Source organism: Mesoplodon densirostris, chromosome 2 (assembly GCF_025265405.1).
Source record: "Mesoplodon densirostris isolate mMesDen1 chromosome 2, mMesDen1 primary haplotype, whole genome shotgun sequence".
Taxonomy (NCBI): domain Eukaryota; kingdom Metazoa; phylum Chordata; class Mammalia; order Artiodactyla; family Ziphiidae; genus Mesoplodon; species Mesoplodon densirostris.
Window position 1 is genome coordinate 137612871 of NC_082662.1, and position 71797 is coordinate 137684667.

Here is a 71797-nt window from a genome sequence, read left to right on the forward strand (position 1 = left end):
GATACTTCTTAAAACACTGCAAGTCTTACACACTGGCATATAGAATCTGTAAAGTCAGTTCTTTGGGTAATGATGGTAGACAGAAGTGGCCCAGAAGGACAGAAGACAGAAAATAGAGCAGAAACTATTTGTCCAGAGGTGACCATGGGTCATAGCCAAGGTTCAAGCATTACGAGGGAGGTGGTGAAAATAGTAATGGGCATAGAGTGTAATAAGTCAAGGATATCTAATGTAGTTTCTAATGAATGTTTGTGAAAGACATATAACTAAAAAGATAATAGGCTGGGAGGTGAAATAATACAAAACATTTGATATATTTTTTACAAGGATAAAAGAAGATAGAAATGAACATTAAAGAAGTAGGTCTTTAGAAATAGAAAATAGAAAAACTATAAGATGGTTAATAACCTCACAACATGATGAGGCAACTTAGATTTATTTTGTTTAAATAAATTGGTAGACTATATTTACAGTATTTTTAAGTTTAAAGAGAATTTTTGAGCAGAGTATAGAGTTCCCATACACCCCCTCACATCTATTCCCCAAACCACAGTTTCCCGTATTATTAACATCTTGCATTAGTGTGGGGCATTTTTTTACAATTGATGAGCCAATGTTCATACATTATTATTAACTAATATCCATAGTTTACATTACAGTTTACTCTGTTGTATATCCTATGGGTTTTGACGAATGTATGACAAGCATTGACCATTACAGTATCATACAGAATAGGTTAAGTGCCCTACGTTTTCCAGGATGTCATATAGCCGAAATCATACAGTATGTATCCATTTCAGGTTGGCATCTTTCATTTAGCAATATGCGTTTAGGGTTCCTCCATGTCTCTTCCATTTAGTACTCTTATAGCTCAAGGTGCCATAACATAATACTATAGGCTTAGTGACTTTAACAACTCACAGTTCTAGAGGCTTGGAAGTCTAAGCTCATGGTGCTGGCCAATTCAGTGCCTGGTGAGGGCTCTCTTGCTGGCTTGCAGACAACTGTCTTTTCACTGTGTCCTCACATGTTGGAGAGAGACAGAAAACATTCTCTGGTTTCTTCTTATAGGGGCACTAATAGAGCCTAATCCTCAAGACATCATTTAATCTAATTACCTGCCAAAGGCCCCATCTCCAAATACCATCACTTTGTTAGAGCTTGAATGTATGAATTTTGGGGGGACAGAATTCAGTTGACAGTCTCATTCTTCTAACAGTATAAAATATGACTAATAAAGAAAGCTCATCATTAAATTATCTCTTTTCTAGCAATACATAGATATTTACTTGCTTTTTTAAACCATTTCTATTTTTTATTTTTACATCTTTATTGGAAAATAATTGCTTTACAATGGTGTGTTAGTCTCTGATTTATAACAAAGCGAATCAGTCATACATGTACATATGTTCCCATATCTCTTCCCTCTTGCATCTCCCTCCCTCCCACCCTCCCTATCCCACCCCTCTAGGTGGTCACAAAGCACCGAGCTGATCTCCCTGTGCCATGTGGCTGCTTCCCACTAGCTAGCGACCTTATATTTGGTTGTGTATCACAGCTTACCCTTCCCCCTCCCCATATCCTCAAATCCATTCTCTAGTAGGTCTGTGTCTTTTTTTTTTTTTTTCGGTACGCGGGCCTCTCACTGTTGTGGCCTCTCCCGTTGCGGAGCACAGGCTCTGGACGCGCAGGCTCAGAGGCCATGGCTCACGGGCCCAGCCACTCCGCGGCATGTGGGATCTTCCTAGACCGGGGCACGAACCCGTGTCCCCTGCATCGGCAGGCAGACTCTCAACCACTACTTGCTTCCACTACTCGAAAGAAGCACTTGTCTTTGCATTGGCAATGGAGTCACTAGTACATTCAAGCTCAAAACCTCATTCCAGAGTCCCATCTTGAGCATCTTTTTCCTGGGATTACTCATGCAGGACAGGAAATCTGCTTCAGGAAGTTTAGAAAGTAGTTTTTAATAAAAGGAGCTTGTTTCAAAAGTTATAAAAGCTGGAGTCAAATGAAATAGGAAGGCAACCTAGAGTTTGGAAAGACTGAATCCCCTAAGCAGAACTGTAATGAATGTAGAGACTGCTGGTGGGTGCTGGGAACATGGAGGGAGAAGCCCTTGAGCAGGAGGAATTGGACGCATGAGGGAGACGAAGCCTCAGTTGTATGTACAACTCAAAGAAAGAGGTCGTTCTGGGTTCTCCCCTATCCCCTTCTTCCAAACTCTCACCAGTCCTTCCTTTACTCAAAATTAACTGGAAGCTAGTTGTCAGTGAATCCTGGGAAACCGAGATTTCAGGAGTCAGTCCTCTAAAATAAAAATCAGAGCTGGAAAAAGAGAAATAGTCTTTAAAAATTATTAACACAAATATGCCATCCCTTTTCAATAACTTCTCACATTCCAGTTCACTTGTTCAAATACCCCACCACTATGATAGTACTTTGAAGCAGGTCTGTTTACTCCCTTGCTCTCTCCTGATACTGCCTTTGTATCTCTCCTTACTCTCTTACATTCCGATGTCCATTATCTAATAGTGTGTTTGTCCCTACCCCGTTCCAGTGTCTTTTAATTATGCTGGACCAACCCAAACCATTGCTTTCTCTTTTCTTGATCTCCAGCTTTCAAAGTCTTCCCAAGTAAAGTGTATAATAGTTTAGATTGTTTCCTTTATAAATTCATGATCACTAACCTAAAAGATCCTTTAATATTGCCCTTTAATTCTGCTACATTAATCTGGACCCATCATTTCCCACTCTCTACAGTGCGTTCTCTCTCTCTGCACTATTCTTTTTTTTTAAACATCTTTATTGGAGTGTAATTGCTTTACAATGTTGTGTTAGTTTCTGCTGTATAACAAAGTGATTCAGCTATTGCACTGTTCTTAAATGGCCATGTCCCCACCATTTGCTATAATAGCGGGAGAGGCCACAACAGTGAGAGGCCCACATACCACAAAAAGAAAAAAAAAAAAGAAGAAGGAGGTTCTACCATTGTGGCAACAGGGATGAGCCTGGAGGACAATACGCTGAGTAAATAAGCCAGTCACAGAAGGACAAATACTGCATAATTCCATTTATATGAGGTATCTAAAATAATCAGACTTCCTGGAAGCAGAGAATAGAATGTTGGTTGCCAGGGGCTGGGGAAAGGGAGAAATGGGGAGCTGTTGTTCAACAGGTATGAATTTTCAGCTATACAAGATGAATAAATTCGATAAATCTGCTGTACAAAGAGTGTCTGTAGTTAACAATAGTATTAAGCACTTAAAATTAGTTAAGAGGGTCGATTTCATGTTAAGTGTTCTTACCACACACAGAAAAAATGGGACACAAGGAAGCTTTTGGAGGGGACAGATATGTCTATTACCTTGATTGTGTTAATTGTCTCATGGGTTTATGCATATGTCCAAACTCATCAAATAGTGTACATTAAACATGTGCCATTTTTTGTGCATCAGTTGTACCTCCATAAAGCTGTTTATAAATGTTTATCTATATTTGATATCTTCACTTTATTACTTCCTTCTCATGCTTCAACCCACTCCCAAATTACTCCAATAAAAAGTTACTTCATAACTTATTTCCAAATCCATGGATGCGATGTGAAAATTTTATCTCCCAGTTACTTGACCTGTAAGTAGGATTAGCTTCTGTCTTTGAGACTTGGTTTTCCTTGACCCAAAAACTCCTCTGGTTTTCCTCTAATCTCTGTGGCAGTTCATTCTCTATCTTCTTTGCAGGTACATATCCTTCTCCTCAGACATTAAATGTTGAAATTCTTCAAAATTCGGTTCTAGGCCATTATGTCCTCTCACTCTAGAACTCGTAATATGATTTCACAGAAACACACAGCTTCAGTTACCAACTCCATAAAGTTTGGACATTTGTGTACCTGAGACCTCTAATCTGAATTCTGTAAATCCAGTTGCCTATTTAACATCTAAATCTGTTCATTAAAAATATACATAAAGGGCCTCCCTGGTGGCGCAAGTGGTTAAGAGTCCGCCTGCCGATGCAGGGGATGCGGGTTCGTGCCCCGGTCTGGGAGGATCCCATATGCCGCGGAGCGGCTGGGCCCGTGAGCCATGGCCGCTGGGCCTGCGCATCCGGAGCCTGTGCTCCGCAACGGGAGAGGCCACATCAGTGAGAGGCCCACATACCGCAAAAAGGAAAAAAAAAAAAAATATATATATATATATATATATATATACATAAAGCTAAATACTCATGGTCTCCCTAAACTGCCGAATCTCTCCTCCTTCATTTTCATTTGTCTTAGCGTGTAGTGACACCATTCACCCAGTTGTATAAACCAGGCACCTAACAATAATCCTTGAGTTCAACCTCTCACATCAGCCACTATATCCTATCCATTATCAGTCTTATCCATTTCACCTCCTAGATACTTCCTTAATCTATCTAATGTTCTCTATCTACTCATCATTGTAAGTGGTAAATTAATGCATGAATATAAATTTCCCTGATTGCTTTGCTTGGTACCTATAGTTTTTATGGCATAAAAATTTATATAAAAAAACCCCGTTCACCTTCCCAATATCTTCCCTTCTGTTCCTCCATCCTCCTGTCCCCATGTCAAGCAAGTATACAGGACTCCCTAGAAACCTCTTCCTCAGGAAATATGCCATTTCTAAGCATCCAGGTGTGAAGGAGGAGATTACAAGGCAGTTGGAGGATTAAAAGCCAGTGAGTACAACAAGCACTGCCTGACACTACCTTGTTACTGGATAGAGCCTTGGAGCTGCACCAACTCATTAGAGGGATGTAGTTGAGAGAGATATAGGGAAGGCATATAATACGCATGGTGTATCTATCTCATGAAATATTTCAGCATCCCAAACATTATACAGGACCATTTATAAATGGGACATGAAGGTACGGGTGTCCCGGTCTCAGAAGACCAGAAGGACCTCCACAACACTTTCATGTTACAGGGTTTTTATACCACTGTGGTTGTATAAGGTACATCTAATAATGGCTGAGTCTAAATTCTCTACCTGCTCAGTTATTTAAAGAATTAAATTCATTTAAATCAAGGGAAGAAACAGTAGGTTTATAGCAGCTCATAACTGCTTGCTTTTTAAAAAATTTTTATTTATTATTTTTGGCTGTGTGTTGGGTCTTCGTTGCTGCACGTGAGCTTTCTCTAGTTGCGGAGAGTGGGGGCTACTCTTCGTTGCAGTGTGCGGGCTTCTCATTGCGGTGGCTTCTCGTTGCGGAGCATGGGCTCTAGGTGCGCAGGCTTCAGTAGTTGTGGCGCATGGGCTCTAGAGCGCAGGCTCAATAGTTGTGGCACACGGACTCTAGATTGCAGGCTCAGTAGTTGTGGCGCATGGGCTTAGTTGCTACGCGGCATGTGGGATCTTCCGGAACCAGGGCTGGAACCCGTGTCCCCTGCATTGGCAGGTGGATTCTTAACCACTGCGCCACCAGGGAAGCCCCTTAACTGCTTACTTTATGTAGAAAAGCTGTCACCAGTATATGGCAAGAACTTTCCTTGTATAATTTTCACTAACTGGTATAATACACCTTCTACAAGAAAACTGAAAAAGAATGAATTAGGGAGCAAAACATTTTTATCCTTTGAGCCATTCTGTTTTTAAGGGTTCTTGTAAGTTCCGATGTTTTATCTCTGGGAGAAAGAAAAAAAATTTTTTAATTGGAAATTTAGAGATTTTTTTTTTAAACCTAAAATGAAAGATCTTGGTAGTAATTGAGTGTATAGTATTGTGTCATATGCTTTATCATTCAATTTATAGAACTAATTGCCCATGGGTTCCTATGATAAGGGAGGAAAAATAACGGTTTTAGTCCCATTATAGATATTGCATGATAAAAGGGGAATGATGACCATCTCCATTTCCAAAGGGAGAACAGGAATTCAAAACATGCTATGCCATAAAACGTTTAATTCAGCATTTTAAAATATTTTGAGCATTTTGAACTCAGTGTTTCTGTAGCTTCTAAAAAAGTATAATGTATATACATAATTTCCACACATTTAAAATGAGTTGTTAAATTGTTAAGACCTGACTTCTTTCTCACAATTAAGGTATGGTAGTCAGACCTGAGAATAGCCTCCAGAGGGCGACCAAGTTTCATCCCTGCAAACAACTGCATCAAAATTTAACATTGCTTCCAACAAAAGCAAGGACTTTCTAAAGTTAAAACTGGAAAAGCCAGTGATAATAGTTAATCCTTGAAAAAATACCATGACCCAAAGTCTGAATAGCTCTGCAAATATTGGTTGTTTAAGAAGGAGACCACCGATAATTTGATGGTTTAGGAGAGCAAGGGCCTTTGAATCTAGACAAATCTCACAAAGCTACTAGATCAGCAGAACTTGTCATCAGTTCACGCATGCTCTAGTTTTCCTGCTCACTGAAGTCTACCTATTCTAAGCACCTTGTACTAGCAGGGTTTGGCTCTTGCATTTCAACAGACGTAAGGCCTTAAACTCAAGGGTCAGCTCTACAATTGGTTGATATATTACTTTGTAAACAGAGTTTCATCTACGGAATGGGATAAATATCTTCCTTATGTCTCATTGTTTTGTGAGTATTAAATTAGATAAATATATGAAAACACTTGACACAATGACTGGTAGGTCAACTTACTTTCTGCCCATTTCTTTTGCCCTTTCTTTTTTTCTCCTTAAATTGAGAAAGATAGGATCTTATTATGTCATTCACTTCAATGTTTTAGTGCTATATCACTCTTCCGTTACTTTTCCCCAAAGTATATTTTTAAAAATCTCACAGAAATAAAGTAGTGATTAAGTTTAAAAAATGATTTCTCAATCCCTAGACAGAAGTATATCTAATAAAAGTAGGTTTGTTAATCCTTGACTGATAATGACTAGAAAATAAAGAAGTATTTCTAATTGGGCAATCCATCCAATTGGCTCTCACCGTGTACCAATGGATTATTTTTTTTCTACGCTACAACACAGAGAACATTAGTTGAGTTTACCTCGTAACTGCCCTTTCTCATTATTCCTGACCTGTATCTAACTAGCAGACAATTACTTTTGATTCTTCTGATAAAGTTTCTAAAGCATTGCTTTTCTTTACTCCTATAGATCATGCCTTTATAAAATAACCTTCCTGAAGGTAATGCTAATTTTAACTACTGATCAAGATGGCCTTAATGTTTCCCTCAGTTTGGCTAAACTTCAGACAGGTTTTTTCTTTACCATAGGCCCTTAACCTCCCTTTTCTGAAAACATTTACTTTAAGAAACTTGAAATTGTAAATTCTTTCTCTGCCCCTTTGAGATGTAAATTTTCTCCTAGTCACTTGATAATTTTCCAACCCAGAAATGTCTTTCTCAAGGACCTGGGAGTCAGCTCTTTGAAATATAACCTTCAAGAAAGGTACTGCCCCTAGTTCCCAGTCTCTGTGGGGAGTATAGGAGCCTAACTTTGATAAGAGCCAAAGCAAACAGAGATGGTCTAATTATATTGACCAACCTCTTCCCCAGCATCCTCTACTATTTTTCCTACAGCTCATCCTGGCATCTAAAAACTTCCGTGCCTTTTGTTTCAGCAGAACGGAGTTCAGTCTCTCTCCCCTATTACAGAATCATCTTGAGTAAAGTACTCCTTGCCTGTTTAACCATCTGGTGCAATTTTTCTTTGACATCACTCCATCACATACTCCAAACTGCCTACCACTTTCAGATTAATCTTATAAAACTTTGTATATGTGCTGCTGAAGTGAGCACAATCTTTATAGAACTTTGACTCACTCCCTATTTCCTGTGGCATGAAGCCCACCATTCAAACTTCTCCACAGTCTTATACCTTCCAAACTCATTAGTGTTATCTTCCAATTCCTGAATTCTCTCCTCCAATAATATTAGTACATTTTCTTCCTAAACGTGGCTAATATTTCCCCATTTTGAGATTTCATGTCTATTCTAATTTTTTTAATACTTGGAAATTTTATTATACTGTATTTGCCTATAACAAATAAAATAGAAATTGTTTCAAATCTTAGCAAATAAATTTAGTACAGGGTATTAAGAACACCAGTGATGAAACTTCTGAGAAGTAAAGAAGGGCCACCTAGATAATGGAGTGATTAGTAGGAACAGGAATTTACTTTTACCCCTATGCTGGAAAGGCAAAGTTAAGGAGAGGGTTGTAAAGGAGTCCAGGGCCAGGTTAAATGATCATCAATGGCAGACCATACCAGTTCTGTCTCATTGGAGTTGGAGCCGTGGAAGTTACACAGTTGCTGCTGGAGAATCTTCACAAAGTAGAGGAAGAAAGGGAGAAATCTCGTAGCTTATCCCTAAACTCCCATATACCATCAGTTGCTTCTTTTTGGCTGTGCCTGATCAGAAGTAAGCTGCCTGTATGAGTCTGCTATCATGTGATACAAAACAGATTCAAGAAGGAACAATGACTACATTCAAGAAAAAGGAGTCCAAAACTAGTATTTTTGCTTGAATGTTGCGCAACAGTCTGTTTTCTGTATTTTTTCTAACTTTATTGAGATGTAATTGACATACGGCATTGTGTAAGTTTAAGGTGTACAACTTGTTGGTATGTTACATGTTGTGAAATGATTACCACAGCAGAGCTAGTTAACACAACTCCATTACCTCACATAAATACCATTTCTTTTTTTCCATGAGAACATTTAAGATCTACTCTCTTAGCAACTTTAAAGTATATAATACAGTTCTGTTAACTGCAATCACCATGCTGTAGATTAGATTCCCAGAAATTCATCTGCTAACTGGATATTTTACCCTTTGGTCAACATCTCCCCATTTCCCCCAACCCCAACCCCTGGCAACAACCATTCTATTCTCTGTTTCTCTGGGTTTGGCTGTTTTAGAGTCTACAATTTAGTTATATCATACAGTATTTATTTTTCTCTCTCTCACTTATTTCACTCATCATAATGCCCCAAGGATCCATAAATGTTGCAAGTGGCAGGATTTTCTTCTTTTTCATGGCTGAATAATATTCCATCTATGTACATACCACATCTTCTATATCCATTTATCCATGTATGGACACTTTGGTTGTTTCCATTTCTTGGCAATTGTGAATAATGCTGCAATGAACGTGCAAGTGCAGATATCTCTTTGAAATAGTGATTTCATTTTCTTTGGATATATATATACCCAAAGCAGGATTGCTAATATGTGCTAGTTTTCTTTTTAATTTTTTGAGGAGACTCCATATTGTTTACCATAGCGGCTGTACCAATTTACACGCCCACCAACAGTGCACAAGGGTTTCCTTTTCTGCATCCTTGTCAACATTTGTTACCTCTTAGTCTCTTTGAGGTGATATCTTGTTGTAGTTTTGATTTGCATTTCCCTGGTGATTAGTGATGTAGATCATCTTTTCATGAACCTGTTTGTGATTTGGATGTCTTCATTGGAAAAAATTTTATTCAGTTCTTCTGCCCAAGTTTTAATTGAATTGTTTGGAAATCTATCTATATCTATATCTATATCTATATCTATATCTATATATCTATATATATATCTATATATATATATATAGCCATTGTATGAGTTCCTTATATATTTTGGATATTAACACCTTATCACATACATGATTTGCAAATATTTTCTCCCATTCTGTAGCTTGCCCTTTCATTTTGTTGATTGTTTATTTTTCTGTGTAGAAGCTTTTTAGGTTGATGCCGTTATATAACAAGTTGTATAACAAGTTGTATATAACAGGTTATATAACAAGTTGTATTTCTCTTGGTGATTTTAAGATTCCCTTGTTATCTTTAACGTTGACATTTTAATTTTGATATTTCTTGGTATGGATCTCTTTAGGTTGATCTGCTTTGGAGCTCTCTGGGCTTCCTGTATCTGGATGTCTGTTTCTTTCCCCAGGTTAGGAAAAGTTTTCAGATATTATTTCTACGAATGTTTTCTGCCCCCTTTTCTCTTCTCCTTCTGGAGTCCCTATAAGGTGAATGTTATTCCATTTGATGTGCCATAAATCCCTTAAGCTATATTCATTATTTTCATTCTTTTTTCTTCCTTATTCTCTGATTGGATGAGTTCCTCTGACCTGTCTTTGAGTTCACCTATTCTTTCTTGTGCTTCATCTACTATATTTCTAAGTTGAGTTATTGCATTCTCCAGCTCTGTGACTTCTATTTGGACCTTTCTTATATCTTCTGTTTCTTCGTTGAAGTTCTCACTGTTTTCATCCATTTTCTTCTGAGTTCAGTGAGCATTTTTATGACCATAACTTTGAACTCTTTATCAAGTAAATTACTTATGTTCATTTCATTAAGATTTTTTCCTGAGGTTTTATTTTGTTCTTTTTTTGGAGTATAGTCCTCTCTTTCTTCATTTTGCTTGACTCTCTGTGTTGGTTTCTATGCATTAAGTGAAATAGCCACATCTCCCAGTCTTGAAGAGCTGTGTGACAGATGAACCTTGTCATTTAACCCTGTCTACTCTTGGTTGCCTTTCAAACCTTTGTGATTGTCTAAGCAGTTTATTTTTAATAGACATGGCACACCATCCCAGCAGTTGAGGGTGTGCCAAGACAAATAAGCATCCCAAAGGGGAGGATCTCAGGCAGCACCTAGATTCAGGTTGATAGGAAGCCAGAAAATTTGGTAACAGCTTTTAAAGAATGCAAACATATTCAGTCTTGTGAGATTGCAAGTGTAAGCCCTGCTGGGCCCCAGAAGCAAGCAACCTGAAGGTGTTCCCTGGGGAGCAGTCACAAGAAAACAGTGCTTCAGATAAGTGTACAAGCTCCATTCTGGGAGATACCAGTGAACTGTAGTAAGGCACAGTGAGGGTGGAAAGATGGTACCCCCAGGCTACCTTCCCTGAGAGCACATCCGTAGCCTCTAGACGTGTGCTGAACCTGAAGCCTGCTCTTAAGTCTTGTCCCTACTAGCAAATAGGCCTTTTTCATGTAAAGGCTGGGGCTGTGTCTCAGTCTAATTTGTAATGGTACATCCTGGGGTGGTATCCTGCAAAGAACTGTCTCTCCAATTGTTACAGTCCCATGGGACCCAGAAAAGAAATCCCTGCTGGCCTCCAGAGCCAGGTGATCAAGGAGCATCCCCTGAGTGGAGGCCACAAAAACGGGATCTCCCGTCTTGGAGATTCTGGCTCTCTGGAGCACATCAGAAGGAAAGTGTGAAGATGATGCTTACTGGCTGGAGTGAGGCGGTGGGAAGAGTGCAAAGATGACACCATTTGAATAAAGGGAAAGAGGGAAAAGAAAAAAAGAAAAAGAAGAAGGAAAAAATATATACATAGCAAGACAGAGGAAGAGCAGGGAAGAAGGAGCCAGATGGCTGGAGCACAAAGTTGTCACCTGCAGGAAAGGAAAAAGGGGAAAAAAGATGGCACCTTTCAGTTTTATCAAGGCAGAGAGAGCGCAGGAAGATGGCACCCGCCAGCCTCTGTCCCTGGGGAGTATTCCAGCAGGCCCCTGTTTCTCAGATTAATGCTTTAAAATTGGGAAGTGAATCTCTTTCACAAAAAGTCAGAGTGCTTTTCAAAGGGCTGCTTCTGCACTTGGCCCTCGGGCAGGTGAGTCTGTGCACAGGCCCTTTAAGAGCTGTTCCTCAGTTCACCACAGTCCTGTGGGTCTCATGGGATGTGCCTTGTTGGTCTTCAAAGTCACATGTTTTGGCGGTCTATCTCTCAGGTGCCAGCCTTAAAATTTGGAGTGCCCAATGTGGGGTCCAAACCCTTCACCTCTCAGGAAGAAGCTCCAGGTTTTGAGTTCCTTCCTAATTGTGTGTCTCCACACCAAGGATGGGGTTTATGGCAAAATTGTGTCTCAGCCTTTCCTACCTGTTCTGATGTGGTTTCCCTCTGGTTTTCCTGCTGTGAAGGGGTTGCTCCACCATCTTTTAGTTTTCTTCAGAGGAAATTTTTCCATATGTAGCTGTAGATTTGGTGTGTTTGTGGGAGGAGGTGGGTTCAGGATCTTCGTCTGTTGCCATCTTGAACTGGAACCTATTTAATATGTTTTAAATTTTGGTTTTCAATCGTTCAGTTTGTTACTAGTATATGGAAATATGATCAATGTTGTGTATTAATGTTTATGTATTGATTTTATATTCTGAGATCCTGCTAAAGCAAGTTATTATAATTTATTATGAGTCTACTTATACATTCCTTGGAATTTTCTATGTAGACAATTATGTCATCTGTAAATAATGACAGTTATATTTCTTCTTTTCTAATATGTATGCCTCTTTTTTTCCTTTTCTTGCTGTACTACACTAACTAGAATCTAAAGTGCTAAGTTGAAAACTAAGATAAGAGTGGACATTCTAACCTTGTTTTTGAACTCAGGGAAAAGCATTCATTCTTTCACCATTTCATGTGATGTTAGAAGTAGGTTTTTTGTAGATGTTCTTTATTAGGTTGAGGTAGTGACCTTCTATTCCTAGTTTTCTGAGCATTTTTAATGTGAAGGGGTGTTGAATCTCGTTAAATGCCTGTTCTGTATTAATTGGTGTGACAGTATGTGTTTCTTCTTTAGACTCAATATGGTAGATTACATTGATGATTTTTTACCATTGAACAAGGCTTGCATCCCTGGAATAAATTCCACTTGGTCATAGTCTATTATTCATGTGGATTCTGATGGTAGGTATTCTTGTGGATTTCTTCTAGTAGGGTAAATTATGGTTCCTCAAAAACGTCCGTGTTTAACCCCTCCTATAACAATATGTGAATGTTACCTTGTATGGAAAAATGGACTTTGCAGCTGTGACTAAGTAAAAAATCTTGAGATGAAGAGATGATCATAAATTTTTGGGGTGGGCTATATATAAACACAAAGAGCTGTATAGGAGGGCCACAGGAAGAGTCAGAGTTGGAGAGACCATGTGATGAGGGAAGCAGAGATTAAAGTGATGCACTTTGAAGATGGAAGAAGGGACTAATTCCAAGGAATGCAGGCAGCTTCTAGAAGACAGAAAGGGAAAGGAAACAGATTCTCCTGTAGGGCTTCAAAAGGAACAAGCCCTGAGACACCTTGACTACTATCAGACTACTAAGCTGCAAAAACTTTCTTTCACAAAGGGTCAGGGAGGGCTGGGAGCACATATGTGCTGCCCACCTGGACAGAGAAGGACCTGTGAGGCTGACCTACAGATTCTGTGGAGGTGGAGAGACATGAGCCCCTTTCTTCTCCAGGCTCTTTGCAGGGTCCAGCAGAGAGTCAGGCCACCTGTGAAAGCCTGCGGCCCCAGTATTGCATGCTGGTGGTGTAGGGGTCATGTTCAGGGAGTCTCTGTTGTCCTAACACCTGCCTGGGTCCTGGGGAAGGAATCAGAATTCAGAAGCAGGAGAAGAGCCTTTGGCCAGCAGGGAAGGGGGGTGAGGCCCAGGGCAGGTCCATAAAAGATCAGAGCATCTCAGTGCTTTAGGAGGAAGGGGCTTCAGAGGTGGGCCAGCACAGGCTGTGACAGAGGCTAAGCAGACTGGGAGGGGAGGCACTTCTGGGAGACAGCAGGGGTCTACTCCCTGCCCCTCGTTGTTTGCTCCTCTCACTCTAATGAGCGGGTCATTTCCCCTGCTCTGATGATTCGAAGTCTCTGCCGGCACCCACAGGACGGTGACTGAGGCCTCCACACTCCTCAGCATGGATCCCAGCTCCCACTCAGATCTGGGGCCACAGACACCTCTCCCACCCCCTGCTGCCCCTGTGAGCAAGCTGTTCTTGTAAAACGTGGTCATAGTTTGTTAGGAGGATCTGTTTTCTATGGGGATACAAACCAGTGTTGATACCAATACACACACATGTCCAACCATGGGTGGAAAGGGAAGGGACAGTAGTTCTGGGGTGTCTTTGCAGACCCGTAGGCCCCTAACGCCAGTCCCCACAGCCACAGCCAGATGGGTCCTCCTCCCTCAGTTGAACGAGATGCTGCTGCACAGAAATCCCACAAGTTCCACAAAGGGGCCCAACTGTCCTTTCCCTTATACACACCTTTAACGGGTGCCCCATGAATTTCCCCACACCCATTCCCCTTGTAGCACCCTCATTAGGATTAAGAGGTAGCGGCCTCCACCACTCTCCACATTGCAATAATCCCAGTGGGACTAGAGGATGCTCCCGCTACGATGAGGCAGACAGTCCTGTCCCCATGGCCAAGATTTTTCCTCTCTGGTCAGGCCACCCACACAGGAAACCCTGGATGAGCGGAGGGTCATCCCAGCGCCGTCGCCTGGCCACTTCAGGGAAGCAGAGAGAAGCTCCATAATGACAAGGGCTGTCTCCAGGCTCCATCCTAGAAACTGGTGAGTGTCCAGAGGGCGGAAAGGCACAAAAGCAGCTCTGCCTCCCCAGAAGGTTCAGGGATGCAGCAGATGGTACAGGTGCCCCAGAAGGGCCCTAGCCAAGCAGGCGTTAGAGAAGGGCATGATGAGGGGGTCCCTGGGGCAAGTGAGAGCTGTGCGTTCCCAGGAGCAGCCTGAGGAGTCCTTGTCTATGTGGAGGAAAGGGGTGGCCACCTGTAGATCCAGAGCTCCTGTGACCTCCCTCATCCTTCCTTCCTCTCAGGATCGCTCTCTGTGGAGCAGCTCAACACCAACAAGATGACAGTGGCCTGAGAGCATTTCCCACGAAAACGATCTTTGTTCACAATTTACATACATCACTCCAAAGGTCCTCCTCCCACCCACACCTGGCCACACCCACCTCCCCCACCTCCCTAACCCCCCACAATCCCGCTCCCCCTCCCCACCCTGGTGGTCCTGCCCACCCTCCCTTCCCCCCACATCATCCAGGATCAGCACTGGGAGGAGGAGGAGCCCTAGGCTCCCCTGGAGGGCTGGCCCAGCTGTTCCCTACTGGCTGCAGTGCTGCTTCTTCCTCCACCCACGCTTCTCTGTGACAAACGGGTCACGTTTTCTCTTTCTGGTCTGTGAGGGGTGAGCCAGCCCCAGAGCCAAGGCTGGCCTCCCAGAGACGCCGAGGCCAGCCCCGGGGATGGGCAGCTTCTCAGCAGCGGCTGGGCGTCCACACAGAGCCCACTTCCTCGACTTGGGAGCGGCTGGTGGAGCTGGGCTGAGGCCTCTTCTCTGAGAGGAGGGGGCCTAAGGAGCACTCTGGGCCCCCCAACCTCCAGGGGAGGCCAGGCCTGAGGCATGCACAGGACTCTGGGACAGCCAGAAAGGCAGCAGGCTCTGCAGAGAGCCAGAGAGGAAGGCCAGGCTGGAGAGCTCCTCCTCGTCCTCACTGGACCCGTCCCTGGGCCCTCGGGCCTCCCGAACAGGAGAGGCCTCTCTGAGAAGAGATGCATCCCTGGGTCCCAGGAGAGGGCCAGTGCGCCTTTGATCCTGGGGAGGGGAGGGCCGTCCGGCCCGGAATGGAGAGACCTCCTGATGTCCTCGACAGGGAACAAAGACTTTGGGCCTACACAGGTCAGTGTCTGTTTGGATGAGCCTATGAAGAGCCTCAGAATCAATCTCTGGTGGGCAGGCTTCATCACTGACCCCTAGATGGGGGTCTTGGTCGTGCCTGTGGGCACCTTGGCTGGGGTCAGACTCAGAAGGACCTGAGCGCATTCCGGGTGCACTGTTGACTCGGGGCTGCCCGCACACCGTCGTCCTCTTTCAAGGCCAGGAGTCGTTTCTGCACCAGCTGGTAGGAGGGAGGAAGACAGTGACGACTCCACACACACGTGTGAGAGGAGGAGCACTGGGCAGTGGGACAATGGCCCTGGGGGGGAGGAGGGGACGGGCGACCCCAGGACTCGAATCCAAATACAGACACTGTGGCAGTCCTGCCATCCTCCTGCACCTGATTCCCAGCTTTGTGTCTTTCCCACCCCTCCCGGATGCCCATCCTCTCCTTCCTTTCACCCTGCACTGCACCCACCCCAAAACGGGCCCTTCCCCATGCCAGGCGTCCCAGGCAGGGGAGGGATGGACAGTGCTATGTGGCCCTCCTGTTCTGGGGCCCTACCTCTCCCCTGTTCACTGGGGTCCCTCCGTGCCCTGGTCTTCCTGGGTGTCTCTTGTGTCCCCTGTTCTACCGGGGATCCCTCCCTCCTCTGGCTCCCCTGGGTCATCTGGGTTCCCCTGTTCCCTGGATCACCTGGGTTCCCCCTCCCGTGGGGTCCCCTGGCTCCCTGAGTGTCCCTCTCCCTCCCCTGACTCACTTCTTCGGGGGTGAGCCCTTCCTCCTGCTCCAGCTCCTTCTCCAGGGCCAAGAGATCCAGCTGTGGGTCTGGGGAAAGCAAATATGCCAGGAATCCAGGGTGAATGACTGCCTCCACCTAGAACAGAAAGAAGAGGCTGTGAGCATCCTTGGCCAGGAGTGGCCTGTGAGGCAAGAAGACCAGGAGGGAAAGTGAAAAGCAGAGACCCACCCCACTCTCCTCCACAAGGCAGGGATGGTCAGCACACACACACACACGCACACGCACACGCACACGCACACATGCACATACACAGTCACACACAAAAGAGCACATATACAGAGGCACAAACACAGACACAAAGGCATACACACAGATAGACACAAACATATACACACAAACATCTGCGTAAACCTCCCCTAACACCAGGCTCAGGAACAAGGAGCTGAGCTTAAGTCCCAACGGCCTGAGCAGAACCCAGATCTTGGGTGCTGAGTGTTCCATGCCCTGGCATCTTGTAGACCCCAGTCTCCAGGCCTAGCCTACTTTGGTGACAAAGTCCTCCTGGGAACACAGCTTGTCAATGTAGCTTAAGAGATCCGGGTCCGAGTAGGTGCCGTCCTCTTCCTGCTGCATCTCATTTCCGTCCTCTCCCCTTTCTCCATCTGAGTCGCCTGTGGCTGAGTGGACGGGCCCCACCAGCGCCTCCATGATGTCCATATACTCCCTCACAGCCTCAGGTGGAATCTCCTCGGGTGCCTTGGGCTCCGGGGGTCGCTGGGACCTGTGTGGCTTCGGGTGGGAGGGCTGGGCGCTGGGGCCGGACATCCTGGGAGCACAGGCTGAGGCAGAGCAGGAGGAAGGGAAGGAAGGTGAGGGGCTCCCGGTCCACCTCCTGACCACCGAGCGCACGCTGGTGAGGGCATTGTTGGGGGACATTGATGTGGGTGTGGGGGTTCAGGGCCACCTGAAACCTCATGCACAGTTGGAGGGGGGAGGTAAGGGGGGCATCTAAGAGAGTCACATGTAAGGAAGTGGGGAACCTCCAATTTTCCAGGGGTGTCCCCATCAAGCCCACTTCTTAGGCAGACTTGGTGTGCAGTCCTTTGACAGGGAGGTGTGAGAGAAGTTACAAAATTGACCAAGTCAATACCCCGTAGTGACAAAGGGCATCTGACACCCCACCCCCGCACCCCCCGCCTCGGTGGCTGTTTTGCTTGAAAGACCAGTGCCCCTGTCTTGAAGGAAAATGATCCACATGGGAACAGTGGCCAACCCTAGGCCCCTGTTACCTGTGCGTTCAACTCCAGTGGGAACCTGGGTGGCTGGCTGAAGGCCCACTTTCGGGGCTGGGGGCCCCCGAGGATCCAGCTTCGGTGGGGCTGGAGGAGGCAGGCCCTGCGTGCAGTGCATCCACTGCAACTGCTGAATCTGCATCTCCTCCTCGGCCTCAAATTCCGTGAACCTGGGGGGTGACGGAGGCACAGGCCACCCTGAGAAAATGGCCTGGGTTCTGGAGCCCAACAAAGGCAGCCAAGAATGAGGGATTGGGAGAGGATGTGCCTTGGCGCTGTCAAGGCCCTGCAAGGTGCTGTCCACAGCAGAGAGCTGCTCCTGGAACTGATACAAGATCTGGGACCCTTCCTGCCTCACCAGCACTGGAGAGCATTCAACAGCATAGAGCCAGGTCGCTGCATTGAACCAGGTCAACGGGACACGTGGCTGACCCAGGGGGCACCCTCCTCATGCCCCCCATCCAGAGCCACATGAAGGGCTGACAGCCAGAGTCTGGAACAGGCATGTGTTCCCCACAGGGGTCCTTGCCCGAATCCAGGACCCTGGGTTGCGACTGAGAGTCCTGGAACATAGACCTGGAGACAGGGCTCAGGACAAGCTGGACGATGTGGATGCTGAGCTTAGAGGACAGGCCTTCCTTTCCTCTGAGAGGCGCTTGTTTGTTTGGTTTTGTTTCTTAAACCAAGGGGATTACCGTGGAGCAAACACTGGAAGGGCCAGAGACCTTTGGGCTGACGACAGCTGGCTTCCCCAGCCCCTTCAGGGATGCCAGGGTACCCACTCAGGCCACTTTTCATGAGGAGAGGGGGTCCCAAATCTATGTCAGTGGCCGCCGTCAGCCACCATGAAGGAAGCAGCAGGCTGGCGGGTGGAGCTCTTTCCCCGGCCCAGCCCATATGGCCGGAGTTGGACCCCTACTGGACTCACAGCTTCACCCTGCCCCGTCCTGAGACCTTCATGTCAGGGGAGGGCAGAGCTCCTGGTGGAGGAAGGACAGAAGACCCAAACTCTCAAGGTGAGGGAGGGGTTTCTGGAGGACTGTAGGGCCTCTGGGCTGCGGGGTCCCTGTTCCGAGCGACAGCCCTTCTCCTTTGTCCTCTCTGATGAGCACCCCCACGGCCAGACCCTGCCCTCACCCACTCGCCTCACCCTCCACGCAGCCCCTGGGCCCAGGACGCTGACTCACTTTTGCGCCATCTCGTAGTAGATCATCCGGTCAGAGTTGCTAATGTGCTGCCATTCCTGCACGGCCCTGCACAGTCCCTCCTCCAGCTTCATGGTCGGCTTCAGGTGGGCCAGGGATCGAAGCGCTGGGCTGTAAGCACTCGGGGTCAGTCTCCGTGCCCAGGCCAGCCCCCACCTGCCTGACCCCACCCGCCAATGTGGACCACACATCACTCAACACAGCATGACTGAGCCACAGGAGGGTGAGAGGCAGGTGTCTGGGACGTGGCAGAGACAAGCCTTCCCGGCTACCGCTGTCACCGCCTCACACTCCCTCGAGGATGACCATCCACTCCCAGGCCAGAGCTGGGACACTGTGCCTTGGGGAGCTCTTTTCCTCTTCAAGGCTGCCTTTTCATAATAAAAATCACTATCATCAGTGAGGCGTGGCATGTGCCAGGCAATCTGCTCACACTTCATAGATTAGCCCAAGGAGTCTTCTGCACGGTCCTCTGAGTGAAGTGTGATTGTCCCCTTTTTACGAGGGACCGCAGGTTTAGGATGGAAATGCCTGCCAGGCTCACAAATCTAGCGGGAGAGAGCCCACGCCCTTAGGAGAGCTCTACCATCACCCTGTTCCTACTGGAATTCTCCACAACAACGAAGTCCAGGCGTGCATTAAGCACACTCCGGGGCCCCGCCCTCCTCCCCCTCCTCCGAAGTGACCTCCCCCGGCCACGTACACTCAAGTCCTGTATGAAAGGAGACGGCAGCACAGGAGAGTGTGGCATCCACTCCTTGGCTCCTCAACGTACACCACGACCCTCTCTGACTGCAAGTCGTCAGGCCATATGACATTGAGAATCATGGAAGAACAAGCTGGCTAGCCTCACAGGGGGGTGGGGTCAGTCGAGATAAGGCACATTTCAGTCATGATGTCAGGGACTGGCAGGCTCGCCCGTATGGCCGACAATGTGCCTTCCCATGGCATGGACATCGCCCTCACACCTTGCTTCCAGGATCCCTAGAAACCTAACCTGCGAGTCCATCCCCAGTTCCTCTTTATCTAAGAGCTCCGATAAGCTCACGACCCCCGGAGCGTTCACTCACATGAGAAAGCAGGAAAGAGCTTCCGCATCAGGACTCTGGGGAAGGTGTCTCCGGGCCAGTGGCTTGAGGCGCTGCCACCGTCGGAAGTTACTGTACACGCTCTGGTGGTTCGAGCAGTCCTCCTGCGAGGCGTAGGGCTGGTTGGTGTCCAGGCTGCCCTCCCTGGAAGTGCCGTGTGGCCATGGCCCAGAGTTCACCGGGCGAATGTTAGGGGCCATCTGGGCAGCTGGTGGTGGAGCTTGAGGAGGAAAGCCTGGGGTCCAGCCTCCCCTGCCAGCCTGAGTAACTCCAACAGCTGGAGCAGTCACAATGGTCTCCATCGCAGGGGTGGCTAAGAATATGGGTGCAGGACATGCAGCACTCCCGCTGAGGGCCCCTGGAGCGCTCCAGTTGAGGGGGCCCTGAGGAACGATAAAGGTCGGAGTCTGGGGGGCCTGCACTGGCCTCCCTTGTGACCTGACTCGGACAGTGAAGTTGCAAGCCCCAGGGGCACGGGGGCCACAGCCACCGTTAGCCACCAAAGGCATCCTGGGGAAAGCCGGCAGCAGCAGGCCGCTGCCAGGAGGGAATGCGGGGGCGATGAGAGGTGGCAGGTGCTGCTCCCAGGGGGGCCGGTGCTGGGCGCCAGGAATGGGTGGAGGAAAGGACACTGCCGTGAAAGTAGACAAGGAGGCACCGGGGTTCATGGGGACATCCGTTCCCAGCACTGCAGATGCTGTTGAGGCAAAGGAAAGGAGTGAATGGAGGAGGAGAATGGGCAAGTGGGACTGAGGCTTTCTGCGGCATCAGAGTGTAAATCACAGATGAGAGACACTTGGACAGGGGAAACTGCAGCGGGCAAATATCTTCAAGTGATTTTCATGCCCTGACCTCCAGTTGAGAATTATTCCACTGGTGACCCCACGCCCATCCACCAAGCTCCCTGACCCCTGCCTGCCAAGAAGAAATTGCCTCAGCAAGAACTCACTTGGAGAGCCTCCCTAAGGCACACCCTGGCACCTAAGCCTCACAGGCTGTCTCCCAAGACCTGGAGCTGTGTGGACATCCGCTCTGTGAGAAATGCCCCTCGGCCGGCGTACTAGCAGGTAGGGGCCTTCTGCAAGGTAAGTTCTAGGCCCCCAAAGGCCCTTTGCGGACAGGCACTGTGTGAAATATTAGGGCCCCACCTCCTCCTCAGTCCTCCTTTTCCTGATGCTCAGTATAAACCCCCTCTTTCTTTCCTAGCCTCACAAAACAAAACAAAATGCTGGAAAATATCTCTAATGGAATCCTGATACAAACCCATGACACTGGCCCAGAAAGCACCTGCATCTCAGAACAACCCACAGCAGATACGTAACATGGGCCAGGTCCTGCCACCCCCTCCCCAGTGCCCAGAGTCACTGTCATCAGTCAGGAGTTCTGTTCCTAGGGGCTTGGGGTGGTCTCAGAAGTAGGCACGTGTCCCTTAGATTCTGTCATTTCACAGCCAGTGATGGCTGCAGAGGATTAAACAAGGGCCAGGGAATTGTCATGTTACATTGGTCGTGGGAGTACAGACCGCCTGTGGTCCTTTCCCTTCCAGCTCCCAATAACGGAGAGACAATCTGAGATGCAGGCATAAGCCAGATGCCATGGTGATCAAGTTGTCTGAAACACATCCCCGTTCAGGAGAACAAGGTACACACCACGGTGCACCTAACGAACCAGAACAGATGTCATAGGACGTTTAACAGTAACACAGAAGATCATCTGCCTGATCCTGGGCTACACTCCTTCCCCCTTGAAAAGAGGAAGCAGCCTTCATAGACATTCCACCCGAACCAACCCCACTCCACATCTGTTCCCTGTCCATGAAGGAGTGACATGAAATAGGAACAAACTCTTCCTCTCAAGGCAGCCTGAGGGTCCACCATGAGATACTGGACAAGATGAAGTAGGTCTGAAGTACTGCCATTCCACAAAAGGAAGAACAATTCAGAGCAACTCAGAACCTGAGCCCTCTGTTGCCTGAAGTTACACGTAACGGTTGCCCATCCCCTGTTGAATCCAAGGCAACAGTTACCTGAACTGAGAAGTGAGCTCTGGGCTGGGAGGAGTGGACCAGGTGTGGGCTGCGGCAGTTAGAGTAACCCCCTGCCTAGCTCTCGGAGAGGACACTTCACTGCAGCTCTGGCCACACACAGCCCCATTGAATAGTTTTCTCACCAAGACCATCTCTCCCCACGGCCCCCTGAGATACAGTATGCTCCTGTTTAAATCCCTTTGAAAGATATGGTGAGGCAAGCTTCAGGTGCCTCAGGAACACAATACAGCTCTAGGCTTTCCTCATGACCCTCCCTGTGTCACCACCAGGACATCACACACATCCTTACACACACGTTTCAAAGTGGCTTGTCTCCCTTCTAGAAAGAATCAAACTGTCTGCTGCCATCCTTTCTCCATAGCCAGGGCAATTCCTCTTGATCCACCTCCAACGACCCCTCCTCCCCAGGGCAGTCTCAGGTTTCTTCAGGCTCCCCAGTCTCCCCAGGTGAAATGTCCTTTGTGCGTCCAGTGCTCTCTTCTCCCTCTACTTCAGTCCAACTATGTGCCCACAGTTAAGTGTAACGTGTGAACCCGAAGGATGTGAGGATGGCAGGGTCTCTGAGAACACACCCCCAGCCTATAGGCTTACCTCCTATTGAAGCCATCCTGCAGGCTTGGGCACGGACTACTGCTGCCTGGAAGCCTCAATGAGAAAAGTCAAGACCAGGAGCCAGAGAGCGACCTGCTTCAGCAAACGCTCGGGATCCAAGTCAACGAGGGACACGTTTGAAAGTAAACAGGAAGATGCGGGCTGAACCGTTCTGCGGTGGGGGAGGGGCAGAGGGCACGTGGGTCGGGGTGGCGTGCGCCGGGGGGACATTCCACGAGGGATCTGGCAGGTAGGCAAGAACCGGAAGTTCCTTCCACCTCCCACAGTGGCAACACAATTGGCGTGTGCCTCTTTAGGCAGTTTATAAACTGTTGTTTTGATTCACGGCACCGAGGTTGACCATGACAGCCCCTTCCTTTCCTTTCACGTCTTTATCCATCAACCTAGGTTTTTTGTTTTTTGTTTTGGTTTTTTTTTTGCGGTACGCGGGCCTCTCACTGTTGTGGCCTCTCCTGTTGCGGAGCACAGGCTCCGGACGCGCAGGCTCAGCGGCCATGGCTCACGGGCCCAGCCGCTCCGCGGCATGTGGGATCTTCCCAGACCGGGGCACGAACCCGTGTCCCCTGCATCGGCAGGCGGACTCTCAACCACTGCGCCACCAGGGAAGCCCTGGAGCTTTTATAATGAAGGAAAACTTAAATGATTTGCAACCAATAACTTCATACTAGAGGAATGGTGAGGCAAAATATTGTACCCAGGCACTCGAGAAAGGCAGGCTTCCTTGTTGCTTCCTCCCTTTGTTCAGTCATTCAACCAATTATTTACAAGATTCTCACTCATAATTCTGATACAGTATTTGAAGGACTCTTCTCAAGGCCACTGATACAAAAATTGCACTGTGCAAAAATTAGCCAGTCCCAATTCTGCAATCACTTTTGTAATACTTCAAAATCCTACACCCCACAGACAGAGATAATCAAATTAGACCAAATCTAATTTGGGAAGACCAGTCACAGGAGGGAGTATCTAAAAGTCCTTTGGATCATGATCTCTGACTATTCCTGCACAGAATTTGGGGGCGGGCATTGACTACTGACAAAAAACATCTCTGGACATGCATCACAAAACTTAGAAGACAGTTCATTTCCACTCAATCACGAAACATTAAAGAAACGAAGAGATACCATGTTTGTGTCTTGTGGAGTTTTCAAGTCTGCACTTGGAGGCGCTTAGTGCTGTTACAGGTGAGGGGTCTTCAGAGGCATCCTGTTGAGTGAGAAATGCTCTAATCTTGCATTTGACCAGAAAGCGGATCTGATGATTGAAGTTTCTTTGGGAAGTATTACAAAGTCAGGTCAGTAAGTTGATCCCGCTACTATTTTTGTTGTTGTTGTTTTTTTATTGTCAACTGAAATTCTGCAAGATATTATAAAAAAGGAGGGAGGGAAAGTCAAATTGTTCCCATACTACCTGTTGAAATTGGCCCAGATTGTCAACTCTTTCTCAAAATTATTAAAAAAAAAAAAAAACCCAAAACCGTACAAAGGAAACACCTGTGAACACTGAGAAAAAATATTGCAGTAGAGTAAATGCGTTGGAAAAACTCTAGGAACGGAGTCAGGAGACAGTATCTTAAGAGTGTTTCCCAGGTCTGAAATTCTTTGCTAGCATTGTTCTTTAACGGAAACTTCAGGTGTGCTAGGAAAAAGGACCTACTGTTTTTTGAAAGGCATTAACAAGAACCAAGGAACTGCAGTCCAAAAGGCATGAAAGTACTTGCCCCAATTTGAGGCTACTGTGCTTACAGCGGAGCTCTCCAGAACTCTTTGTAGCTAAGTGCATGGGTTTCACGAGTGCAATATAAAACTCACGAGTGCACATTTCACAAGAGCTGGTCTTAAGAAGAGACCGTCACGAAGGTTCCCGGCGAGGAGCGTGGCCAGAGAAGTTCCGCAGCGTGCCCGAACCTCCATTTCTCTCCTCTCCTGCAGAGACCTCCGAGGCCCGCGCACCCCGCGCCTGCACGCCCGCGCATGCCTGCGCACGCCCACTGGGGCGGGTCTCTCGGGCAAGCGGACCGCCGTCCTCCAATGGCTCCCGGCGTCTGTTGGGGTAGTTTGCTCCGGAAGACAGGAGCGCATGCGCGAGCACGGAGGGTGGGGCCCCAATGGCTGTCCGGCGGGGGAGGGGCGTGTCATGGCGGCCTCTAGAGTCAATTCTAGGAATCCTGAGGTAAGGGGTACGGGGACTTTTCACCCCTCAGGTGTCACCGCTCTGCGCTGTTGTTCACCCTGTGGGTTATTTGTGCCCTTGTCCCTGTAAGGAGACTCCCCACAATGTGGATTCACGCCCCCATAGAGCTCGATTCCCTTGAGATGTTTACCCCAGGATTATTGACACCACTGGGGAGCCGGCTGCATGAAGGGTTCAGTGATTGCGGGGCCTACAGTGGGGGGTAAATAGCGTGTGCGAGCTATTAAACAGGTGCCGTTCTAGTCTGCGCGTTGTGAAGAGTACAAAAGCTAGAGGGAAGTTCTTGCGAGTTGAAAACCCTCATCTGGTTCCGAAGGTGTAGCTCAGGTGATTGGAAAATGAGTGAAGATGGAAGGAACACACTCATCGTTTCACTAGTGTCTTCCTTCTTATCATAAAAACATCAGTCAACACTTATGTTCAAAGTGCATTCTTTTGTCAGTGATGCGAGCAACTTTGCTGAATGTGGTAATAAACATGTATTTGTAGTCTGGTGTCAAATCATGATTGATTTGCAAGCATAGATGGGGTCTGTACATATTTAATTGGTTGGTGGGAATCTGATATGTAGTCAAATATGTGGGTTGGTTTTGTCCGTGGATATTTGTGTTTGAAGGGAGGTCATGCCTGTGTTTTTGTGAAAGTGTGTAAGAGTGAGTGTTGTATTTGGAGGGTGTTGAGATGTGACGCAGGCATACTCAAGGAGTTGGTGGTTAGGTGTTTGTAATTTGGTGTTTGGGGAATATGTTTACATGTGTTTTTTTCACCCATGAATTTGGGGATTTGTGTGTGTCTCATGGTGGATTTGGAAGGATTATCTGCATATGCATAAGGGCAATGTCAGGAAAAGTAATGGTGTATATGACTTTGGGTGTCCAGTCTGTTTATTTTGTATATTTGGGGAATGTAGGCTGATCATTTGTGTATTCAGGGCATGTTGTATGGTTATGGGGTGTTTGTGGGTGTGCATTTTCAGGAGCTGTCTATGTATATTTGGATGTGTAGAGGGCAAGTCTGTGACTCTTTTATGGGGCTGGTGGATGTTGAATGTGTAGGTATGTTGTGTTTGTATGATCCTGTATTCTGCAAGATGGCAGAGTTAATTCTGTGTGAGAGGTTGGGAATGTGGGGTTATGTATACGCCAGTAGTGTGGTACTGTGTGTGTATTTGGAACAAAGGGCGTATAGGGTGACATTATTGCCTATTTGTAGTGTACTGGGTAATTGTGGTTCTATTTGGGACTTGTGGAGAGTTGTGTGTTAAATGAGTTTGTGTGTGTGTTCAAGGGGCATGGCCACTTGGAGGAATATTTGCTGAGGCTGTGCATTTGTAATTTTCAGTAGGAGCCTCTTAGGCTTATGTATTTTGGGAAGTGAGTATATGTGTATCTGATAGAGAGGTGGGGGTTCTAGGTTTCTACAGGGAAGATGGACAATTGCATTTATATGTATTAGAAATATGTGATACGGGTATTTGTTAGTACTTGCATATGTGTGAGCTGGCTCCTGATAGCTAGGGATAATTTGATATATGGAAGTTGTTTCATAAATGGTTTGCTGGAGATATTTCCATGTATCTTACTTGTGTATTCTAAGCCGTGTGCGTGTCCATCATCAGGTGCATGCATTATCAAAGTTTGATCATAAGGTATGGAGTTGTTAGGAGTATTCAAAGTGTATTTCTTTGGAGAACGCTAGGGTGTTTATACATGTGTTTGGTAGGAGTAAGAGGTGGTCTGTCTATATATTCAGGGTGAGGGTAGAAATATATATATACACACACACATATACAGTTTATATGTTGGGGTAGTGGTGGGGAGCTTGTATTCTGAAGAGGTAGCATAATGTATAGTGTTTGGGAGGGGATCCATATGACCAGGGGTTAGGAATATTTGCATGTGTGTGTCCATAGGTGTGTGAGAATTGTGTATGTATATTAGTAAGAGTGCAGAGGTTGCCGGTGTTTTTCTGTTTTGAGTGTGTCTGAGCATTTGGGGTGTATACTCATGAGTAGTTTGTGGGTGTGTGTATTTGTGATTTGTGAGTGTATCAGGAGGATTAGAGTCCTCTATGTGTCTATTTCAAAATGTAATGCCTGAAGAATTTAGTGGTGTTGCTTGTATGTGTGTTCTCAGTATTAGTGAGGTGGACTTATATGTACAGTTGACCCTTGAACAACACGGGTTTGAACCACACGGGTCCACTTATAGTGGATTTCTTTTTCAGTAAATACTACAGGACTACTACAGGATCCATGGATGCAGAGCCACTGCATGGAGGGTTGGCGCCCTAACCCCCAAGTTGTTCAAGGGTCAGCTGTATTTGATAAGTATAGGTTATTTGTGTCTGTGTGTGTTTTTGAGATCCTGGGGCTTTTTGGGTATGTATTCTGCGAGATGTGGGAGTTTAGTTTGTGTGTTTGGAAACAAGTAGACTGTGTAGGTTATGTGTGTGTGCAGGAATCCTGGAGTATATGTATTTTAGGGCTGTGGGATTGCATATGGGTCTTTTTTTGGGTTGCACATGAGACAGTTGTGTACTTGGTGAGCCTGTGTGTTTAGGTACTCAGTGTGTACATCTGGATGGCATATTGGTTGCACATGTTTGTTTTCAGGCCCATGTTGTGTGTGTATATATAGTTGTAAGAGTGGAATGTGAATATTCAGGGTGAGTAAGGTTTCATCTGTAAAAATTTAGGTAGTAAGAGGTGGTCTGTTTGTGTATTTATTCAGGGTGAGGGTAGAAATGCACGTGTGTGTTCAGGATATATATATATATATATATGTATGTATATGTACAAACACATATGTATATCTGGTATCTTTTTGGTTATATATCTGTGGTGGGAGTTGAGGGTTCTACTTGGGGTGTAAGTGGATTCTGTGCACATATTCACAGGAAAAGGTATGGGATGTGCTGGAACTGGTTCATAGTATCTTGGGAGAGTCAATGGTGCATATCTCTTCCCAGCTCTGTGTTTAGTGATGTCAGGTGGGTAGCTTGAAATTGGTCATGCTGGGAATATTTATACCATGTAGATACCATAAGTGAAGTCTTTCCCGCCTTTCTCGGAGAGCTTTTTATCAATCACTTGCCAGCGTACCACTGATATGCATGTTTGGATGTATGTATGTATGAAGCAAGAATATTTGGGCATCGGTGGGTATGTATGGGACACTTATGTGAATTGTGAGTGGGGCATCTGGGGCTATGGGCCTTTGTATATGTGCATTGACCCTGGTAATTGTGAATCATTGCATTGCTCCTATCAGGTTGGTCTGTTCTTTAGGGCCAGAGAATCCCCAGAAATGTTGTTGATTCCCAGTAGAAATCATGCATATGGATACAGGGGTGTCTGTACCTTAGTCAGGTGGACACTCCTTCAGCATTTGTGTGGTCCTAGCATCTGGGTCCCTAGAAGGAGGGGCCTGGTGGACAGATGGCCATGCAGAGCAGAACCTTCACAGGTGTGTTGTTGGCGTGACAGGCAGCAATCAGAAAGTCATGGGGCTTCCTGGCTAGGAGGTCAGATGACCAAGGGCTCTCCCAGGAAAACCCCCTGAGAATCAGTTGGACAGCTACAGGCGTTACTGGCTCTTCTGTGGCACAGCTGACGTACAAGGACACCCTCCACATGGGGTCCAGAGCCATGTGTCCCTGAGCCCAACTGCCCCAGGGTGGTGGGAACTGTTGCGTATCAGGCTGGTCAACTGTATCACTAGGTCTCAACCAACCTGTCTCATGGAAACCTAAGACCTCACGGATAGGCAGGACCTCTAGGGATCACTGAGCTTACAAGGACAGAGGTAGGGAGGCTTTGTCACTGAGGGAGAGTTGGGGACTGAGACCTGGAGAGCCTGGGGCGTCCCACTCTGAGGAGATATGGCTCTGATGTTCCCAAACCCTTTAGACATGTTCTCTGTTCTTTTCTGAAGGCTCAAGATGCTTCTAGCAGTGGGAAGCTTATCTCAGTTTCATGTTTCTCTGATAGGATGAACTGACCCTTTTATTCACTATTCTACATCAAGCTGCAAACCCATCAGAGGGAACCATGTGATCACTGTAGCCACCAGCTGACCCCACAGCCACCTTGTGCCTCCCTTGGAGCCACCCAAGCATTTCTGCGCCTTCTTTATGGTGAGTCTTGTGGCCTTTTCTCTCTCATTGTGACTCCTCCTGCCAATAAAACATGCTGTGAATGTTAACAAAAGGAAGCCTCCACTAGAATTGGAGACTGGAAGGCCCATAGAGGGAGCTCTCATGCCGTGTCCCTCATCATCAATTACCCCCACAGGAAGAGGTCATTTACTGACCCCAAAGAGGAAGTGCAACCCCTTTACTACCCCAGCTGGAGGAGGGAAGACTTCCTTCCTGGCCAGCAACAAGATATAGAAAATAGAAATAGCTAATAGAAAATTCCGCAGTTTAGCCAATGAGACGCCATTGTCACCTGAAGTTTTACTTTCCTCCAGTGAACTTTCATTTTTTCCCTTGATGATGACTTTCTTTCCTTGTCCCACCCTCCTTACTATACAAGCCTTCTGGGACTTCCCTGGTGGTCCAGCAGCTAAGACTCCACGCTTCCAATGCACGGGGCATGGGTTCGATCCCTGGTCGGGGAACTAAGATTTCCACATGCCATGTGGCATGGCCAAAAAAAAAGAAAGCCTTCCATGTTGTGTAACCCGTTGGAGTATCTCCCTTTCTATCAGATGAGATGCTGCCTGATTCATGAATGGTTTAATAAAGCCAATTTATTCAAAATTCAAAGTAAATCTTCCAATTTACTCAGTTAAATTTTGTTTTTTAATACATTGGTGGCATGCAGAGGTGGCCACTAACAGTTTAATATGTATCCCTCCAGAAATGTTCTGTATAAAAATATGTGTGTGCACTTTTCTAAAATCCACTCTTATGATTGCTACTGCTAACAAGATGATTTTATGATTAAATGCTTATCTTTTTAAAAAGAAAAAGGTAAATATATTGGTGGCAGTGATGGGATCTGAAGCAAATTTCTGATAACATTTGGGACAAGGAGAAACAGGTGTGGTGCCCACAACTCCTTAGAGTTCACTGTCTTTCTGGCCATTCCTGAAGGTTGTTGGTAAGCTCCTCTTGGTTTGAGCTCCATTCTCTTTGCGTTTGTGCTCCCAATCTAATTGGCTTTCCTTTACAGGGCAGGTCAGTTTGGCTGGTAGAGGATTCTCCCTGAGGCCAAACCCCTAGCCTTTCAGATGGAAATTCCCAGGACACAGTAACATCTCTTGGTGATTGCCAGTGTATTTTTGAGTGGTAAACCACAGCCCCTAATTTGTTCCCCGGATTCCACACTGCGCACTGCTGACAGTGTAGTCTGCACTCGCCCATCTGTTTGGAATCAGCCCCCAGTTTCCATGCTTGGAGCTGTTGGTGGCGGCTATAGTTCTCCATTTTGTTTGGAATCAGTTTGCAGTCCCCCTTCCTTGGGTTTTGCCGGTTGGATCTTTGTCCTCAGTCCAAGGATCCCTGGGAATTGGTGGTGGTGCATACCAGGCCTTCTTTTGTCCAGGACATAGTAACATCTCTTTGTTACTGCTGATATATTAAGGCGCAGTTTTCTTGTGTGTTCTTTTGGGTTGACAAAGCTAAGGAAATGAGATCTTTTATCGCCAAAGAGTTGAGAATGCCAGCTTCTGGCACACCTGCTTATTTTATATTTAAGAACTATGGTCCTGGAGGTTGTAGATATTTAGAAAGATGACAAAATTATACTAATATTGATCTAGAATTACAGTGGTCATTGTGGGGCATGTTCCAGTTAGACAAGATTGTTCATTTAAGGAAAACACTAGAGAGCAAGGGTTCACAGATTGCACAGGGAGAATGAGATGCCTGCTTTACTCGGTATGTAAAAGTTTACAGAAGGTTTCAAGATTCCAAAATAGCTTCGTTTAGAGACTTAGAACAAAAAGCTAATGCAAAATTAAAGAGACAAAAGGTACCTGAAACAAAAGACCACTGGACGGATGTGACTGCAGATTTAACTCCTACTGTCCCCCCCTTTCCTTTTTCACCTGAGTACTCTTGTTTTACTCATTTTCTGTCTGAAATACTTTTCTATTCCAAAGAGAATATTTAACAATTGCCATTTAAAGTAAAACTACCTGAGGTTGCAGGTGAGCCCCCTCAGGTGTCCTTTACCTCTTGGTCAAAGATTGAACTGAGAACTGTAGTTAAAGAACTCTCTAAACCTAGGGAGGAACCCCCAACATTTTTTGAAGAATTTAGAGTCACTGTCAGGGCGTATGTCCCCAAACTGCTAGATCTTTATCCGCTTGTACACATGTTGGTAGGACTGGGTGAAATCCCAGAATGGATGTGGGAAGCAAAATGACATAATCCCTAGGATGATATTCAAGATCCTCAACCTAAAAAGGCTTGCAGAATAACAACTAACCTTTTATAAGGTATTCCTAAAATCTTCCCTGCTCACACTTGGTCTATTATTAATTGGCCTAATAATGATTGATCTATTATTCACTCGTACAAACAAAAGAGGGGTGAATCTGTGGAAGACTTTAGAGCCAGTTTGGCAGCTCTCTTTTTACAGCAGTTGGTGTTCCAAGGAATAAAAAGGCCACTCAGCCTGCTTTAACTGCCCTCTTTGTAAATGGATTATCTTCTGAGATTAGTGGATTGATAAAAGGGCAGAAAAGAGGGTGGGAGGCTCTAGGCCTCACTGAACTCGTGACTATAGCGGAGCATTTTGAAAGGACCCTGGAGTAAGATCACAAACAGAAATCCACCAAGCTCATAGCCTTACAGTTACAATAGCTCTAAGGCAAGAGACACAAAATAACACCTGGGCCTCCCCCATTACAACCTCCTAGGGGTCCATGATCAATTCGATGACCCAAAGTTGATGTTTCATTTGTAATCAGTGAGGACACTGGAAAAAGAGGTGTCCTCAAAGGTCCTATGCAAACTCTTCACAAATGCTCTCATATCTGTCTCAAAGGGAGGGCCCCCCATGACCCTCTCCCCTAGTTGGCAGAACTCCAGAGGTTCTCTGGTCAACTATTACCAGCAATGACCTTAAACAGCCCAGAGGAAAATATAATGAAAAACTGCCAAATTTTAGTTGATACTGGAGCTATGCTTTCTACTTTAAACCCCACTCTCATATTTTACTTTGAAATCTACATTAAACTCTAACCCTAACTGTAAACATAATTACCTAACCCTTTAACACCCTACCCCTAGCCCTATCCAGAGCTGTGCTTTCTACTCTAAATCCCACCCTCAAAGAACAACAGGTCCCTCTGAGTAAAGAGGATGTTTCCATAGTGGGAGTACCTAATACAGTTCAGAGAGAATTTTTATCTCAACCAAGATTCCTTTTTGCTATGCAATATAGCCCCAGTTAATCTATTCGGTAGAGATCTCTTTTCTAACTTAAAAGGGTCGGTACATTTTGCCTCCAGTGGAGATCTCACCTTAAAATTTCCTGATCAGCCTGAACCTGATCATTTATGTTCCTTACAATCTGTCCTGGACATAAAAGCGGAAGTTCAACAAAAGTTCCCTAATTGGATGGAGATGCCTGCAATTTGGGGGGCTACTTCTGACAGTGTTAACATCAGAAGAATAAAAAAATGCAAACCTATAAAGATTCAGATAGATGTAGCTAAACCTCTCCCTAGGTTTCCTCAACAGCTATTAAAGCCTGCGGTCATACAAGGTCTCATAGCTATTGTAGAAGACTTAATTGCCCAGGAGGTAATCATTCCTGTACTCGTCCCTGCAGCATGCCAATCTTGCCTGGTTGGAAACCTGGCAGGATGGCGATTTGTCCAGGACTTGGGAGCTGTTAATAAAAATAGTTTTTCCCTGTTTTCCTGTTGTTCCAAACCTAGCCACCGTTCTGTCACAAGCTTCAACTGCCTTGCAATGGTTTACTGTTGGAGACCTTTGTTCACCTTTCTTCAGCATCCCGGAGGCCCAACAGCCAATATCTACATGCCTTTACTTGGAACAATCAACAGTATACCTGCACTTTTATGCCTCAAGGGTTCACTGGGACCCCTTCTTTTTTCCTCCCAAGTACTTCACCAAGATTTAAGTACCCTCTAGTTCCCTGAGAAATCAGCCTTTTTACCATATGGAGATAACCTCCTGCTGTACTCAGCTACTGTAAAGATTCCATAAGGCTTTCATAAAAGATTCCATTTATTTGCTGCAACAGTTAGCTGAGAAAGAACACAAAGGAAAAATTACAGTTATCCGTAGACGCTGTTCATTACCTAGGACGTAATCTAAGCACTGAAGGAATTCAGCTATCTCCAGAGAGAATTAGGCTGATACAGGAACTTCCTAGACTCACAACTAAGTGCTAGCATTGTGGATTTCTAGGTTTAGCTGGTTATTGCAAGCTCTGGGTTCCAAATTTTTCTGTTACCTCTTCCACTCTATGAACTTATTAAAGATTTAGTTCCTGAACCCTTTGCTTGGGAAGATAAACATAAGCAGGTTTTTATAAGGCTAAAACAAGCACTGCAAGAGCTGCCTGCCTTAGGGTTACCCAAATGATCAGGTTCAGGTTGATCCGGAAACTTTTTTTTTTTTTTTTTTTTTTTCCTGCGGTACGCGCGCCTCTCACTGTTGTGGCCTCTCCCGTTGCGGAGCACAGGCTCCAGACACGCAGGCTCAGCGGCCATGGCTCACGGGCCCAGCCACTCTGCGGCATGTGGGACCCTCCCGGACCCGGGCACGAACCCGTGTCCCCTGCATCGGCAGGTGAACTGTCAACCACTGCGCCACCAGGGAAGCCCGATCTGGATACTTTAAGGTGAGATCTCCACTGGAGGCAAAGTATATTAGCCCTTTTAAGTGCGAAAAGAGATCTCTACTTAATAGATTAACTTTAGGTTATTCAGAACCTTTTACTTTATTTGTGCATGAAAGGCATAATCAGGCCGCGCAGAACTGTGTGAGCATGGTAGTAAACATAGACCTATTGCCTGTTATAGCATACAACTTGATTCAGTTGCTTTTGCCTGTCTCGGTTGTCTTAAGGTTATAGCCACAACTGCAAATTTAGTGGCAGCCTTGGCAGATTTGACTCTAGAAAATGAAGTTTATTTGCAAACTCCTCACAGTGTCCACAGTCTTCTTAACGCTGAATTGACAACATTTCTCTGCAAGTATCACTAGATGAACTTCCTGTGAAATCCTGCTTTCACCACCTAATCTTTAAACGTTACAACGTTCTCAATCCTGCTACACTACTACCTCTGTTTCACAAAGGTGAGGGCCGTGACTGCCAGGTAACAGTGTCCCATGGGAATTCCCTGGAAGTCCATTGGTTAGGACTCCGAGCTTCCACTGCAGGGAGCGCGGGTTGGATCTCTGGTCGAGGAACTAAGATCCCACGAGCCACATGGCGCGGCCCAAAACAAAAACAAAACAAACAAACAGAAAACAGTGTCCCATTTTGTGATACCGTGTCCTGAGTAAAGATGTTACCAAGTCCAAGCTTGCTCTGCTTGCCGCACGACAGGCCATAAATCGGAGATGAGGTGTTGAGGCAAGGAATATGACTTTATTCGGAAAGCCAGCAGACCGACAAGATGGCAGAGTAAAGTCTCAAAATAACCATCTTATCGGGGTTTGGGTGCCCGTTTCTTTTATAATACAGAGACGGGGAGGAGATGAGGAGGTAAAGTAAGAAGGCCATAGGTTTTGTGAATAGCCCCTGGAATGGCCAGCCTCGGGGAGGAGATGTGTTAGTTTCTTCTTAATTGTAGCCACCCACAGGTGGAAGGAGTCCATATGTTTCCCTGAACAAAGGCACTTTGGTTTAACATTCAGACAGAGCGACAGGGTTCCCCGAGGCAGGCCATTATGTACAGGTACAGACAGTATCCTTTTAGTGAACAAAAGCAGCGGAAGGCAAAGGTTAAAGTAAAAGGAACAGATCCCATGTGGAGTCCGATTTGGCTCTTCCCTGTTACAATTCCCTACTGTCAATGTCCATCCCACAGTCTTGTGGATAAAAGGGGGTGACGGCCCTTCTAATTGCTTCGTCAGATGGATCTTTCCGGGAGTGTCCACCATTGGTGCCAATGTTCCAAACGTTGGGTTTTTGTTTTTTTTGTTCCTCTGTGGAAAGTGTCTCCTTTACACCTGTAACCTTAAAAAAATATTCTCAGCCTAAAAGTTGAGAGTTATGATCGCTTTGATGGGAATTTTGAGGGCTTCAAGCCTGGGAGGCAGCATCTCAAGTTAAGGAATTTAGCACTTTTCTATGGACGGGAAGATGGAAGAATCTGGGTTCACTGAAATCATTCATTTGATATGTACCTCAGCTATCCGGGGCCTGTGTCCTACATTCTCATATCCTGAGTTTCGTCAGGGCTCACCGGCTCACACTGGGGGGCTGTAGTCGCTAATGACTGATGTGTGAGGAAGTATTCCATTTCTCAGATCCTCTCCTCTTGGTCAGGATTTTTTTTTTCTTTCTTTCTTTTTTTTTTTTTCTTTTTGCTGTACGCGGGCCTCTCTCTGCTGCGGCCTCCCCCGCCGCGGAGCACAGGCTCCAGACGCGCAGGCCCAGCAGCCATGGCTCACGGGCCCAGCCACTCCACAGCATGCGGGATCCTCCCGGACCGGGGCACGAACCCGTGTCCACTGCATCGGCAGGCGGACTCTCAACCACTGCGCCACCGGGGAAACCCTTGGTCAGGATTTTGACCAATATTTGGGAGACATTTCAGGATCAAATTTTGTCCCACGGCGCTGGGAGGCTCATCCCAGGTCAGGGGAGAATTCTTGTTATGCCACTCCAGGTGCTAGTTTTTGGATTAGGCCCTATTGATAATTAAAGAGCTTCTGGATCCTCTATCTAATTATGATCCAGGAGACATTTTCCCTTGTTGCTTTCTCTTGTACCTAGAATCACACTATTACAATTATTTCATGTTATAAATGTGGTCTATTTCCTCAAGATGTTTAGCCATTGAAGTATTGTTGGAGGCCTGGTTACATACTGGGTAAGAGACTGTAAGAGACACCAATCTTATAAAGTAGACAGGATATAAGTAATGCAGCTAGTACCGTTAACGAAGACACAGTACAGCAGGGAGACACAAAGAGCAAACAATCTGGAAACAAAGAACAATGATCAGTATAACTACTTGTAATCCAATTGCAATAGCGAGCGACCAGAGGTACCATAACTGATTTAGTGAGCCATCCGCTGTTTCAGTGTACCAGCAGTGCGTACTTAGACATGCATGGCTTAATCTTCGAGACAAGCATATGCTACTGGCAGGACCACCCATGTAGAGAGAAAAAGATAAATGTTTCAATTCTGCTTACAAGGGTATAATTTAACAAGTTACTGTAAGTCATAATTAGTTTAAGGAGAGCGTTTTGCTTACACCTGGAAAACACAGATTTAAAACAGTCATTTTTCAGATAGAAACCATAAAAATTATAACCAAAATTATAACCGTAATTATAACCCTTTTACCCAGGCATGTGCAACTAACCGTTTTTGTTAACAGCTTTATGAAGCCATCAGGTTTCCCATTAGAATTCTTCAAGTTCTTACCCAGTTCACCTTTATGGTTTGAAAATCAGAAACTTGTATTTATCCAAAGGTCCTTTCTATAAATCTTCTTGAAGAGGAAGCATTTTTGCAAAGGCATCAGAGTGAAACCATACCTGTGTACAATGGCGAAAGACTTAAGAAGGCACGTTTAAATCTGATGACAGTGCAACTGACAAAGTAACGTGGTTACTGCGGTGACATGCAACACTTTCAGATAATAAAGAGAATTCTGACTGGTAACATTTTACCAGGACATACCAAATTTTAGGAACTCCATATAATCTGTAGAATACCTGTGTCATTTGGCATACAATAGAACCTAAGAAGATTTATTGCTTACTTGACAACACTTCCCGTGTAATTCAACCTAATTAGTTAATATCTCTCTTTGGGGTGTTTCAGGGGCCCTTTGAAGCACCCCAAAGTTAGCTAGAGGTCAAAGGAACTTCATTATAATTTGATTTGGGAAGTTTTGTCAAAAAATAAGAAAAGAGTTTAAAACAGTCAGATAGGGTCACATGTCACTGTGAAACAATAGTTATTCACTTAGCCAAAGTAACAATAAAAGATTTCAAAGGCAAGTACAGAACAGATCTCTTAAAAGGTAGAAAAACTTAAAATCTGGTATCAAAGGCAGTCTAAAATCTTAAGAAACCTTGTCTTCTTAACAGAGAGAAAAGCGAAATTGAAGTTGTGCACCAGCTTACTTTTAAAATGTATTTACTCAATTAAACTTATTTTAAACTTAGTCCTGACCACATACAGAACTCTTTTTTTCAGGGTCCACTTTCCATAAACGTTCTGCCACTTACTTTAGCACAATTCTGACTTTCAAGTGGTCAGATATCTGGAGAGATTAATTTTAGATAGATCTTCCTAAAAGATAAGTATTTTTAAAAGTTCACCTAAAGCTCTTATCTCATTTGCATTTTCTTTCCTTAAAAGTTTCTTCACATCAAGTTATTTCCTTGCTGACAAATTTGCAACAAATATAACAAGATTTTATTTAGCTTATACTAAAGCTAGGCACAATAAAAGTATTGTACTTAATGTTGATGACTCTGACAGTATGTCTATATTAATTAGATCAACAAATGAACGTTAATACCAGGTCTTAATTAATATTGAATATTTCCCAGTTCACATGAACCTGAAGCTCATTTAGCTCAGTTTCTCTTGTATTTAGAATAGTTTGGTGTGCAAGTGCATACTTTTCTTTAAGCCAATTAAATAGAGCTCATCCACAAATCAACCTCAGCAATGTTATCCAAAGACAAAGACACATACAAGGACACAAACATACAGAGACGTCATGGTTGTCATTTCAGAATTTCAGCAGAGTCAGGTACAGCCACGTGAAGCCCACCAGTTTACAAAAAGAGGTTGGATTCAAATTAGGTTTCTGGCAGATGGAACAAGTCAAACTCACTTGTCTAGATGGCTGAATTTTTACAGAAAAGACACTTAGGTTTTTTATTTATCCTTGATAAGTCAGTTTCTAAATTACTTTACCGTCTTTCAAAAAGGTGCATTTTAAAAAGATGGCAGAGATGAGAGTTCCTGAGAAGACCAGAAAGGACATTTGCATCTCAAAGATACAGGCAAGTTTTTCCTAGGATGACTTGGTTTCCCCTTTGTTTAATATTTACAAGCCTCTTAAGATAAACAGGGAGGGTTTGGGGAGTGGTATCTATTGGAGAGTCAATCAACTCGTTCCCCACTGTCAAAGTTCCCTGGGGCTCCTGTGGGGCAATTAGAATCGGAGGCCTCAAGTCCAAGGGAGTCCCCTGGCCTCTTATAGGATGTCCGCACAAGGGAACTTGCCCTGCTGTGGATGTGGCTCCCGGTTCAAATTGGGTGGCCTGTGGAGTCTTAGATGGTGATACTAAATCAGGCTCCTGTGCTCTGGAGGTTAACACAGAAACTTCTATTTGATCCCCGTGGGTAGGGGAAACAGGAGGTGGTGAATATGATGGCGGCATGGGGGGAGGGTGGGCAGTTGGAAGAACTGCCTGTGCAGCTTGCTGTTTTGCAAAACACTTCTAACTTTAGCGAGATCCTATAAAAATTGAGTGAGCCATTTAGGGGCTACCGCCCTTCTGATCCTATATTTTGGGTCCGCACCCTATTACAATGGTATACCATGTCTTTCTTAGTCTTAGGCTCGGGGCTATGTTACACCCATTTATCTACTATAGGCCCCAAAGGGCTCTCCTTCAGGGTAGATGGAGTATTTCCCATTTTGTACTTCCCATTTTGTACACCAAAACGCAAAAGACGCAAACAAATTCTGGCATCAGTGCACACAAAACCAAGACCAAAACCAACGAACCAGTTCCCAAATCGGTTCTGAGCGGGGGTAGTGGTGTAGAGAGCAGCCGTCTGGTGCAGAAGCCCACAGGCAGCTAGGAGGAGCTGTGTTAGTCCAAAGGCTTCGGGACACATAGTCCATTCTCAGCCCAGAAGGAGCAGCCAGGGGGAACCAGGGGGAGAGCTTGACTAATTGAGCTTTGTGCCTGCTATAAAGCTTATTGTTTAGCTCTCCGCCAGTAAACTATGGAGGGTTTGTACGTGGCTGCATAAATGGGTCTAAGAATGATGGACAAGTGTGGTATTTGTTGCCTCCAAAGTGTGGAGAGACCTAAGTAAGCCGTGTTGGGCTTGCTATAGTGTGTTGGGGGGCTGAATAGTTAACAGCTGAGGTTTAGCTGCAAGAGGAATTTCCTGGCTTTTAGAGGATCAGTTAATGCCCAGAAATTTAATAGTTGTGGACAGCCCTTGAATTTTATGTGGTGCAATAAATAGCCCACCTGTATGTTATAGATGGGTCACCAACCATGTTAGGGCCTTGTGTACCAGTCTCCTGAGGGGCTCTGGATTAGAACATCCGTATAGTGCCAGACGGTGCAAGGGGACACCAGGTCTTGCCAGCAAAGACTGTGGGCAATAGCTGGGCTGTTAAGATAGCCAGTAGGCAGACAGGTTAAAACATACTGGGTGCCTTCTGAAGTAAAAGTAGACTGCAGCTGGGACTCCTTAATAACTGGTACTGAATAGAACATAGTAGCTAGATTGTCACAGCAAAGTAATTCCCTGGAGCCCTTTGGATATCCTTAATGAACTGGACAATGTTGGAAATGGGAGCCTTAAGAGTGGGGATCAGCATTTATATTTCAGTAGTTGATTATAAGGCACCACTGATTAATAGCAGGCTTTAATAGCAGCCAAATGGGGAAATTGAAAAGGAGAAATGGTGTGTTTAATGACTTCTTTTTTTCATAAATTCTGAATTATGGGCTGCAATCCCACAGCCCCCTGTCATACATGTTATTGGGGGATATTTACTGTCTTAGGTGGCAGTCTTATGGGCTCCCAATTTCAGCTTCCACCAGGAAGGCCAGGAATTTGGGTTTGTTCCAAATGGCGTTGCAGTATATCAAGGCATCCATAGCTGTAACGGGAAAGGGTAGGGCCAGAGGGGCTACCACCCCTAAAAGATTTTTAATAAAGATGGTTTCAGTAGTGACATTCAATGGAAGTTGAATGCTTTCTACTCCCCTGACTACTATGCCTTGTAATCTAAAGTGTGGCCCTTGCTTATAATTGGAGGGGTTCCCAGGAGGCACTGTAATTTGAGCTCCAGTTGCCAATGAGAGCCATAAGAAAAGTTGTTTATGTGTGTCCCACGGATAATTAGAGAAGTATATGGGCAAGTGTCCCAGAGGAGGGCCACGCTCCAGGGATCTGCCAGGTCCCTAAGGCACAGGCCTTGGCAGAGGTCAGGGTACAGGATTCGGAGAGGTGACAGCTGCCCATCACTCCAGTCTCCTGAAGAGTCTGCAGCGCCTGAGCAAAAATTTCTAACGTGTGCTTGGGCGGTCTCGAGTTTACGTCATTAGGGACCCCCGATCTCCAGAGCTGCCAATACAGCGAGGTCTGTTAGTCATCTCATGAAGGATGGAGCTGTGTGATGGCACCACCCCTTGGTGGAGACCGGTAAGGGTCCCAGAAGTCCCTATATCCCTTAAGCGTCCTCTGCTGGGTTCCTGGCCAATGGGGCAGCGGGGCCCACGTGCGAGATTTGGGGCTTCAGAAAAATTATCTTTTTCATATCCAGCTACAACATGGATGCAGCCCCACGCCTGTTGGACTGTATCTGACGTTTCTTTGAATTGTAACAGCATGGCTTTATAATTAGGGGGAGCACCCTTCTCCCCCTTCCCTTGGACAAATTTTTTCTAGAAAAATTTGCCTTTCTATCATGGTATAGTTACACGTCTCTGTTTCTTGTTCATGCTGGTCATCCGATGTTTCGGTGCAATGGATGGTGACAGGGAACACCTGGAATGGGAGTTTTCCTCTTCCCTGACTCATATGCTGCCACTTCCTGTTTAGGGTGTCCCAGTCAGCCTGGGTGGGGTCAAGGGATGATTTGCAACAGCAGCAAGAAATGCAGCAACATAGGAGGCACTTACCTCAGCGGCATTTGCCCGTTCAGGGTACCATGATGCCCCTGGTAGAGCTGCCTCTATCATCGGTTAGGGCTGTGTGGGGAACTCTTGGATGTATGTTTAGGGTATAGGATGGTTTGGGGTAATAGTAAAGCTGTGTAGAGACTGTGTATGTGTGATCTGGGGAGAGATGAGGGGCATGAGTGACTTTGTGAGTGTACGGTTGGTGTAGCATGGTGTGGCTGGGTGGTGGACTGCTTCTGGGTGTTTTGAGGCTATGTGTGCAGGCATTTGAGAAGAGGTAGGGGTATGCATTTTAATGCTTTGTGTGTTGGATCTGTGTGTATTCAGAGTGCAGGGGTTATACACATGCTCATCCTGTAGGGTAAGAGTTCAGGGAGTGTATTTTTGATGCGGAGGAATTTGCAGAGATTGGGGTTGTCAGTGTAAATTGGGGCTGCCAGCTGTGTGTGTATCATCAGGGGATATGACAGAGGCTGTTTATAGTATCTCAAGAGGGAGATGGGTGTATGTTTGTACTGGGGGTGTGAGGTCATGATGTGTTCTGGGGGGAGTATTTAGGAGAAGGTTGGAAACATTGTGTCTCTCTGATGGTATTTTGTGTTTGTCTCAGCTTCTGAGGCATTGTACATACGCGGATGTTGACAGCTGTGTGGGGACTGTATGTGTTCTATTTGGATTTTGGGGGTTGTGTCTTATATTAAGAAGTATGTGAGTTTGGTTTGAATATATTTGGCTATTGTTGAAAGGTTTGTGTGTTTGCATTGAGGGGTTATATGGGGTTGGGTGGATTTTTGTGGGGTATGAGGATTTAGGTGTTTGATTATCAGGGGCCGTTGGGGGTGTGTTTTTGTATTCAAGACCGTGGCTGTGATTTTATTGGGGTTTGTAGTGCATGTATATTGGAGCAGGAGGGTTCTGGGCACACAGTCAGGCATCTGCTTATACGTAGGGAGTTTGTGTGTTTGAGGATGTTTGGAGCTCTGTGGGGCTGTGTGATGGTGGCACGGGCGACTGTGGGCAGGTGGAGTGTGTGTTGGGCTGGAAGGGAAACTCGAGGGCCTGTTGGGGACTGTGAGGCGCCCATGTGAACTCCCACGTGGACTGACCTTTGTTCCTTCTGATCTTCTATGGCTTGTACGCATCCTGATCTTCTGTGGCAGCTACTCCCCTGGAATGGTCAGTGATACTCTGCTCATTCTTAGCCAGATGAGTCAGGAAATGTCACTTCCTCTGGCAGCTGGGTGTGCCTCTTGGAAGTGAGTGGTCCTGGGTCCAGGGTGCAGGACTGGTGGACAGATGCAGAGTGAAGCTGATTCCTCCATGAGCCCTCTCCTCAGTGAGGTGGCCAGGAGGTCAGGGCTGTATCTCCAGAAGGTCAGACATGGCCAGTGCTCTCTAGAATGTGCTGGAGAGGCCAACTCGTTGAATGCACCCTGCCAGGACATAAACAGACCCCGAGGACAATTCCTAAGGGAGAAGTCTATACCTGCCCCTCTTCCACTTTCTCCTTTGGATGGCCTCTACCACAAGGTAAAAGCTAAGCCCCCTCACACGGCCTTTCTTGGCCTGGTCTTACTGACCGGCCAGTCTCTCCCCACATCCTGGCTCACTATGGGCCCTCTGGTGATACCAGCAAGAGGGCCCCCTGCATGTCAGTTCTCACCTCCTTCCCTTGGCCCATGCTGCCCTTGCTGTTTGTCCTGCTCTTACTCCCCCAAGGCTGTTAAGTCACCCTGTCCAGGTGGGAGGGATCCATTGGAAATGCACATTTGAGTAATTACTGCATCACCTGAGTCTCCAGCATGTGCCAGGCACTATGACGCTTGCCAAATCCATAAAAACCCCACAAAGCGGATATGCTATTAGTTGCACTTTGCAGGTGATGATGCTGAGGTTCAGAGGTGAGCAACCATGACCAAGTACCCTGTATGTACCAGAATATCAATCAGACTGGTCAACGTATCCAATAAAGCCAAACATTGGTCTGATCAGGACACCTAGATGCAAGGCTGTAAAGGCGCAAAATATGTCCCAGCACGAGAAAGAGCAGTGCCAAGTACCCCAGCAGAGAAGCAGTGTTCATATCTTGCTTTCTTAATTGAAATAACTGCACATCAACCCACAACTTCCTACTCTGTTAATAGGAGAAAAATACCAATGTGCGTTGTCCTGTAAAACTACCTTAAAAGAATATGTATGATCCCGAATGCTTTAGTAATGACCCCAAATCATCATCATGAAGTTGGGATACTTCTTAAAACACTGCAAGTCTTACACACTGGCATATAGAATCTGTAAAGTCAGTTCTTTGGGTAATGATGGTAGACAGAAGTGGCCCAGAAGGACAGAAGACAGAAAATAGAGCAGAAACTATTTGTCCAGAGGTGACCATGGGTCATAGCCAAGGTTCAAGCATTACGAGGGAGGTGGTGAAAATAGTAATGGGCATAGAGTGTAATAAGTCAAGGATATCTAATGTAGTTTCTAATGAATGTTTGTGAAAGACATATAACTAAAAAGATAATAGGCTGGGAGGTGAAATAATACAAAACATTTGATATATTTTTTACAAGGATAAAAGAAGATAGAAATGAACATTAAAGAAGTAGGTCTTTAGAAATAGAAAATAGAAAAACTATAAGATGGTTAATAACCTCACAACATGATGAGGCAACTTAGATTTATTTTGTTTAAATAAATTGGTAGACTATATTTACAGTATTTTTAAGTTTAAAGAGAATTTTTGAGCAGAGTATAGAGTTCCCATACACCCCCTCACATCTATTCCCCAAACCACAGTTTCCCGTATTATTAACATCTTGCATTAGTGTGGGGCATTTTTTTACAATTGATGAGCCAATGTTCATACATTATTATTAACTAATATCCATAGTTTACATTACAGTTTACTCTGTTGTATATCCTATGGGTTTTGACGAATGTATGACAAGCATTGACCATTACAGTATCATACAGAATAGGTTAAGTGCCCTACGTTTTCCAGGATGTCATATAGCCGAAATCATACAGTATGTATCCATTTCAGGTTGGCATCTTTCATTTAGCAATATGCGTTTAGGGTTCCTCCATGTCTCTTCCATTTAGTACTCTTATAGCTCAAGGTGCCATAACATAATACTATAGGCTTAGTGACTTTAACAACTCACAGTTCTAGAGGCTTGGAAGTCTAAGCTCATGGTGCTGGCCAATTCAGTGCCTGGTGAGGGCTCTCTTGCTGGCTTGCAGACAACTGTCTTTTCACTGTGTCCTCACATGTTGGAGAGAGACAGAAAACATTCTCTGGTTTCTTCTTATAGGGGCACTAATAGAGCCTAATCCTCAAGACATCATTTAATCTAATTACCTGCCAAAGGCCCCATCTCCAAATACCATCACTTTGTTAGAGCTTGAATGTATGAATTTTGGGGGGACAGAATTCAGTTGACAGTCTCATTCTTCTAACAGTATAAAATATGACTAATAAAGAAAGCTCATCATTAAATTATCTCTTTTCTAGCAATACATAGATATTTACTTGCTTTTTTAAACCATTTCTATTTTTTATTTTTACATCTTTATTGGAAAATAATTGCTTTACAATGGTGTGTTAGTCTCTGATTTATAACAAAGCGAATCAGTCATACATGTACATATGTTCCCATATCTCTTCCCTCTTGCATCTCCCTCCCTCCCACCCTCCCTATCCCACCCCTCTAGGTGGTCACAAAGCACCGAGCTGATCTCCCTGTGCCATGTGGCTGCTTCCCACTAGCTAGCGACCTTATATTTGGTTGTGTATCACAGCTTACCCTTCCCCCTCCCCATATCCTCAAATCCATTCTCTAGTAGGTCTGTGTCTTTTTTTTTTTTTTTCGGTACGCGGGCCTCTCACTGTTGTGGCCTCTCCCGTTGCGGAGCACAGGCTCTGGACGCGCAGGCTCAGAGGCCATGGCTCACGGGCCCAGCCACTCCGCGGCATGTGGGATCTTCCTAGACCGGGGCACGAACCCGTGTCCCCTGCATCGGCAGGCAGACTCTCAACCACTACTTGCTTCCACTACTCGAAAGAAGCACTTGTCTTTGCATTGGCAATGGAGTCACTAGTACATTCAAGCTCAAAACCTCATTCCAGAGTCCCATCTTGAGCATCTTTTTCCTGGGATTACTCATGCAGGACAGGAAATCTGCTTCAGGAAGTTTAGAAAGTAGTTTTTAATAAAAGGAGCTTGTTTCAAAAGTTATAAAAGCTGGAGTCAAATGAAATAGGAAGGCAACCTAGAGTTTGGAAAGACTGAATCCCCTAAGCAGAACTGTAATGAATGTAGAGACTGCTGGTGGGTGCTGGGAACATGGAGGGAGAAGCCCTTGAGCAGGAGGAATTGGACGCATGAGGGAGACGAAGCCTCAGTTGTATGTACAACTCAAAGAAAGAGGTCGTTCTGGGTTCTCCCCTATCCCCTTCTTCCAAACTCTCACCAGTCCTTCCTTTACTCAAAATTAACTGGAAGCTAGTTGTCAGTGAATCCTGGGAAACCGAGATTTCAGGAGTCAGTCCTCTAAAATAAAAATCAGAGCTGGAAAAAGAGAAATAGTCTTTAAAAATTATTAACACAAATATGCCATCCCTTTTCAATAACTTCTCACATTCCAGTTCACTTGTTCAAATACCCCACCACTATGATAGTACTTTGAAGCAGGTCTGTTTACTCCCTTGCTCTCTCCTGATACTGCCTTTGTATCTCTCCTTACTCTCTTACATTCCGATGTCCATTATCTAATAGTGTGTTTGTCCCTACCCCGTTCCAGTGTCTTTTAATTATGCTGGACCAACCCAAACCATTGCTTTCTCTTTTCTTGATCTCCAGCTTTCAAAGTCTTCCCAAGTAAAGTGTATAATAGTTTAGATTGTTTCCTTTATAAATTCATGATCACTAACCTAAAAGATCCTTTAATATTGCCCTTTAATTCTGCTACATTAATCTGGACCCATCATTTCCCACTCTCTACAGTGCGTTCTCTCTCTCTGCACTATTCTTTTTTTTTAAACATCTTTATTGGAGTGTAATTGCTTTACAATGTTGTGTTAGTTTCTGCTGTATAACAAAGTGATTCAGCTATTGCACTGTTCTTAAATGGCCATGTCCCCACCATTTGCTATAATAGCGGGAGAGGCCACAACAGTGAGAGGCCCACATACCACAAAAAGAAAAAAAAAAAAGAAGAAGGAGGTTCTACCATTGTGGCAACAGGGATGAGCCTGGAGGACAATACGCTGAGTAAATAAGCCAGTCACAGAAGGACAAATACTGCATAATTCCATTTATATGAGGTATCTAAAATAATCAGACTTCCTGGAAGCAGAGAATAGAATGTTGGTTGCCAGGGGCTGGGGAAAGGGAGAAATGGGGAGCTGTTGTTCAACAGGTATGAATTTTCAGCTATACGAGATGAATAAATTCGATAAATCTGCTGTACAAAGAGTGTCTGTAGTTAACAATAGTATTAAGCACTTAAAATTAGTTAAGAGGGTCGATTTCATGTTAAGTGTTCTTACCACACACAGAAAAAATGGGACACAAGGAAGCTTTTGGAGGGGACAGATATGTCTATTACCTTGATTGTGTTAATTGTCTCATGGGTTTATGCATATGTCCAAACTCATCAAATAGTGTACATTAAACATGTGCCATTTTTTGTGCATCAGTTGTACCTCCATAAAGCTGTTTATAAATGTTTATCTATATTTGATATCTTCACTTTATTACTTCCTTCTCATGCTTCAACCCACTCCCAAATTACTCCAATAAAAAGTTACTTCATAACTTATTTCCAAATCCATGGATGCGATGTGAAAATTTTATCTCCCAGTTACTTGACCTGTAAGTAGGATTAGCTTCTGTCTTTGAGACTTGGTTTTCCTTGACCCAAAAACTCCTCTGGTTTTCCTCTAATCTCTGTGGCAGTTCATTCTCTATCTTCTTTGCAGGTACATATCCTTCTCCTCAGACATTAAATGTTGAAATTCTTCAAAATTCGGTTCTAGGCCATTATGTCCTCTCACTCTAGAACTCGTAATATGATTTCACAGAAACACACAGCTTCAGTTACCAACTCCATAAAGTTTGGACATTTGTGTACCTGAGACCTCTAATCTGAATTCTGTAAATCCAGTTGCCTATTTAACATCTAAATCTGTTCATTAAAAATATACATAAAGGGCCTCCCTGGTGGCGCAAGTGGTTAAGAGTCCGCCTGCCGATGCAGGGGATGCGGGTTCGTGCCCCGGTCTGGGAGGATCCCATATGCCGCGGAGCGGCTGGGCCCGTGAGCCATGGCCGCTGGGCCTGCGCATCCGGAGCCTGTGCTCCGCAACGGGAGAGGCCACATCAGTGAGAGGCCCACATACCGCAAAAAGGAAAAAAAAAAAAAATATATATATATATATATATATATATACATAAAGCTAAATACTCATGGTCTCCCTAAACTGCCGAATCTCTCCTCCTTCATTTTCATTTGTCTTAGCGTGTAGTGACACCATTCACCCAGTTGTATAAACCAGGCACCTAACAATAATCCTTGAGTTCAACCTCTCACATCAGCCACTATATCCTATCCATTATCAGTCTTATCCATTTCACCTCCTAGATACTTCCTTAATCTATCTAATGTTCTCTATCTACTCATCATTGTAAGTGGTAAATTAATGCATGAATATAAATTTCCCTGATTGCTTTGCTTGGTACCTATAGTTTTTATGGCATAAAAATTTATATAAAAAAACCCCGTTCACCTTCCCAATATCTTCCCTTCTGTTCCTCCATCCTCCTGTCCCCATGTCAAGCAAGTATACAGGACTCCCTAGAAACCTCTTCCTCAGGAAATATGCCATTTCTAAGCATCCAGGTGTGAAGGAGGAGATTACAAGGCAGTTGGAGGATTAAAAGCCAGTGAGTACAACAAGCACTGCCTGACACTACCTTGTTACTGGATAGAGCCTTGGAGCTGCACCAACTCATTAGAGGGATGTAGTTGAGAGAGATATAGGGAAGGCATATAATACGCATGGTGTATCTATCTCATGAAATATTTCAGCATCCCAAACATTATACAGGACCATTTATAAATGGGACATGAAGGTACGGGTGTCCCGGTCTCAGAAGACCAGAAGGACCTCCACAACACTTTCATGTTACAGGGTTTTTATACCACTGTGGTTGTATAAGGTACATCTAATAATGGCTGAGTCTAAATTCTCTACCTGCTCAGTTATTTAAAGAATTAAATTCATTTAAATCAAGGGAAGAAACAGTAGGTTTATAGCAGCTCATAACTGCTTGCTTTTTAAAAAATTTTTATTTATTATTTTTGGCTGTGTGTTGGGTCTTCGTTGCTGCACGTGAGCTTTCTCTAGTTGCGGAGAGTGGGGGCTACTCTTCGTTGCAGTGTGCGGGCTTCTCATTGCGGTGGCTTCTCGTTGCGGAGCATGGGCTCTAGGTGCGCAGGCTTCAGTAGTTGTGGCGCATGGGCTCTAGAGCGCAGGCTCAATAGTTGTGGCACACGGACTCTAGATTGCAGGCTCAGTAGTTGTGGCGCATGGGCTTAGTTGCTACGCGGCATGTGGGATCTTCCGGAACCAGGGCTGGAACCCGTGTCCCCTGCATTGGCAGGTGGATTCTTAACCACTGCGCCACCAGGGAAGCCCCTTAACTGCTTACTTTATGTAGAAAAGCTGTCACCAGTATATGGCAAGAACTTTCCTTGTATAATTTTCACTAACTGGTATAATACACCTTCTACAAGAAAACTGAAAAAGAATGAATTAGGGAGCAAAACATTTTTATCCTTTGAGCCATTCTGTTTTTAAGGGTTCTTGTAAGTTCCGATGTTTTATCTCTGGGAGAAAGAAAAAAAATTTTTTAATTGGAAATTTAGAGATTTTTTTTTTAAACCTAAAATGAAAGATCTTGGTAGTAATTGAGTGTATAGTATTGTGTCATATGCTTTATCATTCAATTTATAGAACTAATTGCCCATGGGTTCCTATGATAAGGGAGGAAAAATAACGGTTTTAGTCCCATTATAGATATTGCATGATAAAAGGGGAATGATGACCATCTCCATTTCCAAAGGGAGAACAGGAATTCAAAACATGCTATGCCATAAAACGTTTAATTCAGCATTTTAAAATATTTTGAGCATTTTGAACTCAGTGTTTCTGTAGCTTCTAAAAAAGTATAATGTATATACATAATTTCCACACATTTAAAATGAGTTGTTAAATTGTTAAGACCTGACTTCTTTCTCACAATTAAGGTATGGTAGTCAGACCTGAGAATAGCCTCCAGAGGGCGACCAAGTTTCATCCCTGCAAACAACTGCATCAAAATTTAACATTGCTTCCAACAAAAGCAAGGACTTTCTAAAGTTAAAACTGGAAAAGCCAGTGATAATAGTTAATCCTTGAAAAAATACCATGACCCAAAGTCTGAATAGCTCTGCAAATATTGGTTGTTTAAGAAGGAGACCACCGATAATTTGATGGTTTAGGAGAGCAAGGGCCTTTGAATCTAGACAAATCTCACAAAGCTACTAGATCAGCAGAACTTGTCATCAGTTCACGCATGCTCTAGTTTTCCTGCTCACTGAAGTCTACCTATTCTAAGCACCTTGTACTAGCAGGGTTTGGCTCTTGCATTTCAACAGACGTAAGGCCTTAAACTCAAGGGTCAGCTCTACAATTGGTTGATATATTACTTTGTAAACAGAGTTTCATCTACGGAATGGGATAAATATCTTCCTTATGTCTCATTGTTTTGTGAGTATTAAATTAGATAAATATATGAAAACACTTGACACAATGACTGGTAGGTCAACTTACTTTCTGCCCATTTCTTTTGCCCTTTCTTTTTTTCTCCTTAAATTGAGAAAGATAGGATCTTATTATGTCATTCACTTCAATGTTTTAGTGCTATATCACTCTTCCGTTACTTTTCCCCAAAGTATATTTTTAAAAATCTCACAGAAATAAAGTAGTGATTAAGTTTAAAAAATGATTTCTCAATCCCTAGACAGAAGTATATCTAATAAAAGTAGGTTTGTTAATCCTTGACTGATAATGACTAGAAAATAAAGAAGTATTTCTAATTGGGCAATCCATCCAATTGGCTCTCACCGTGTACCAATGGATTATTTTTTTTCTACGCTACAACACAGAGAACATTAGTTGAGTTTACCTCGTAACTGCCCTTTCTCATTATTCCTGACCTGTATCTAACTAGCAGACAATTACTTTTGATTCTTCTGATAAAGTTTCTAAAGCATTGCTTTTCTTTACTCCTATAGATCATGCCTTTATAAAATAACCTTCCTGAAGGTAATGCTAATTTTAACTACTGATCAAGATGGCCTTAATGTTTCCCTCAGTTTGGCTAAACTTCAGACAGGTTTTTTCTTTACCATAGGCCCTTAACCTCCCTTTTCTGAAAACATTTACTTTAAGAAACTTGAAATTGTAAATTCTTTCTCTGCCCCTTTGAGATGTAAATTTTCTCCTAGTCACTTGATAATTTTCCAACCCAGAAATGTCTTTCTCAAGGACCTGGGAGTCAGCTCTTTGAAATATAACCTTCAAGAAAGGTACTGCCCCTAGTTCCCAGTCTCTGTGGGGAGTATAGGAGCCTAACTTTGATAAGAGCCAAAGCAAACAGAGATGGTCTAATTATATTGACCAACCTCTTCCCCAGCATCCTCTACTATTTTTCCTACAGCTCATCCTGGCATCTAAAAACTTCCGTGCCTTTTGTTTCAGCAGAACGGAGTTCAGTCTCTCTCCCCTATTACAGAATCATCTTGAGTAAAGTACTCCTTGCCTGTTTAACCATCTGGTGCAATTTTTCTTTGACATCACTCCATCACATACTCCAAACTGCCTACCACTTTCAGATTAATCTTATAAAACTTTGTATATGTGCTGCTGAAGTGAGCACAATCTTTATAGAACTTTGACTCACTCCCTATTTCCTGTGGCATGAAGCCCACCATTCAAACTTCTCCACAGTCTTATACCTTCCAAACTCATTAGTGTTATCTTCCAATTCCTGAATTCTCTCCTCCAATAATATTAGTACATTTTCTTCCTAAACGTGGCTAATATTTCCCCATTTTGAGATTTCATGTCTATTCTAATTTTTTTAATACTTGGAAATTTTATTATACTGTATTTGCCTATAACAAATAAAATAGAAATTGTTTCAAATCTTAGCAAATAAATTTAGTACAGGGTATTAAGAACACCAGTGATGAAACTTCTGAGAAGTAAAGAAGGGCCACCTAGATAATGGAGTGATTAGTAGGAACAGGAATTTACTTTTACCCCTATGCTGGAAAGGCAAAGTTAAGGAGAGGGTTGTAAAGGAGTCCAGGGCCAGGTTAAATGATCATCAATGGCAGACCATACCAGTTCTGTCTCATTGGAGTTGGAGCCGTGGAAGTTACACAGTTGCTGCTGGAGAATCTTCACAAAGTAGAGGAAGAAAGGGAGAAATCTCGTAGCTTATCCCTAAACTCCCATATACCATCAGTTGCTTCTTTTTGGCTGTGCCTGATCAGAAGTAAGCTGCCTGTATGAGTCTGCTATCATGTGATACAAAACAGATTCAAGAAGGAACAATGACTACATTCAAGAAAAAGGAGTCCAAAACTAGTATTTTTGCTTGAATGTTGCGCAACAGTCTGTTTTCTGTATTTTTTCTAACTTTATTGAGATGTAATTGACATACGGCATTGTGTAAGTTTAAGGTGTACAACTTGTTGGTATGTTACATGTTGTGAAATGATTACCACAGCAGAGCTAGTTAACACAACTCCATTACCTCACATAAATACCATTTCTTTTTTTCCATGAGAACATTTAAGATCTACTCTCTTAGCAACTTTAAAGTATATAATACAGTTCTGTTAACTGCAATCACCATGCTGTAGATTAGATTCCCAGAAATTCATCTGCTAACTGGATATTTTACCCTTTGGTCAACATCTCCCCATTTCCCCCAACCCCAACCCCTGGCAACAACCATTCTATTCTCTGTTTCTCTGGGTTTGGCTGTTTTAGAGTCTACAATTTAGTTATATCATACAGTATTTATTTTTCTCTCTCTCACTTATTTCACTCATCATAATGCCCCAAGGATCCATAAATGTTGCAAGTGGCAGGATTTTCTTCTTTTTCATGGCTGAATAATATTCCATCTATGTACATACCACATCTTCTATATCCATTTATCCATGTATGGACACTTTGGTTGTTTCCATTTCTTGGCAATTGTGAATAATGCTGCAATGAACGTGCAAGTGCAGATATCTCTTTGAAATAGTGATTTCATTTTCTTTGGATATATATATACCCAAAGCAGGATTGCTAATATGTGCTAGTTTTCTTTTTAATTTTTTGAGGAGACTCCATATTGTTTACCATAGCGGCTGTACCAATTTACACGCCCACCAACAGTGCACAAGGGTTTCCTTTTCTGCATCCTTGTCAACATTTGTTACCTCTTAGTCTCTTTGAGGTGATATCTTGTTGTAGTTTTGATTTGCATTTCCCTGGTGATTAGTGATGTAGATCATCTTTTCATGAACCTGTTTGTGATTTGGATGTCTTCATTGGAAAAAATTTTATTCAGTTCTTCTGCCCAAGTTTTAATTGAATTGTTTGGAAATCTATCTATATCTATATCTATATCTATATCTATATCTATATATCTATATATATATCTATATATATATATATAGCCATTGTATGAGTTCCTTATATATTTTGGATATTAACACCTTATCACATACATGATTTGCAAATATTTTCTCCCATTCTGTAGCTTGCCCTTTCATTTTGTTGATTGTTTATTTTTCTGTGTAGAAGCTTTTTAGGTTGATGCCGTTATATAACAAGTTGTATAACAAGTTGTATATAACAGGTTATATAACAAGTTGTATTTCTCTTGGTGATTTTAAGATTCCCTTGTTATCTTTAACGTTGACATTTTAATTTTGATATTTCTTGGTATGGATCTCTTTAGGTTGATCTGCTTTGGAGCTCTCTGGGCTTCCTGTATCTGGATGTCTGTTTCTTTCCCCAGGTTAGGAAAAGTTTTCAGATATTATTTCTACGAATGTTTTCTGCCCCCTTTTCTCTTCTCCTTCTGGAGTCCCTATAAGGTGAATGTTATTCCATTTGATGTGCCATAAATCCCTTAAGCTATATTCATTATTTTCATTCTTTTTTCTTCCTTATTCTCTGATTGGATGAGTTCCTCTGACCTGTCTTTGAGTTCACCTATTCTTTCTTGTGCTTCATCTACTATATTTCTAAGTTGAGTTATTGCATTCTCCAGCTCTGTGACTTCTATTTGGACCTTTCTTATATCTTCTGTTTCTTCGTTGAAGTTCTCACTGTTTTCATCCATTTTCTTCTGAGTTCAGTGAGCATTTTTATGACCATAACTTTGAACTCTTTATCAAGTAAATTACTTATGTTCATTTCATTAAGATTTTTTCCTGAGGTTTTATTTTGTTCTTTTTTTGGAGTATAGTCCTCTCTTTCTTCATTTTGCTTGACTCTCTGTGTTGGTTTCTATGCATTAAGTGAAATAGCCACATCTCCCAGTCTTGAAGAGCTGTGTGACAGATGAACCTTGTCATTTAACCCTGTCTACTCTTGGTTGCCTTTCAAACCTTTGTGATTGTCTAAGCAGTTTATTTTTAATAGACATGGCACACCATCCCAGCAGTTGAGGGTGTGCCAAGACAAATAAGCATCCCAAAGGGGAGGATCTCAGGCAGCACCTAGATTCAGGTTGATAGGAAGCCAGAAAATTTGGTAACAGCTTTTAAAGAATGCAAACATATTCAGTCTTGTGAGATTGCAAGTGTAAGCCCTGCTGGGCCCCAGAAGCAAGCAACCTGAAGGTGTTCCCTGGGGAGCAGTCACAAGAAAACAGTGCTTCAGATAAGTGTACAAGCTCCATTCTGGGAGATACCAGTGAACTGTAGTAAGGCACAGTGAGGGTGGAAAGATGGTACCCCCAGGCTACCTTCCCTGAGAGCACATCCGTAGCCTCTAGACGTGTGCTGAACCTGAAGCCTGCTCTTAAGTCTTGTCCCTACTAGCAAATAGGCCTTTTTCATGTAAAGGCTGGGGCTGTGTCTCAGTCTAATTTGTAATGGTACATCCTGGGGTGGTATCCTGCAAAGAACTGTCTCTCCAATTGTTACAGTCCCATGGGACCCAGAAAAGAAATCCCTGCTGGCCTCCAGAGCCAGGTGATCAAGGAGCATCCCCTGAGTGGAGGCCACAAAAACGGGATCTCCCGTCTTGGAGATTCTGGCTCTCTGGAGCACATCAGAAGGAAAGTGTGAAGATGATGCTTACTGGCTGGAGTGAGGCGGTGGGAAGAGTGCAAAGATGACACCATTTGAATAAAGGGAAAGAGGGAAAAGAAAAAAAGAAAAAGAAGAAGGAAAAAATATATACATAGCAAGACAGAGGAAGAGCAGGGAAGAAGGAGCCAGATGGCTGGAGCACAAAGTTGTCACCTGCAGGAAAGGAAAAAGGGGAAAAAAGATGGCACCTTTCAGTTTTATCAAGGCAGAGAGAGCGCAGGAAGATGGCACCCGCCAGCCTCTGTCCCTGGGGAGTATTCCAGCAGGCCCCTGTTTCTCAGATTAATGCTTTAAAATTGGGAAGTGAATCTCTTTCACAAAAAGTCAGAGTGCTTTTCAAAGGGCTGCTTCTGCACTTGGCCCTCGGGCAGGTGAGTCTGTGCACAGGCCCTTTAAGAGCTGTTCCTCAGTTCACCACAGTCCTGTGGGTCTCATGGGATGTGCCTTGTTGGTCTTCAAAGTCACATGTTTTGGCGGTCTATCTCTCAGGTGCCAGCCTTAAAATTTGGAGTGCCCAATGTGGGGTCCAAACCCTTCACCTCTCAGGAAGAAGCTCCAGGTTTTGAGTTCCTTCCTAATTGTGTGTCTCCACACCAAGGATGGGGTTTATGGCAAAATTGTGTCTCAGCCTTTCCTACCTGTTCTGATGTGGTTTCCCTCTGGTTTTCCTGCTGTGAAGGGGTTGCTCCACCATCTTTTAGTTTTCTTCAGAGGAAATTTTTCCATATGTAGCTGTAGATTTGGTGTGTTTGTGGGAGGAGGTGGGTTCAGGATCTTCGTCTGTTGCCATCTTGAACTGGAACCTATTTAATATGTTTTAAATTTTGGTTTTCAATCGTTCAGTTTGTTACTAGTATATGGAAATATGATCAATGTTGTGTATTAATGTTTATGTATTGATTTTATATTCTGAGATCCTGCTAAAGCAAGTTATTATAATTTATTATGAGTCTACTTATACATTCCTTGGAATTTTCTATGTAGACAATTATGTCATCTGTAAATAATGACAGTTATATTTCTTCTTTTCTAATATGTATGCCTCTTTTTTTCCTTTTCTTGCTGTACTACACTAACTAGAATCTAAAGTGCTAAGTTGAAAACTAAGATAAGAGTGGACATTCTAACCTTGTTTTTGAACTCAGGGAAAAGCATTCATTCTTTCACCATTTCATGTGATGTTAGAAGTAGGTTTTTTGTAGATGTTCTTTATTAGGTTGAGGTAGTGACCTTCTATTCCTAGTTTTCTGAGCATTTTTAATGTGAAGGGGTGTTGAATCTCGTTAAATGCCTGTTCTGTATTAATTGGTGTGACAGTATGTGTTTCTTCTTTAGACTCAATATGGTAGATTACATTGATGATTTTTTACCATTGAACAAGGCTTGCATCCCTGGAATAAATTCCACTTGGTCATAGTCTATTATTCATGTGGATTCTGATGGTAGGTATTCTTGTGGATTTCTTCTAGTAGGGTAAATTATGGTTCCTCAAAAACGTCCGTGTTTAACCCCTCCTATAACAATATGTGAATGTTACCTTGTATGGAAAAATGGACTTTGCAGCTGTGACTAAGTAAAAAATCTTGAGATGAAGAGATGATCATAAATTTTTGGGGTGGGCTATATATAAACACAAAGAGCTGTATAGGAGGGCCACAGGAAGAGTCAGAGTTGGAGAGACCATGTGATGAGGGAAGCAGAGATTAAAGTGATGCACTTTGAAGATGGAAGAAGGGACTAATTCCAAGGAATGCAGGCAGCTTCTAGAAGACAGAAAGGGAAAGGAAACAGATTCTCCTGTAGGGCTTCAAAAGGAACAAGCCCTGAGACACCTTGACTACTATCAGACTACTAAGCTGCAAAAACTTTCTTTCACAAAGGGTCAGGGAGGGCTGGGAGCACATATGTGCTGCCCACCTGGACAGAGAAGGACCTGTGAGGCTGACCTACAGATTCTGTGGAGGTGGAGAGACATGAGCCCCTTTCTTCTCCAGGCTCTTTGCAGGGTCCAGCAGAGAGTCAGGCCACCTGTGAAAGCCTGCGGCCCCAGTATTGCATGCTGGTGGTGTAGGGGTCATGTTCAGGGAGTCTCTGTTGTCCTAACACCTGCCTGGGTCCTGGGGAAGGAATCAGAATTCAGAAGCAGGAGAAGAGCCTTTGGCCAGCAGGGAAGGGGGGTGAGGCCCAGGGCAGGTCCATAAAAGATCAGAGCATCTCAGTGCTTTAGGAGGAAGGGGCTTCAGAGGTGGGCCAGCACAGGCTGTGACAGAGGCTAAGCAGACTGGGAGGGGAGGCACTTCTGGGAGACAGCAGGGGTCTACTCCCTGCCCCTCGTTGTTTGCTCCTCTCACTCTAATGAGCGGGTCATTTCCCCTGCTCTGATGATTCGAAGTCTCTGCCGGCACCCACAGGACGGTGACTGAGGCCTCCACACTCCTCAGCATGGATCCCAGCTCCCACTCAGATCTGGGGCCACAGACACCTCTCCCACCCCCTGCTGCCCCTGTGAGCAAGCTGTTCTTGTAAAACGTGGTCATAGTTTGTTAGGAGGATCTGTTTTCTATGGGGATACAAACCAGTGTTGATACCAATACACACACATGTCCAACCATGGGTGGAAAGGGAAGGGACAGTAGTTCTGGGGTGTCTTTGCAGACCCGTAGGCCCCTAACGCCAGTCCCCACAGCCACAGCCAGATGGGTCCTCCTCCCTCAGTTGAACGAGATGCTGCTGCACAGAAATCCCACAAGTTCCACAAAGGGGCCCAACTGTCCTTTCCCTTATACACACCTTTAACGGGTGCCCCATGAATTTCCCCACACCCATTCCCCTTGTAGCACCCTCATTAGGATTAAGAGGTAGCGGCCTCCACCACTCTCCACATTGCAATAATCCCAGTGGGACTAGAGGATGCTCCCGCTACGATGAGGCAGACAGTCCTGTCCCCATGGCCAAGATTTTTCCTCTCTGGTCAGGCCACCCACACAGGAAACCCTGGATGAGCGGAGGGTCATCCCAGCGCCGTCGCCTGGCCACTTCAGGGAAGCAGAGAGAAGCTCCATAATGACAAGGGCTGTCTCCAGGCTCCATCCTAGAAACTGGTGAGTGTCCAGAGGGCGGAAAGGCACAAAAGCAGCTCTGCCTCCCCAGAAGGTTCAGGGATGCAGCAGATGGTACAGGTGCCCCAGAAGGGCCCTAGCCAAGCAGGCGTTAGAGAAGGGCATGATGAGGGGGTCCCTGGGGCAAGTGAGAGCTGTGCGTTCCCAGGAGCAGCCTGAGGAGTCCTTGTCTATGTGGAGGAAAGGGGTGGCCACCTGTAGATCCAGAGCTCCTGTGACCTCCCTCATCCTTCCTTCCTCTCAGGATCGCTCTCTGTGGAGCAGCTCAACACCAACAAGATGACAGTGGCCTGAGAGCATTTCCCACGAAAACGATCTTTGTTCACAATTTACATACATCACTCCAAAGGTCCTCCTCCCACCCACACCTGGCCACACCCACCTCCCCCACCTCCCTAACCCCCCACAATCCCGCTCCCCCTCCCCACCCTGGTGGTCCTGCCCACCCTCCCTTCCCCCCACATCATCCAGGATCAGCACTGGGAGGAGGAGGAGCCCTAGGCTCCCCTGGAGGGCTGGCCCAGCTGTTCCCTACTGGCTGCAGTGCTGCTTCTTCCTCCACCCACGCTTCTCTGTGACAAACGGGTCACGTTTTCTCTTTCTGGTCTGTGAGGGGTGAGCCAGCCCCAGAGCCAAGGCTGGCCTCCCAGAGACGCCGAGGCCAGCCCCGGGGATGGGCAGCTTCTCAGCAGCGGCTGGGCGTCCACACAGAGCCCACTTCCTCGACTTGGGAGCGGCTGGTGGAGCTGGGCTGAGGCCTCTTCTCTGAGAGGAGGGGGCCTAAGGAGCACTCTGGGCCCCCCAACCTCCAGGGGAGGCCAGGCCTGAGGCATGCACAGGACTCTGGGACAGCCAGAAAGGCAGCAGGCTCTGCAGAGAGCCAGAGAGGAAGGCCAGGCTGGAGAGCTCCTCCTCGTCCTCACTGGACCCGTCCCTGGGCCCTCGGGCCTCCCGAACAGGAGAGGCCTCTCTGAGAAGAGATGCATCCCTGGGTCCCAGGAGAGGGCCAGTGCGCCTTTGATCCTGGGGAGGGGAGGGCCGTCCGGCCCGGAATGGAGAGACCTCCTGATGTCCTCGACAGGGAACAAAGACTTTGGGCCTACACAGGTCAGTGTCTGTTTGGATGAGCCTATGAAGAGCCTCAGAATCAATCTCTGGTGGGCAGGCTTCATCACTGACCCCTAGATGGGGGTCTTGGTCGTGCCTGTGGGCACCTTGGCTGGGGTCAGACTCAGAAGGACCTGAGCGCATTCCGGGTGCACTGTTGACTCGGGGCTGCCCGCACACCGTCGTCCTCTTTCAAGGCCAGGAGTCGTTTCTGCACCAGCTGGTAGGAGGGAGGAAGACAGTGACGACTCCACACACACGTGTGAGAGGAGGAGCACTGGGCAGTGGGACAATGGCCCTGGGGGGGAGGAGGGGACGGGCGACCCCAGGACTCGAATCCAAATACAGACACTGTGGCAGTCCTGCCATCCTCCTGCACCTGATTCCCAGCTTTGTGTCTTTCCCACCCCTCCCGGATGCCCATCCTCTCCTTCCTTTCACCCTGCACTGCACCCACCCCAAAACGGGCCCTTCCCCATGCCAGGCGTCCCAGGCAGGGGAGGGATGGACAGTGCTATGTGGCCCTCCTGTTCTGGGGCCCTACCTCTCCCCTGTTCACTGGGGTCCCTCCGTGCCCTGGTCTTCCTGGGTGTCTCTTGTGTCCCCTGTTCTACCGGGGATCCCTCCCTCCTCTGGCTCCCCTGGGTCATCTGGGTTCCCCTGTTCCCTGGATCACCTGGGTTCCCCCTCCCGTGGGGTCCCCTGGCTCCCTGAGTGTCCCTCTCCCTCCCCTGACTCACTTCTTCGGGGGTGAGCCCTTCCTCCTGCTCCAGCTCCTTCTCCAGGGCCAAGAGATCCAGCTGTGGGTCTGGGGAAAGCAAATATGCCAGGAATCCAGGGTGAATGACTGCCTCCACCTAGAACAGAAAGAAGAGGCTGTGAGCATCCTTGGCCAGGAGTGGCCTGTGAGGCAAGAAGACCAGGAGGGAAAGTGAAAAGCAGAGACCCACCCCACTCTCCTCCACAAGGCAGGGATGGTCAGCACACACACACACACGCACACGCACACGCACACGCACACATGCACATACACAGTCACACACAAAAGAGCACATATACAGAGGCACAAACACAGACACAAAGGCATACACACAGATAGACACAAACATATACACACAAACATCTGCGTAAACCTCCCCTAACACCAGGCTCAGGAACAAGGAGCTGAGCTTAAGTCCCAACGGCCTGAGCAGAACCCAGATCTTGGGTGCTGAGTGTTCCATGCCCTGGCATCTTGTAGACCCCAGTCTCCAGGCCTAGCCTACTTTGGTGACAAAGTCCTCCTGGGAACACAGCTTGTCAATGTAGCTTAAGAGATCCGGGTCCGAGTAGGTGCCGTCCTCTTCCTGCTGCATCTCATTTCCGTCCTCTCCCCTTTCTCCATCTGAGTCGCCTGTGGCTGAGTGGACGGGCCCCACCAGCGCCTCCATGATGTCCATATACTCCCTCACAGCCTCAGGTGGAATCTCCTCGGGTGCCTTGGGCTCCGGGGGTCGCTGGGACCTGTGTGGCTTCGGGTGGGAGGGCTGGGCGCTGGGGCCGGACATCCTGGGAGCACAGGCTGAGGCAGAGCAGGAGGAAGGGAAGGAAGGTGAGGGGCTCCCGGTCCACCTCCTGACCACCGAGCGCACGCTGGTGAGGGCATTGTTGGGGGACATTGATGTGGGTGTGGGGGTTCAGGGCCACCTGAAACCTCATGCACAGTTGGAGGGGGGAGGTAAGGGGGGCATCTAAGAGAGTCACATGTAAGGAAGTGGGGAACCTCCAATTTTCCAGGGGTGTCCCCATCAAGCCCACTTCTTAGGCAGACTTGGTGTGCAGTCCTTTGACAGGGAGGTGTGAGAGAAGTTACAAAATTGACCAAGTCAATACCCCGTAGTGACAAAGGGCATCTGACACCCCACCCCCGCACCCCCCGCCTCGGTGGCTGTTTTGCTTGAAAGACCAGTGCCCCTGTCTTGAAGGAAAATGATCCACATGGGAACAGTGGCCAACCCTAGGCCCCTGTTACCTGTGCGTTCAACTCCAGTGGGAACCTGGGTGGCTGGCTGAAGGCCCACTTTCGGGGCTGGGGGCCCCCGAGGATCCAGCTTCGGTGGGGCTGGAGGAGGCAGGCCCTGCGTGCAGTGCATCCACTGCAACTGCTGAATCTGCATCTCCTCCTCGGCCTCAAATTCCGTGAACCTGGGGGGTGACGGAGGCACAGGCCACCCTGAGAAAATGGCCTGGGTTCTGGAGCCCAACAAAGGCAGCCAAGAATGAGGGATTGGGAGAGGATGTGCCTTGGCGCTGTCAAGGCCCTGCAAGGTGCTGTCCACAGCAGAGAGCTGCTCCTGGAACTGATACAAGATCTGGGACCCTTCCTGCCTCACCAGCACTGGAGAGCATTCAACAGCATAGAGCCAGGTCGCTGCATTGAACCAGGTCAACGGGACACGTGGCTGACCCAGGGGGCACCCTCCTCATGCCCCCCATCCAGAGCCACATGAAGGGCTGACAGCCAGAGTCTGGAACAGGCATGTGTTCCCCACAGGGGTCCTTGCCCGAATCCAGGACCCTGGGTTGCGACTGAGAGTCCTGGAACATAGACCTGGAGACAGGGCTCAGGACAAGCTGGACGATGTGGATGCTGAGCTTAGAGGACAGGCCTTCCTTTCCTCTGAGAGGCGCTTGTTTGTTTGGTTTTGTTTCTTAAACCAAGGGGATTACCGTGGAGCAAACACTGGAAGGGCCAGAGACCTTTGGGCTGACGACAGCTGGCTTCCCCAGCCCCTTCAGGGATGCCAGGGTACCCACTCAGGCCACTTTTCATGAGGAGAGGGGGTCCCAAATCTATGTCAGTGGCCGCCGTCAGCCACCATGAAGGAAGCAGCAGGCTGGCGGGTGGAGCTCTTTCCCCGGCCCAGCCCATATGGCCGGAGTTGGACCCCTACTGGACTCACAGCTTCACCCTGCCCCGTCCTGAGACCTTCATGTCAGGGGAGGGCAGAGCTCCTGGTGGAGGAAGGACAGAAGACCCAAACTCTCAAGGTGAGGGAGGGGTTTCTGGAGGACTGTAGGGCCTCTGGGCTGCGGGGTCCCTGTTCCGAGCGACAGCCCTTCTCCTTTGTCCTCTCTGATGAGCACCCCCACGGCCAGACCCTGCCCTCACCCACTCGCCTCACCCTCCACGCAGCCCCTGGGCCCAGGACGCTGACTCACTTTTGCGCCATCTCGTAGTAGATCATCCGGTCAGAGTTGCTAATGTGCTGCCATTCCTGCACGGCCCTGCACAGTCCCTCCTCCAGCTTCATGGTCGGCTTCAGGTGGGCCAGGGATCGAAGCGCTGGGCTGTAAGCACTCGGGGTCAGTCTCCGTGCCCAGGCCAGCCCCCACCTGCCTGACCCCACCCGCCAATGTGGACCACACATCACTCAACACAGCATGACTGAGCCACAGGAGGGTGAGAGGCAGGTGTCTGGGACGTGGCAGAGACAAGCCTTCCCGGCTACCGCTGTCACCGCCTCACACTCCCTCGAGGATGACCATCCACTCCCAGGCCAGAGCTGGGACACTGTGCCTTGGGGAGCTCTTTTCCTCTTCAAGGCTGCCTTTTCATAATAAAAATCACTATCATCAGTGAGGCGTGGCATGTGCCAGGCAATCTGCTCACACTTCATAGATTAGCCCAAGGAGTCTTCTGCACGGTCCTCTGAGTGAAGTGTGATTGTCCCCTTTTTACGAGGGACCGCAGGTTTAGGATGGAAATGCCTGCCAGGCTCACAAATCTAGCGGGAGAGAGCCCACGCCCTTAGGAGAGCTCTACCATCACCCTGTTCCTACTGGAATTCTCCACAACAACGAAGTCCAGGCGTGCATTAAGCACACTCCGGGGCCCCGCCCTCCTCCCCCTCCTCCGAAGTGACCTCCCCCGGCCACGTACACTCAAGTCCTGTATGAAAGGAGACGGCAGCACAGGAGAGTGTGGCATCCACTCCTTGGCTCCTCAACGTACACCACGACCCTCTCTGACTGCAAGTCGTCAGGCCATATGACATTGAGAATCATGGAAGAACAAGCTGGCTAGCCTCACAGGGGGGTGGGGTCAGTCGAGATAAGGCACATTTCAGTCATGATGTCAGGGACTGGCAGGCTCGCCCGTATGGCCGACAATGTGCCTTCCCATGGCATGGACATCGCCCTCACACCTTGCTTCCAGGATCCCTAGAAACCTAACCTGCGAGTCCATCCCCAGTTCCTCTTTATCTAAGAGCTCCGATAAGCTCACGACCCCCGGAGCGTTCACTCACATGAGAAAGCAGGAAAGAGCTTCCGCATCAGGACTCTGGGGAAGGTGTCTCCGGGCCAGTGGCTTGAGGCGCTGCCACCGTCGGAAGTTACTGTACACGCTCTGGTGGTTCGAGCAGTCCTCCTGCGAGGCGTAGGGCTGGTTGGTGTCCAGGCTGCCCTCCCTGGAAGTGCCGTGTGGCCATGGCCCAGAGTTCACCGGGCGAATGTTAGGGGCCATCTGGGCAGCTGGTGGTGGAGCTTGAGGAGGAAAGCCTGGGGTCCAGCCTCCCCTGCCAGCCTGAGTAACTCCAACAGCTGGAGCAGTCACAATGGTCTCCATCGCAGGGGTGGCTAAGAATATGGGTGCAGGACATGCAGCACTCCCGCTGAGGGCCCCTGGAGCGCTCCAGTTGAGGGGGCCCTGAGGAACGATAAAGGTCGGAGTCTGGGGGGCCTGCACTGGCCTCCCTTGTGACCTGACTCGGACAGTGAAGTTGCAAGCCCCAGGGGCACGGGGGCCACAGCCACCGTTAGCCACCAAAGGCATCCTGGGGAAAGCCGGCAGCAGCAGGCCGCTGCCAGGAGGGAATGCGGGGGCGATGAGAGGTGGCAGGTGCTGCTCCCAGGGGGGCCGGTGCTGGGCGCCAGGAATGGGTGGAGGAAAGGACACTGCCGTGAAAGTAGACAAGGAGGCACCGGGGTTCATGGGGACATCCGTTCCCAGCACTGCAGATGCTGTTGAGGCAAAGGAAAGGAGTGAATGGAGGAGGAGAATGGGCAAGTGGGACTGAGGCTTTCTGCGGCATCAGAGTGTAAATCACAGATGAGAGACACTTGGACAGGGGAAACTGCAGCGGGCAAATATCTTCAAGTGATTTTCATGCCCTGACCTCCAGTTGAGAATTATTCCACTGGTGACCCCACGCCCATCCACCAAGCTCCCTGACCCCTGCCTGCCAAGAAGAAATTGCCTCAGCAAGAACTCACTTGGAGAGCCTCCCTAAGGCACACCCTGGCACCTAAGCCTCACAGGCTGTCTCCCAAGACCTGGAGCTGTGTGGACATCCGCTCTGTGAGAAATGCCCCTCGGCCGGCGTACTAGCAGGTAGGGGCCTTCTGCAAGGTAAGTTCTAGGCCCCCAAAGGCCCTTTGCGGACAGGCACTGTGTGAAATATTAGGGCCCCACCTCCTCCTCAGTCCTCCTTTTCCTGATGCTCAGTATAAACCCCCTCTTTCTTTCCTAGCCTCACAAAACAAAACAAAATGCTGGAAAATATCTCTAATGGAATCCTGATACAAACCCATGACACTGGCCCAGAAAGCACCTGCATCTCAGAACAACCCACAGCAGATACGTAACATGGGCCAGGTCCTGCCACCCCCTCCCCAGTGCCCAGAGTCACTGTCATCAGTCAGGAGTTCTGTTCCTAGGGGCTTGGGGTGGTCTCAGAAGTAGGCACGTGTCCCTTAGATTCTGTCATTTCACAGCCAGTGATGGCTGCAGAGGATTAAACAAGGGCCAGGGAATTGTCATGTTACATTGGTCGTGGGAGTACAGACCGCCTGTGGTCCTTTCCCTTCCAGCTCCCAATAACGGAGAGACAATCTGAGATGCAGGCATAAGCCAGATGCCATGGTGATCAAGTTGTCTGAAACACATCCCCGTTCAGGAGAACAAGGTACACACCACGGTGCACCTAACGAACCAGAACAGATGTCATAGGACGTTTAACAGTAACACAGAAGATCATCTGCCTGATCCTGGGCTACACTCCTTCCCCCTTGAAAAGAGGAAGCAGCCTTCATAGACATTCCACCCGAACCAACCCCACTCCACATCTGTTCCCTGTCCATGAAGGAGTGACATGAAATAGGAACAAACTCTTCCTCTCAAGGCAGCCTGAGGGTCCACCATGAGATACTGGACAAGATGAAGTAGGTCTGAAGTACTGCCATTCCACAAAAGGAAGAACAATTCAGAGCAACTCAGAACCTGAGCCCTCTGTTGCCTGAAGTTACACGTAACGGTTGCCCATCCCCTGTTGAATCCAAGGCAACAGTTACCTGAACTGAGAAGTGAGCTCTGGGCTGGGAGGAGTGGACCAGGTGTGGGCTGCGGCAGTTAGAGTAACCCCCTGCCTAGCTCTCGGAGAGGACACTTCACTGCAGCTCTGGCCACACACAGCCCCATTGAATAGTTTTCTCACCAAGACCATCTCTCCCCACGGCCCCCTGAGATACAGTATGCTCCTGTTTAAATCCCTTTGAAAGATATGGTGAGGCAAGCTTCAGGTGCCTCAGGAACACAATACAGCTCTAGGCTTTCCTCATGACCCTCCCTGTGTCACCACCAGGACATCACACACATCCTTACACACACGTTTCAAAGTGGCTTGTCTCCCTTCTAGAAAGAATCAAACTGTCTGCTGCCATCCTTTCTCCATAGCCAGGGCAATTCCTCTTGATCCACCTCCAACGACCCCTCCTCCCCAGGGCAGTCTCAGGTTTCTTCAGGCTCCCCAGTCTCCCCAGGTGAAATGTCCTTTGTGCGTCCAGTGCTCTCTTCTCCCTCTACTTCAGTCCAACTATGTGCCCACAGTTAAGTGTAACGTGTGAACCCGAAGGATGTGAGGATGGCAGGGTCTCTGAGAACACACCCCCAGCCTATAGGCTTACCTCCTATTGAAGCCATCCTGCAGGCTTGGGCACGGACTACTGCTGCCTGGAAGCCTCAATGAGAAAAGTCAAGACCAGGAGCCAGAGAGCGACCTGCTTCAGCAAACGCTCGGGATCCAAGTCAACGAGGGACACGTTTGAAAGTAAACAGGAAGATGCGGGCTGAACCGTTCTGCGGTGGGGGAGGGGCAGAGGGCACGTGGGTCGGGGTGGCGTGCGCCGGGGGGACATTCCACGAGGGATCTGGCAGGTAGGCAAGAACCGGAAGTTCCTTCCACCTCCCACAGTGGCAACACAATTGGCGTGTGCCTCTTTAGGCAGTTTATAAACTGTTGTTTTGATTCACGGCACCGAGGTTGACCATGACAGCCCCTTCCTTTCCTTTCACGTCTTTATCCATCAACCTAGGTTTTTTGTTTTTTGTTTTGGTTTTTTTTTTGCGGTACGCGGGCCTCTCACTGTTGTGGCCTCTCCTGTTGCGGAGCACAGGCTCCGGACGCGCAGGCTCAGCGGCCATGGCTCACGGGCCCAGCCGCTCCGCGGCATGTGGGATCTTCCCAGACCGGGGCACGAACCCGTGTCCCCTGCATCGGCAGGCGGACTCTCAACCACTGCGCCACCAGGGAAGCCCTGGAGCTTTTATAATGAAGGAAAACTTAAATGATTTGCAACCAATAACTTCATACTAGAGGAATGGTGAGGCAAAATATTGTACCCAGGCACTCGAGAAAGGCAGGCTTCCTTGTTGCTTCCTCCCTTTGTTCAGTCATTCAACCAATTATTTACAAGATTCTCACTCATAATTCTGATACAGTATTTGAAGGACTCTTCTCAAGGCCACTGATACAAAAATTGCACTGTGCAAAAATTAGCCAGTCCCAATTCTGCAATCACTTTTGTAATACTTCAAAATCCTACACCCCACAGACAGAGATAATCAAATTAGACCAAATCTAATTTGGGAAGACCAGTCACAGGAGGGAGTATCTAAAAGTCCTTTGGATCATGATCTCTGACTATTCCTGCACAGAATTTGGGGGCGGGCATTGACTACTGACAAAAAACATCTCTGGACATGCATCACAAAACTTAGAAGACAGTTCATTTCCACTCAATCACGAAACATTAAAGAAACGAAGAGATACCATGTTTGTGTCTTGTGGAGTTTTCAAGTCTGCACTTGGAGGCGCTTAGTGCTGTTACAGGTGAGGGGTCTTCAGAGGCATCCTGTTGAGTGAGAAATGCTCTAATCTTGCATTTGACCAGAAAGCGGATCTGATGATTGAAGTTTCTTTGGGAAGTATTACAAAGTCAGGTCAGTAAGTTGATCCCGCTACTATTTTTGTTGTTGTTGTTTTTTTATTGTCAACTGAAATTCTGCAAGATATTATAAAAAAGGAGGGAGGGAAAGTCAAATTGTTCCCATACTACCTGTTGAAATTGGCCCAGATTGTCAACTCTTTCTCAAAATTATTAAAAAAAAAAAAAAACCCAAAACCGTACAAAGGAAACACCTGTGAACACTGAGAAAAAATATTGCAGTAGAGTAAATGCGTTGGAAAAACTCTAGGAACGGAGTCAGGAGACAGTATCTTAAGAGTGTTTCCCAGGTCTGAAATTCTTTGCTAGCATTGTTCTTTAACGGAAACTTCAGGTGTGCTAGGAAAAAGGACCTACTGTTTTTTGAAAGGCATTAACAAGAACCAAGGAACTGCAGTCCAAAAGGCATGAAAGTACTTGCCCCAATTTGAGGCTACTGTGCTTACAGCGGAGCTCTCCAGAACTCTTTGTAGCTAAGTGCATGGGTTTCACGAGTGCAATATAAAACTCACGAGTGCACATTTCACAAGAGCTGGTCTTAAGAAGAGACCGTCACGAAGGTTCCCGGCGAGGAGCGTGGCCAGAGAAGTTCCGCAGCGTGCCCGAACCTCCATTTCTCTCCTCTCCTGCAGAGACCTCCGAGGCCCGCGCACCCCGCGCCTGCACGCCCGCGCATGCCTGCGCACGCCCACTGGGGCGGGTCTCTCGGGCAAGCGGACCGCCGTCCTCCAATGGCTCCCGGCGTCTGTTGGGGTAGTTTGCTCCGGAAGACAGGAGCGCATGCGCGAGCACGGAGGGTGGGGCCCCAATGGCTGTCCGGCGGGGGAGGGGCGTGTCATGGCGGCCTCTAGAGTCAATTCTAGGAATCCTGAGGTAAGGGGTACGGGGACTTTTCACCCCTCAGGTGTCACCGCTCTGCGCTGTTGTTCACCCTGTGGGTTATTTGTGCCCTTGTCCCTGTAAGGAGACTCCCCACAATGTGGATTCACGCCCCCATAGAGCTCGATTCCCTTGAGATGTTTACCCCAGGATTATTGACACCACTGGGGAGCCGGCTGCATGAAGGGTTCAGTGATTGCGGGGCCTACAGTGGGGGGTAAATAGCGTGTGCGAGCTATTAAACAGGTGCCGTTCTAGTCTGCGCGTTGTGAAGAGTACAAAAGCTAGAGGGAAGTTCTTGCGAGTTGAAAACCCTCATCTGGTTCCGAAGGTGTAGCTCAGGTGATTGGAAAATGAGTGAAGATGGAAGGAACACACTCATCGTTTCACTAGTGTCTTCCTTCTTATCATAAAAACATCAGTCAACACTTATGTTCAAAGTGCATTCTTTTGTCAGTGATGCGAGCAACTTTGCTGAATGTGGTAATAAACATGTATTTGTAGTCTGGTGTCAAATCATGATTGATTTGCAAGCATAGATGGGGTCTGTACATATTTAATTGGTTGGTGGGAATCTGATATGTAGTCAAATATGTGGGTTGGTTTTGTCCGTGGATATTTGTGTTTGAAGGGAGGTCATGCCTGTGTTTTTGTGAAAGTGTGTAAGAGTGAGTGTTGTATTTGGAGGGTGTTGAGATGTGACGCAGGCATACTCAAGGAGTTGGTGGTTAGGTGTTTGTAATTTGGTGTTTGGGGAATATGTTTACATGTGTTTTTTTCACCCATGAATTTGGGGATTTGTGTGTGTCTCATGGTGGATTTGGAAGGATTATCTGCATATGCATAAGGGCAATGTCAGGAAAAGTAATGGTGTATATGACTTTGGGTGTCCAGTCTGTTTATTTTGTATATTTGGGGAATGTAGGCTGATCATTTGTGTATTCAGGGCATGTTGTATGGTTATGGGGTGTTTGTGGGTGTGCATTTTCAGGAGCTGTCTATGTATATTTGGATGTGTAGAGGGCAAGTCTGTGACTCTTTTATGGGGCTGGTGGATGTTGAATGTGTAGGTATGTTGTGTTTGTATGATCCTGTATTCTGCAAGATGGCAGAGTTAATTCTGTGTGAGAGGTTGGGAATGTGGGGTTATGTATACGCCAGTAGTGTGGTACTGTGTGTGTATTTGGAACAAAGGGCGTATAGGGTGACATTATTGCCTATTTGTAGTGTACTGGGTAATTGTGGTTCTATTTGGGACTTGTGGAGAGTTGTGTGTTAAATGAGTTTGTGTGTGTGTTCAAGGGGCATGGCCACTTGGAGGAATATTTGCTGAGGCTGTGCATTTGTAATTTTCAGTAGGAGCCTCTTAGGCTTATGTATTTTGGGAAGTGAGTATATGTGTATCTGATAGAGAGGTGGGGGTTCTAGGTTTCTACAGGGAAGATGGACAATTGCATTTATATGTATTAGAAATATGTGATACGGGTATTTGTTAGTACTTGCATATGTGTGAGCTGGCTCCTGATAGCTAGGGATAATTTGATATATGGAAGTTGTTTCATAAATGGTTTGCTGGAGATATTTCCATGTATCTTACTTGTGTATTCTAAGCCGTGTGCGTGTCCATCATCAGGTGCATGCATTATCAAAGTTTGATCATAAGGTATGGAGTTGTTAGGAGTATTCAAAGTGTATTTCTTTGGAGAACGCTAGGGTGTTTATACATGTGTTTGGTAGGAGTAAGAGGTGGTCTGTCTATATATTCAGGGTGAGGGTAGAAATATATATATACACACACACATATACAGTTTATATGTTGGGGTAGTGGTGGGGAGCTTGTATTCTGAAGAGGTAGCATAATGTATAGTGTTTGGGAGGGGATCCATATGACCAGGGGTTAGGAATATTTGCATGTGTGTGTCCATAGGTGTGTGAGAATTGTGTATGTATATTAGTAAGAGTGCAGAGGTTGCCGGTGTTTTTCTGTTTTGAGTGTGTCTGAGCATTTGGGGTGTATACTCATGAGTAGTTTGTGGGTGTGTGTATTTGTGATTTGTGAGTGTATCAGGAGGATTAGAGTCCTCTATGTGTCTATTTCAAAATGTAATGCCTGAAGAATTTAGTGGTGTTGCTTGTATGTGTGTTCTCAGTATTAGTGAGGTGGACTTATATGTACAGTTGACCCTTGAACAACACGGGTTTGAACCACACGGGTCCACTTATAGTGGATTTCTTTTTCAGTAAATACTACAGGACTACTACAGGATCCATGGATGCAGAGCCACTGCATGGAGGGTTGGCGCCCTAACCCCCAAGTTGTTCAAGGGTCAGCTGTATTTGATAAGTATAGGTTATTTGTGTCTGTGTGTGTTTTTGAGATCCTGGGGCTTTTTGGGTATGTATTCTGCGAGATGTGGGAGTTTAGTTTGTGTGTTTGGAAACAAGTAGACTGTGTAGGTTATGTGTGTGTGCAGGAATCCTGGAGTATATGTATTTTAGGGCTGTGGGATTGCATATGGGTCTTTTTTTGGGTTGCACATGAGACAGTTGTGTACTTGGTGAGCCTGTGTGTTTAGGTACTCAGTGTGTACATCTGGATGGCATATTGGTTGCACATGTTTGTTTTCAGGCCCATGTTGTGTGTGTATATATAGTTGTAAGAGTGGAATGTGAATATTCAGGGTGAGTAAGGTTTCATCTGTAAAAATTTAGGTAGTAAGAGGTGGTCTGTTTGTGTATTTATTCAGGGTGAGGGTAGAAATGCACGTGTGTGTTCAGGATATATATATATATATATATGTATGTATATGTACAAACACATATGTATATCTGGTATCTTTTTGGTTATATATCTGTGGTGGGAGTTGAGGGTTCTACTTGGGGTGTAAGTGGATTCTGTGCACATATTCACAGGAAAAGGTATGGGATGTGCTGGAACTGGTTCATAGTATCTTGGGAGAGTCAATGGTGCATATCTCTTCCCAGCTCTGTGTTTAGTGATGTCAGGTGGGTAGCTTGAAATTGGTCATGCTGGGAATATTTATACCATGTAGATACCATAAGTGAAGTCTTTCCCGCCTTTCTCGGAGAGCTTTTTATCAATCACTTGCCAGCGTACCACTGATATGCATGTTTGGATGTATGTATGTATGAAGCAAGAATATTTGGGCATCGGTGGGTATGTATGGGACACTTATGTGAATTGTGAGTGGGGCATCTGGGGCTATGGGCCTTTGTATATGTGCATTGACCCTGGTAATTGTGAATCATTGCATTGCTCCTATCAGGTTGGTCTGTTCTTTAGGGCCAGAGAATCCCCAGAAATGTTGTTGATTCCCAGTAGAAATCATGCATATGGATACAGGGGTGTCTGTACCTTAGTCAGGTGGACACTCCTTCAGCATTTGTGTGGTCCTAGCATCTGGGTCCCTAGAAGGAGGGGCCTGGTGGACAGATGGCCATGCAGAGCAGAACCTTCACAGGTGTGTTGTTGGCGTGACAGGCAGCAATCAGAAAGTCATGGGGCTTCCTGGCTAGGAGGTCAGATGACCAAGGGCTCTCCCAGGAAAACCCCCTGAGAATCAGTTGGACAGCTACAGGCGTTACTGGCTCTTCTGTGGCACAGCTGACGTACAAGGACACCCTCCACATGGGGTCCAGAGCCATGTGTCCCTGAGCCCAACTGCCCCAGGGTGGTGGGAACTGTTGCGTATCAGGCTGGTCAACTGTATCACTAGGTCTCAACCAACCTGTCTCATGGAAACCTAAGACCTCACGGATAGGCAGGACCTCTAGGGATCACTGAGCTTACAAGGACAGAGGTAGGGAGGCTTTGTCACTGAGGGAGAGTTGGGGACTGAGACCTGGAGAGCCTGGGGCGTCCCACTCTGAGGAGATATGGCTCTGATGTTCCCAAACCCTTTAGACATGTTCTCTGTTCTTTTCTGAAGGCTCAAGATGCTTCTAGCAGTGGGAAGCTTATCTCAGTTTCATGTTTCTCTGATAGGATGAACTGACCCTTTTATTCACTATTCTACATCAAGCTGCAAACCCATCAGAGGGAACCATGTGATCACTGTAGCCACCAGCTGACCCCACAGCCACCTTGTGCCTCCCTTGGAGCCACCCAAGCATTTCTGCGCCTTCTTTATGGTGAGTCTTGTGGCCTTTTCTCTCTCATTGTGACTCCTCCTGCCAATAAAACATGCTGTGAATGTTAACAAAAGGAAGCCTCCACTAGAATTGGAGACTGGAAGGCCCATAGAGGGAGCTCTCATGCCGTGTCCCTCATCATCAATTACCCCCACAGGAAGAGGTCATTTACTGACCCCAAAGAG

General features: G+C 46.1%; 2 long non-coding RNA genes and 2 pseudogenes across 6 annotated transcripts in view; 2 read left to right on the forward strand and 2 right to left on the reverse strand.

Moving 5' to 3' along the window:
• Positions 1-14844: 14844 nt before the first annotated feature.
• On the reverse strand, positions 14845-17078 carry LOC132476248 (NUT family member 2F-like; annotated as a pseudogene).
• A 59-nt stretch (positions 17079-17137) lies between these two features.
• Positions 17138-37779, forward strand: LOC132484422 (uncharacterized). Of its 3 annotated transcripts, none has more exons than XR_009531183.1 (3): positions 17138-20812; positions 28571-28716; positions 37702-37779. It is a non-coding gene; the product is annotated as an uncharacterized LOC132484422 (long non-coding RNA). The 3 variants fall into 3 exon arrangements; XR_009531185.1 differs by having other exon boundaries at positions 17138-20794; XR_009531184.1 differs by lacking the exon at positions 17138-20812 and adding an exon at positions 21278-22508.
• Positions 37780-57740: 19961 nt separating this feature from the next.
• On the reverse strand, positions 57741-59974 carry LOC132476255 (NUT family member 2F-like; annotated as a pseudogene).
• Positions 59975-60033: 59 nt separating this feature from the next.
• LOC132484424 (uncharacterized) overlaps positions 60034-71797 on the forward strand; it is a 20642-nt gene continuing 8878 nt past the window's right edge. The window contains exons 1-2 of one of the 3 annotated variants that reach the window (XR_009531186.1): positions 60034-63708; positions 71467-71612. This is a non-coding gene — a long non-coding RNA (uncharacterized LOC132484424). Of the gene's footprint in view, positions 63709-64173; positions 65405-71466; positions 71613-71797 lie in introns of those variants that run through there. The other 2 variants (XR_009531188.1, XR_009531187.1) reach the window with 2 other exon arrangements.